We start from the raw sequence: 72089 nt of genomic DNA, 5'->3' as shown, positions 1-72089 counted from the left end.
TGGTTTATGCCCTGGCTGTGTTTAAATATCGTGCTCAATCATAGCCCCGTGAATCTCATACACCTACTTCCAATAATGTCCTCCCCACCTTATGTTGTCTCCTGTCTGAAAATTAGGACTGCGCATGCCCAGTTCCCCGAACACTAGTGGTTGCGTCGTCAGCGAGCAGAGCGTATCCCTTTCTAAACCGGAAGTGACGTTTGCGTTCCATCGATGACCCGCAAGGAAATGGAGTCGGCTAAGCTCACGCCTGTATCCCATCGTCACTTCCGGAAATATCTCACTGCCTGCCTCCACCCATGTCCTGTTATGAGGATATATTGCTGAAAGGATGTCTTCTCTATACCTCCAAGCTGGAGGTTCCCTATTGGGGGATGACTATCTATATATTAAATTTACATATCGATTAATTTTATCTCCTTGTGTGGATCTATAAAATCTACTCTCCTTCCCCCCTTTTATATATGTGGTCCCCTGTAGGGACAAGAACTTCCCTGGTCCTTAGTGGGCTTGATATGTATGTTTCTATATATATGAATATACTTGATAAGTATACTATTTTCCCCACAATTGGATTATGGGGAGTTATTTCTTATCATAGTTATTAAGCCCTGAGAGAAAAAATATAGACGGGGGAGTCCTCTCTTATCGCCGCAAGGTTGAACGCAGAGGGTGGTGTGTTAGCAGCAATTTTCTTCTGCGCCTCACCCTGGAACGCAAGCAGTGAGATATTTCCGGAAGTGACGATGGGATACAGGCGTGAGCTTAGCCGACTCCATTTCTTTGCGGGTCATCGATGGAACGCAAACGTCACTTCCGGTTTAGAAAGGGATACGCTCTGCTCGCTGTCGACGCAACCACTAGTGTCCGGGGAACTGGGCATGCGCAGTCCTAATTTTCAGACAGGAGACAACATAAGGGCAGTTTTAAGTCTATATTGTATATGAATATTTATCATCTTTAAGACTTTACTGGCCCATTTGTGGTCATCTACTTCCATTTTTTTGATTCAATGCTAAATAGTCCTTAAAGGATATTGGATGGTTCTTGATATAACCATGGAGCTTCTTACTCGTGTATCACAAGGGTTTTTTGGTGTTTTTTAAGAAAAAAATTTGAATGACCTATTATAAAGCAAAGAAGAACAGAAGCAAATTTAAGACTCAACTGTAAAATGTCTTCATTTAGTCATAATTAATTTTAGTCATAATGAGTAAAATTAGGGCTAGAGCTAGCATGGTTTTCTAATAAATTATTCCCTACATATAAAATTATCATCTATCCAAAGGGTCAGAAAGGGTCCAACTACTGGGAGAAGACATTCAGATTGAGAAGGGGTTGTCCTAGTATTAAACAACCCCTTTATCTATTCTGAAAAACTCATTAAAAATTATTTTATCTAATTCTGAGAAAGCCGGCGACTATTGCAACTCCAAAATAAGGGTATCATGAAGTTATCCTTGACTTCTAAATCGTAAGTCAGTCTACTGATGCAGCAATGCTTCCACACTCCAATGTATTAAAGCCACAGAGTGTTTTGTGGCACCCAAAAATTGTAATTGAAATTTTTCACGTGATCATACCCCCTTTCCCAAAGTCACATCCCCCCATGAACTGCTACCTACCTCCTGGGCATTTGGACACAGCGCTGCTCTATGGGAACTTATGGGTATAAAAAAATAAAAAAAACTGACCAGCACTTCCTAACAGAATGAAGCAAGTGTGAACACGTGCAAGCTGCTATGACTGCATTATATACAAGCAAAGACTATATCAGCCTCTGTATATGTTAAAATATATGCAGACATTGAATATATGAAATTTGGACTGCAATACTGTTATACAGAACATATAAAATGAAGGTACATAGCGCACAAAATTAAAGGGCAAGTAGGATCCAGAACTAATTAAAACAGCAGTAGCCTGATGGGAGTAAGTGACCACCTCCAATAGTATACTATAAAAAACTGACCAGCATCTCCTAACAGAATAAACAAGTGTCAACCTGCCCTTTAATTTGTAGACTTTTAGCCAGGGAGAGGCATGCTTGAAAAATTTTAGATTTATTGTCCCATCAAAGAAAGGTCACCTTGTCATGGCTGGTGGGCTCTTGCGAATTTGCCAATTTGAGCGCTTAGTGCCTTGATTTTTATGTGTATATTCCATATAACAGTAATACAGTCAAAATGTCATATGTTCAATGTCTGTGTAGCGGAGTCCACAGAACACCGTAAGGCAGGATTCAAGTACGGCACAGAGACAAGGAAGCAGAAACAAAACACCGGCTTTATTAAGTAAAAGAGGATATATGCCAGAAGATAACAGTTTTTATAACAATGATGTTAATAACATGAATATAAGGAGAAATAGCTGAAGCGTATCATAAAACTATGCTCCAGCTATGGCAATGACAGTACAATACAAACAGTATAAATCAGGTTTACAAACTACTCTCGGCTAATTCATTACCTGGCTTCTCTGCTAATCAGGCCACACTGCTACAGCGTCTTAACTAAAGAGAAAACTGAGCTACACCCTCACCCAGTACTATACCGTTGTTTCACTCACGATTGTGCAGTTCAGGAATAGATAGGCAGCTGTTGCTTGATTCTGTTGTAGCTGAGCCGGATGAGTTATGCTTGAGTTCTTTCTCCTGTAGATTTTGTCTCTTTCTGTTATCTGTTACCTCAGGTTACCAATCTTCAGCGAAGCTGTTCCGGAGGAGCGATGCAGCTCTTTACTTTTGGACACAGTCCTGACAACCAATCTTGAATTAGTCCAGTCTCTATCTTTCCCCAGAGAACATCAGTTTCTCTTATTGTCTCTCTTTATCAGGACACAGGCAAATGTCCTGTCTGTTACCTCAGACACATACAAAGTCTCCCTCACTTCCTGGTTTTTCTCCCTTCAACAGCACACACCAAAACAACAGGGGGAGAGGCGACTAGTCCAAGAGCAATAATCAGAGGGGAGCATGGTTTCTTAAAGCCACAGTGTCATTCAATGTCCAGTAAGGGCTGACCCCCTACATTTGCATGCATCTAAACCCTTGCAGAGTACTGCTGTATTCTTTTGTTTGTAAGTTTTTGGCATCCTCAAGGGCTTTTTCTGACTTTTGGCTTACAACTTTGTCAAAAATATACTGTGCAAACGTTTTTAGCAGGTGAGGAAGAAATGCTGCAAAGAATGCTTTAAAAATAGGAGTAGTAATAGTTTATTTTTATCAATTAACATAAAGCAAAGTGAATGAACAAAAAAGAAACCTAAATCAGATCATTATTTGGTGTGACCGCTTTTTGCTTTCAGAACAGCATCAAATCATCAATTCTCGATACACCTGCACACAGTTTTTAAAGGAACCTCAGCAGGGAGGTTATTCTAAGCATCTTGTAGAACTAACACCAGATCTTCTGTGGATGTCGCTTGTACAAATCCTTCTGTTCCTTCAGACTCAATGTTATTGAGTTCAGGGCTCTGTGGAGGCCATATCATCACTTCCAGGTCTCCTTGTTTTTCTTTACTCTGAAGATAGTTCTTAATTGGTTCTATGTTTGGAGTCGTTGTCCTGCTGAAGAATAAATTATAAATGACTATTAAGTGGAGAAAGAAGAATATTTCACTGCTAATTTATATTATAAGGTGCCTTTGCTCCAGGTAAAAAAATTACATATTTATAGCAGGTTCCAGGTCCTATTTAAATTGATCATAGATTAATGGTGACCTAACCTGCTGGCAAATGTCAAGCAAGCGAAGGATCGGGCAGCTACAGGTCAACACTCTTCATACTATTATTCTTTTATTTATAGCCTGAGATAGATATATAGATAGATGATAGATAGATGGATAGAATAGATAGATATGGGATAGAGAGATAGCTATATAGATAGATGATAGATAGATAAATAGATAGATAGATAAATAGATAGATAGATAGATAAATAGATAGATAGATAGAGAAATAGATAGATAGAGAGATAGATAGATAGATAGATAGATAGATAGATCGATTTACGTAGCGCCAGCTGCTTGGCATTATGTATACCCCATAGAGGGAACTCGTATATCAGCGTTCAGCAGTCAGTAACTTCTTGTATGTTTACAGGATCTTCCTTCCTCCATTGCTCCACCCGGACTCTGTTTCACGTTCCAGGGATCAGCGAGATGATTCAGACATCATTATAGCAATTCACCCTAAACAGAAATGTAATGGATGACACCATCCTGAGACTTATTTATGTCATAAATCATTCTGTGCAGTCTGAAGATAGCAGCTAATGCTACAAACACTCCTGACGTATGTCCCAGCCTCGAATCACTAACTAAACACTATGTAATATATACTGTATATATATGTATACTGTATATTCATGAGTGCAAGGAAGACGCCTTAAACATTACATACATTTTTGCCCAGTAACAAAATGGATGCCAAGTTCTGAGAAACAATTTATATAGGAATTTTGCTGCCTTCATTGTCCAAAACAAGTTTTTTTTTTGCACATACCAGTCTAACATGTCTATGAAGTGACCTGATTCTTATACCCTGTAACTTGCCATCCCCTACTTTTGAGTGCGTGCTTCCTCTACATCAGCATTTTGGCCGCTCTGTAGGAGCTGGAACTTCACTCCCCAAGGTGCAATGCTCCTGCCATTATCCAATGGTTCGCCTGCCCTGAATTTAAATGCCGCCTCTCTGTTACCCCTGTATACAGCTTGACTGCCAGGAGAGCAGAAGAGAGAGACAAAGACCCACCCCACTCCTTGTAATGTGTCTCAGCGTCTCAGTTCTTAGAGATGGATTACACTTGACAACAAGCAGTGAACAGCGAGCTAGATAGAAGGGAGATGTCTAGGAGTGAATTTTTGGGGGGTAAGACAACATAACTTATAAATAAAGTGATTTGTAGATTTCATATTTTTCACATTATCTATGAAATGAGATCAAGTTATCTGAAACTAATCTGAAACTAGTGACCATTTACCAAAGCCTTTTCCAAAGGGTTACCTGGCAAGGTTTCCATTTCTGAGTTAAAAGACGACTTTATTCTTCTCCAGGTAGGATCTCAGTTACCCCCCCCCCCCCCTCTATCTGCATGCAAAGTTATAATTCCTGATATTACTGATATTTCGTTCCTCCTTGTGGAGAGTGACATACCTGCTCTATGATATTTTGTTAAAATCTTGAGAAATGAAAGGTACTTTCCTAATTAAAGATTTATATCCAAAAACTATTCTAATATCTTTTAGTGAATAAAGTAAAAAAAACATGGAGTTTCCACACTGCTGATGAGATGGTAATAAGATCCAGGATACAATAACTGTATTAAATGCTATTTTATTATCGACGCATTTCGAAGTCGACACACTTCTCCCGCAGGATATAACCACACGTGTGTGTCAATCCGAGTGAGCCAATTTGGAGCTGATCAAGCACTTGGTCCAAAGCCTGCAGCAGCAACAGCTGCAGCAACAACAGCTGGCAACAATAGGAGACAAGTAAGCTACTGATGCAACAGATCCAGCAATAGCAGCAGCAGAACCAACAACAGCAGCAGCAGACTGAGTTACTCACAGAGGCGATTGTGGCACAGCGGCAGCTTTGACCCCAAATCCAGGTCTGGTTGATGGCTCACAAGTCCAGAAGGCGGTAAGACGGGCCATGCAGAAGATAACCCCGGGGGATGATGTGGAAGCCTTTCTAATGGTTTTCAAGAGGGTGGCTGATTGAGAGAGACTTCTGCCCATTGCTCTTGCTGAGGTGCTGGCACCATATTTGACAGGCGAACCCAAAAGGCGTATTATGGCTTAGCACTTCAGGGTGCCAAAGAATATGCCAAATTAAAGACTGAAATCTTGGCACGCCTTGGAGTAACTATGTCGGTTAGAGCCCAACGAGTCCATCACTGGGCATATGCTGGCGGCAAACCCCCTTGCTCGTAGATTTGAGTTGCTGCACCTAGTCCAGAAGTGGTTGCAGCAAGAGTTTTCCACTCCTGCCCAGATGGTCGAGCATGTGGTGATGGACAGATTCATCCACTCCCTTCCCAGACTGGTACAGACTAGGGTTGCCCAGGACAACCCTCGGAATGCGGATGACCTGGTTGGCCTGGTACCAGGTTGTCGAGAAACGAGAAATCCCTAGGGAAACAGGACACCATCACTTCCCTGTACTGGAATACCCAAAAGGAGGCAGGCTCACCACAGAGGGGGATCAGAGCCACAAATCAAATGGGGGGGGCATCTAAATTTCGCTGAGGGTCCACCAAAGACTGCTGTTAAGGACATGATCTGTTGACAATGTCACAATCCTGAACAAGTAGCCGCCCGGTGTCACATGTCCCCTGAACCGATGGACTGCAACATAGGTCGGCATTGTTCCTATTACGCCTATTCGGCCTGTAGTGTGAACTGTGAACCCGGCAAGGGGCCGCAGACGTGTACCATGTCGGCTAATGGGGTAACAGTACGTAGTTTTTTGAACTAGGGAAGTTTGGTGACCCTGATCAGTGCCACACTTCCCCACCAGTTGGTTCCTGACAAATTCGTGGGCGTTCGCTGTATACTCGGAGACATCAAGGACTACCTTATGGCCAGAGTAACCATGGGAACAGACTTTGGTACCAAGTCCCATGAGGTTGGGGTAATCAGGGACTTGTTATATTCCGTCATAGTGGGGCGAGACTTTTTTGGGGGGAATTATGCAAAAAGGAGGCCGTACCGTGTGTCTCAGACAAAAACTGGACTCATCGAGAAGAAGCCACGTCAAAATCAAAGTGGATGAGTTCTCCCTGTGTGTCCTTGCTGGGGAGGAAGATGAGACGGTGACCGAGGAGAACAACCTACCTGAGTTAAGAGTGTCCAGAGAGAACTTCGAGACTGCTCAAATTATGGACCTTACAATAAAGGAAGCGTTCCATAATGTTACCGTCTATAATGGGGTTGCTCAAGAGTCAGGGGCAGACACCAGGTTCCCACACTTTGCACTCAATGAAGAGTTGTTGAATCTTGTGACTAAACGATGGGGCGGGAAAATCGTGGAGCAGCTGTTGGTTCCAGGTCTCTATTGGCAGAGAGTTTTAGACATGGCCCATTCGCATGTTTTGGGGGGACATCTGGGTGTGGAAAAACCTCAGGAGAGAATAATACGGAGGTTCTATGAGCCTGGATGCTACCGGGAGATTCTAAATTATTGTAGGTCCTGGCCCACCTGCCAGGTAACCGGTCCCTCTCCCACTAGTCCAGTTACCTGTTATAGAGGTTCCATTTGAAAGAATTACTATTATTATTATTTATTATTATTATTATTACTTGTAAAGTCTACATGAGGACATCAATACATCCTGGTAGTCATGGACTATGTGACCCGTTACCTAGAGGAGGTGCCTCTGAGGAACTCATCTGCCAAGTGTATAGCCAGAGAGCTTGTCCATATTTTTTCTAGGACCGGCCTGCCAAAGGAGATCTTGACGGACCAAGGGACTCCATTCATGATCAAGGTGATGAAGAAACTGTGTAGGGTCCCCCAGATTTCCCAGCTGCAAACCTCCATCTACCATCCCCAGACAGACGGCCTTGTGGAGTGCATCAATAAGACTTTACAGAGAGCAAGGTTTTAGCCAATTGGCAAGGCCCACAAGAGGTGGTGGAAAAATGGTTAATTACAAGGTACACCAGCCAGGATGAAGGAAGCCTCACCAAGTATACCATGTAAACTTGTTCAAGCCGTGGCGAGATCGGAAGTCGCTGGAAGTCCCTTGCCTGTGAGCTCGTCCCGAAGCCAAAGTGAGGATGTCACAATTGCGGAGAATCTATCACCCGACCAGAAGCAACAGTGTCAAGAACTGCCGCAGAGGAACCCTGACCTATTCTCGGAGCTTCCAGGGCGTACGCAGGTGGTGGAGCATGACGTTCTGACAGAGCCACATTTAAGGGTGAATTTTAAGCCATATAGGATTCCTGAAGCACGCCGTGAGGTAATCTCAAATCAGGTGAAGAGAATGCTAGACCTCGGCGTAATAGATGAGTCAACAAGCGGGTAGTCCTCGTCCCAAAGCCCGACGGTGATTTGTGGTTTTGCAAAGACTACCGCAGGCTAAATTAAGTATCCAAATTTTACCTAATACTTGATGCCTCATTGAGAGGATTGGTTCTGCAAGGTACATTATTATCCTCGACCTGACGAATGGCTACTGGCAAATCCCAATGTCCCAGTGTGCCAAGGAGAAGACAGCCTTCTCGACACATGATGAGTGCTTTCAATATACCAGAATGCCTTTCAGACTACATGGTGCCACTGCCAGCTTCTGGAGCGCCATGGATTACATCCTAGCACCCCATGAGAAGTATGCCAGAGCCTACCTCGATGACATAGTGATCTTCAGCCCAGACTGTGGTAGTCATCTACCACAGGCTATTCTGGATGCTTTGAGGAAGACAGGGTTTACCATAAATCCCAAAAAATGTGCCATGGGGAAGGAAGAGGCCAAGTACTTAGGCTACATTATCGGGAGAGGCAAAATCAAACCACAAATAAACAAGCTCGACGCAATCCAGAAGTGGCCGCAAACACTTTCCAAGAAGCAGGTCAGGGCAATTCTTGGAATTGTGAGATATTACAGGCGATTTATCCCAAATTTCTTCATGATTACCGCACCACTAACAGCTCTCCTTAAAGGCACCAAATTGACGTTGTAAAAGTCGTGTAGACTTTACTGAAATAGAAATGACATTCCATGAGTTGAAGTTGCCCCTATATAAACAGCCGATCCTGGTCGCACCGAAATTCAGTAAAGAATTTGTGGTCTAGACGGATGCTTCAGAGGTCGGGTTGGGAGCCGTGCTGTCTCAAGAGATGAATGGTGAAGAACATCCCATCCTATATCTGAGTCGGAAGCTCTTTTCCTTGGAGAAAAAATATGCCATTGTCGAGAAAGAGTGCTTAGCCGTCAAATGGGCCGTTGACACACTGAAGTATTACCTACTAGGCCGTAGGTTTAAACTAGTATCGGACCATGAATCTCTGAGATGGTTAAGAGAAAAGAAGGGTAAAAATGCCCAGGTGACTAGGTGGTTCTTAGACCTCCAGGACTTTAGTTTCCATGTAGAACAAAGACCCAGGAGGTTGCACAGTAATGCCGACGCCCTCTCCAGAATTCCCTGTTTGGTGTCTGAAGGTGCCAAAACCCCTGGCTTTGGGCAGAGGGGGGGGGGGTATGTGACAGGGTCACTGGTAATGTAAGTGAGGGGAGATATGTATCACGAAGATTTCTATCTTCTGTGATGTGAAAACCCTGAAGTTTCTCTCCAGGATGTTATGTGCTGAGAGGGGTTAATCAGCCATGTTTAGTGCTAGGTTGATTGAACATCTGTAGAGTGGGATGAGCCCTGAGGATAAATAAATACCCAGCCTTCTAGAGCGTTCAATGTTGGGTGGGCCTGGAGGTGCAAGCTCTGAAGCTGTGTTTTCATGTTAAAGAAAGCTGAACCTTGTGTTGTTTGTTCCTAAAGTGGGCAGATTACCGTAGCATCAAGGACTGTGCCAATCATTATGTTTTTGTTTTGCTGTTAGGCCAGGAAGGCCGTGTTTGATTTGTTAACATTGCCCGGTTTTTGCAGTACTTTTAATAAACTAGTGGAAGATTTAAAGACACTCTCCGTTTATTAGTAATTAGTAATGAGATTTATACCTCTATGTGCAGCTGAGTGAGCTGATCTACCACAACAGTCATCGCCAAAAGTGTTGGCACCCTTGATGTTGTTGCAGAAAATGAAGTATTTCTCCCAGAAAATTATTGCAATTACACATGTTTTGTTATACACATGTTTATTTCCTTTGTGTGTATTGGAACAAGACAAAAAAACAGAGAAAAAAAGGCAAATTGGACATAATTTCACAAAAACCTCAAAATTGGGCCAGAAAAAATTGTTGCTACCTTTCCAAAATTGTGGGTAAACAACTTTGTTTCAAGCATGTGCTGCTCGTTCAAACTCACCTGTGGCAAGTAATAGGTGTGGGCAATATGAAAATCACACCTGAAACCCGATAAAAAGAGGAGTAGTTGACTCAATCTTTGCATTGTGTGTCTGTGTGTGCCACACTAAGCATGGAGAACAGAAAGAGAAGAAACCTGTCTGAGGACTTGAGAACCAAACTTGTTGAAAAATATCAACAATCTCAAGGTTAGAAGTCCATCTCCATAGATCTTAATGTTCCTTTGTCCACAGTGCGTAACATAATCAAGAAGTTTACAACCCATGGCACTGTAGCTAATCTCCCTATGCATGGAGGGTAGAGAAAAATTGATGAAGGATTGCAATGCAGCAAAGTCCAGATGTTGGATAAGCAACCCCAATCAAGTTCCTACCTAAGAAATTCAAGCTGTCCTGCAGACTCAGGGTGCATCAGTGTCAGCACAAAATATCTGTCATAATCTGAATGAAATTAAATGCTATGACAGGACACCCAGGAGGACTCCACTGCTGACACAGAGACATATAAAAGCTAGACTGCAGTTTGCCAAAATGTGCATGAGTAAGCCAAAATCCATCTGGGAAAGCATCTTGTGGACAGATAAAACCTAGATAGAGCTGTTTGGTAAAGAATATCATTCTACTGTTTACCGAAAACGGAATGAGGCCTACAAAGAAAAGAATACAGTACCTACAGTTAAATATGGTGGAGGTTCAAAGATGTTTTGGTTTTTTTTGCGGCCTCTGACACTGGGTGCCTTGACTGTGTGCAAGGCATCATGAAATCTGAAGATTACCAAAGGATTTGGGCTCGCAATGTAGTGCCCAGTGTCAGAAAGCTGGGTTTGCGTTCTAGGTCATGGGTCTTTCAGCAGGACAATGACCCCAAACATACTTCAAGAAGCACTCAGGAATGGATGGAAACAAAACGCTGGAGAGTTCTGAAGTGTCCAGCAATGAGTCCGGATCCAAATACGATTGAACACCAGTGGAGAGATCTTAAAATTGCTGTTGGGAGAAGGCACCCTTCACATGTGAGAGACCTTGGGCAGTTTAGAGAAAAGTGGTCCAAAATTCCCGCAGAGAGGTGTAAGAAGCTTGTTGATGTTTATAGGAAGCGATTAATGGCAGTTATTTAGTCCAAAGGGTGTGTAACAAAATATTAAGTTGAGGGTGCCAACAATTGTGTCCAGCCCCTTTTTGGGGTTTTGTGTGAAATTATCTCCAATTTGCCTTTTTTTCACACAAAGGAAATAAACATGTGTGTAACAAAACGGGTAATTGCAATCATTTTGTAGGAAAAATACTTTATTTTCTGGGACCATTTTCAACACTTTTGGCCATGATGACTGTATATATATTCCATGAGTTGGAATCAGAGGTGTATATACCATACGCTCACTGTGAGTTCCTCAATAACTGGCCTAGTAGTGAAAGCAACTGCGGCCTCGTCCATCAATTGCGTAATTGTCCTGACAACTGGAGGCAGCAGAATTGCGTCCCCTGACAAACTGGTGGCAGGGGTGGGATCTGCGTGACCCCCTTCCCTAGTGTCATCTGTGACAAATGGTGGGATTTATGTGTCTTCGTGACTATTTCGGTGCCAAACTGAGCCAGTTTATGTGGCCTTGGGTCATGACGTCAGAGGTGCACATCCTGATACCATGGCAAGCCATAGGCTGAAGAACAGAGAGTCGGCTACAGGGGAGGATGCAGCACCAGGTGCTGGATAATAATAATCCTTATTTTTATATAGCACTAACATATTCTGCAGCGCTTTACATACATTATCATCGCTGTCCCCATTGGAGCTCACAATCTAGATTCCCTATCAGTATGTCTTTGGAGTTTGGGAGGAAATCGGAGAACCCGGAGGAAACCCCACGCAAACACAGGCAGAACATACAGACTCCTTGCAGATGTTGTCCTTGGTGGGATTTGAACCCAGGACCCCAGTGCTGCAAGGCTGCAGTGCTAACCACTGAGCCACCGTGCTGCCCCTGGATCCAGAGGGGAAAGAAACAAACTGGGGCTGATGGCAACATTTATACCTGCAGGAAAACTATGCAATAATGGAAAAAACATACAAACTCCTTGAGAATGTCCTTGGTTATATTTGACTCTTGGACCTCTGTTCTGCAAGCTTTTATTCCCCCAAGGCACTGGACTGGCTATAACATTTTATTTTTTGTCTTTATTTTGCATACAACCAGTGAAAACTTGAGTTATTTTTTTTGTCTTGATATAATTTAGAGCACAAATCCCTTCTATAAGCCATTCACAATTGTATTATGGGGTAAGCTGTGGTCTCACCTCTGCACTGAGACTCCCAGTGTGGGAATTAAGAACTGATAAGGAACAGATGCTTTTGTATTGTAAGCCATTCATCGCTCCACTCTTGACTCTCTGTTTAGTAGTACATTAGTAATGAGATGTATAGTCTGAGCCTGGTCATGAAAACCGGAGTTACTCACCATAATAAATGGATTTTGCTACACAGTAGGGTGGAAAATATATAACACACATGCCCAAATAGTAGACGGGGCTGTCCTGCCAGAACCTCAGATCAGTCCGAGTCCCTATGTTACTGCATAAGGAAGGCATAATCATGTATAGAATATGGTATAAGATGAAAAACCACTAAGGCCCCAATTCGTGCTTCGTTTTGAGTTTTTAATGGAGTAAAAGTTTAATTTTAGGCTGTGTGCCCACTATGCGTTTTCCAAGCGTTTATGCTGCGGAATTTCTGCAGCATAAACGCATGGGAAACGCTTGGTAATCCGTCCCCCATGGTCCCCAATGACAAGCCGCAATGTCAATGCCCATGCTGCGGATTTTTCCGCAGCATTTATGCTGCGCTCAAAAATCCGCAGCATGTCTGTTAATTTTGCGGACACACAGCGTAATCGCCGCCATTGACTTGCATTGAAACCCATAATATCCGTGTCAGTACATTTGTACACACGGATATTATGCGTTTCTATGTGCGGATGGTACCCAAGTCTGGAGGAGAGAAGACTCTCATCCAGACCTGGGTACCATAGAAACTGTAAAAAAAAGAATTTAAAATAAAAAATAAAGTTTATAATCACCTTCCGATGTCCTCCCGGTGTTTTGTCCGCTCCGTCCGGTCTCTTGCAATGCTCGCGCTGTTGTGAAGGACCTGCCATGACGTCACTGAGTCATGTGACCCATCACATGGCTCAATGACATCACCGCAGGTTCTGCACAACAGCGCGAGCAATGCAAGACAGCGGACGCAGCGGAGATAACACCGGGAGGACATCGGAAGGTGAGTATAAACTTTATTTTTTTATTTTTTACCATTCTTATTCTTTTTTTTAATTAACTTGGTCACACTACTATAAATCCATGCCGGTTGCATGGATTTATATAGTGTGAACAAGTTGTCAAGCACTTTTCCAAGTGATGCTAAAATCGATTGGAAAAGCGCTTGATAACCCGCATGCAGAAATGCATGCAAAAACGCTTCACAAACGCTTCTACCTGGCGGGAAAACCGCATGTAAAAAACACATGCGTTTTTCCTGCCAGGGAGAAGCGTAAAAAATATGCAGCATTTCTGCATCGTGGGCACATAGCCTTAAAGCATTTTTATGTCTACACCAATTCACTATGGATTTTGTCTCTTTTCAGCACTCGTCCTTTTTGTAGGTTTCCTTCAAAGGTATAGTTTTCATTAATCAGATGTTTTCAGCCAAATCATCATTGCAAAATTTTGCCGCAATTGTGCGCTAGTGGAATGCAACATTTTTTTTTTTCTGCCATTAAGGATAAAATGTGAGTTTAAAATGTATTCAAAGGATTGTTTTCTCTAACGAAACATAGATAGAACAAAAGAGGAACAAAAGAATCTGCATTTGTATCAAATTCATCAAACATTGAGCGCCAATTTGATAAATTGGGTACAAAAAGAAATACAACATAAAACAAATGACGACTTCTCAAAGTATATTTACTCTGAAACTCAGCAGCAGTTCATAGTGAAACATACCTGGAATCAATCTGTTGACGAATTTCCTTTAAAAATAAAAACTCCAAATGAGGAATTGGGGTCTTAATGTAAGAGATTAAATATGCATTGATTTGCTCCTCAGCATAATCTTCTGCCATCAGAAATCTCCAATATCAATGCCACCCCCTTGACAATCATCCTGGCTGTTCCCTGATGTCTCTCAGAACACGGGATTGGACAGGTTGGACTTTAAAGTGTCCAGTCCTTTAATTCCCTGAAATATGTGGAGTGAGCTGTGTCTATAGGTCGTTTATTTTCCATCCTTCACAGAAATATTATATTCAATAGAGTGCATACACTTCTATATGTGGCTGCTAGAGATGATCAAATTGATCTGTAGGACCTTGGTCAGTTGGCCACATCAATGGTATGTGGACACCTGACAGGAGCCCTGCAAACCTCCTCCTACCTGCGGGAATTCTCTGCACCTGATTAGTATTCCATGACTGTATGTCAGCACACAGCGATTAGTGATTACAAGAATTCCACTAATAAAAATGTAAAAACCATCCAACCACGACAAGGTGACCTCATATGGATGGCTCTAATGACACACCTCCCTATATGCCCAGCCAGTCCTTAAATGATATCGGCAAGAGATAGGAACCAGACTTAGTTTGTAATAAAACCTTTTTGGGAAAGATGAGTGGATCTCCTGATTAGTAGACTTGGTGAGACATCATGCGTGCGTCAAACAACAACGTCACGCTGGGTCTACAAATCAGAAGAGGCACCAGGAATTACGAGAGGCAGAAGTTGGTTTACAGGGCTCTTATCCGGCGGCCACAGACCACTGACATGGCCACAGGACCAGGGACCTGCAAATCAATTTGCTCTTCTCTAGAGGCTGCATCTCCTGCCAGTAGTTCATGAGTGACTTTGCAGTGGCGCAGCCATAAGAATTGTTGATCTGTCCATTTGAGCCCTAGGTTCTCAATCACAGCCTCCCTCTTGATATGTGGAATAACTTCAATGTTATACATTGACCTATTAATAAAGCTATCAGATGCACTGTAATCTATCCAAGTTTCGTGGTTCTTTATACTCTATGATTAGGAGCTACATCCTACCAGTGCACAACCATCAAATGTCAACCATCGTCCTACTACTAGGTTCTTAATCTATCCAGCATGCCGTACATAAGGTACTCACCTGGGCCCAATTTATTAAGACTAGCATTTTGCACACCAATCTTGATGAAGTAACTGCGGGAGTAAGATGAATTAGGTGCATCTTTCAACTGTTATGCGTCTCAGCAAGAAATAAAGTGTCATACATTATGATGTATTTGCAGGGCAGGCTTCACCACGTCCTGTCCATTACCAGTTCTGTGCACTTTAGTGAAGCTGGCCGAGACTGGCATAAAAATGTCAAAAGTCGCAAAATTTTGAATCTCCATCAAAATAAAAATTTGCACCACTTCAAGGAGTTTCTACGTGCCGTAAACACCTTGACGAATCAGCCCGCATGCTTCTAAGGACTAAGGACATACTAAGGACATACTAAGGACATACTAAGGACATACTAAGGACATACTTGATAAGAGTCTCAATTTAGCCCAGAAAATTCAGGGAACTGCAATAGAGGTGAAATTTTACAAAACTATACTCAAGAGTGAACGATTTGGGCATGTGCATAGGGTGGGGACATGGTTTAAATGTCCCAATTTTGCATCTTAAATAATGTGAACAAACAGTGGCCCACCTTATGAAGCTAAACGGACCATGGTGTCTGGTCAGAAGTGCCAGACCTTGGACCGGTTGTTGCCTACTCATATAATACACATATTGAAAAAGGAGAAGAGATGAGTATTGCGGCATAAAAAAACATTATTTTATTCAATAAAGGTTACATCATAGCAACAGTGTTTCACTAGCACCGAGCAGTATACTATTAAGTAGTAATTCCTGTAAGTCTCTTGACATACTTTCCCATACTCACCAGCAGAATCTATATAGAGCTACCTACATTGTACAATCTGTGTGAGCCATCATCCGTGTGACCCTCTGATATCTGGCACCTTGCACTTTATAGCTCCTATCCTGTGATGTGATTTTTTTGTATATGCTATGATGTAACCTTTATTGGATAAAATAATGTCTTTTATGCCGCAATACTCATCTCTTCTCCTTTTTCAATATCTTAAATAATGTGTACAATGGCCTCGTGCTATTTTTCTGACAAGTGCAGTAAAGTGTATGATTATAGCTCAGGGGGTGCAATTTATCATGTTGGGGCTACTTGGCTTAGGAACATTGAAAAAACTAGCTTAAGTAATTGCACAATGCTTGAAAGCACCAAGCTACCCCGTCCTTCATATAATACTGACAGTGGCTTATCTCCTGCAAGAACACAAAAATGATTAAGTGGAAATTAAATATAACTGATCAAATGTGCAAATTCAGAGAGTTAGAGGGCTTGAATTCTCGTGCCACCTACTGGAAGTAGCAAACCTAAAAGTCAATATCAACCCTTTAACGAGCCTTGCCATATGACTTAGGATAAAAGCCAAACCAGAATCTCAATTTGCAGACACATGTTTCAGGGTGTTGCCCCTCATCAGTACAAAATATGAGGTCTGATTTTTTTGTAGGAGAAGAATCTGACAAGGGTCTAAGGGGTAACGTTTCCATTCAGGTGTTAAAACTGAAAAACTGTCGGTTACTTATCTCCCTCTGACATCATCTGTCAGGAGAGGATCAGGAGACCCCCCATAAACAGACATTTTGCTGATTCCGTCAATATCTGCAGGTTTGGCTGACTTTAGTCTCTATATATTGGGGTCTCTATTTTTATTGAGATTCCTGCCAAACTCCACAGATAAACAATAAGTGATCTCCTACATATGATAAGTCTGTTTCTAGGAAAAAAACTTGACATTCAGAATATAGACAAACCATTTCTGGTATATTGGTGAGGTTCCTTCCCAGAAACTAGAAAAAAACTTCCATCTCTATAGACTGTTGTTCCTATCACACAATTTACATGTCTTCATCATCTACATGCCAGACTGTGACATCAGCGTAATTCCTAATCACTGACTCAGCTGCAATGTATAGCAGCAACACAATGGACAGCTTCATATCCGCCTATGAAATGCTGAGGAGTCGTCTTAAGCTCACTCAAGGGTTTTTTCATTAATGGAAAACTTTGAGAAGCCAAACACTTGTTCCCACTGAAATAAGGGTCTGACAGCGGCGTATCTCCTCTCCAATGCCGTGCAAAAATTGTGGCGATGTCTAATGTCGGATCAAAATTGGCAATACAAGTCTAAGGATCCATGAAGACAATTTTGGATCAAAGTGCGTTCCACGCAAAATTGTGGAGAAATGTCCAATGACGGATCAAAATCAGCAAATCGAGCCTGAGGGTCCTTAATAAAAACTTGGATGACATTCTGGTGCAGTCCGATTTTCACGACTTGTCAGAAAAGAGAAACTTTTTTTTTGTTGCTTCCATGTATGAGAAAAACTGATGACACTCGGACCAAACTCAGATCAAAAAAATTGGTCTGTTTTTCTTGTATGTGGAAAATTCTGACGTGTGAATGAGGCCTTATAGTGCGCAAAAAACCTGAGCAGAATCGCACGGATGTCGACCTGTGGTGCAGATTTTAGATCTACAGTATGTCAATACACGGTGAAACGTGCAGCTAATCCTCAACTTGCATTGTGCTGTGGATTCTTGACTTGAATTCTCCCGTAGCAAAAAATCCACAATTTGTTCACTCCACATCAATAAATACTGTGACAATTTACAAGACCATGCAGCTTGTGGATGGAGTTTTCAAACATATAAAAGGAACAAATCTGTTCTGAACAGGCAAAATATTTAGATTTGATAGTCCTCAGTGGTTAATACCTTTTAATGGCTAACTGAAAAGTGGTAACAAGTTGCAAGCTTTCGAGACTACTCAGGTCTCTTCATCAGGCATAGTATAACACAAAATCTGAAGAGTCACATATTTATACACAACAAGACAGAAATAATGCAATAGATGAGACAAGGGACATAAAGCAGAACTATCATTATGGGAGAGGTATAAACATTTGTGGCCGTAAATATTGGAGCAGTTCATAGATAAGGATCGTGAAAGTTTTATTGTCCTGTGATTGAAGTCTGGCCCATAGTTGTCACTGAGTATCTTGTTGTGTATAAATATGTGACTTTTTGTGTTTTACTATGCCTGATGAAGAGACCTGAGTAGTCTCAAAAGCTTGCAACTTGTTACCATCTTTTCAGTTAGCAATTAAAATGTATCAAACCACTGAGGACTCTCAAATCAGACAGAGTTAGACAGGGCCTAGTTTGCAGCTAGAACAGACCTTTGGTTTGAGTACTCAGCAGAGTCAAATGAATTGGGTGTTCCCAAAGTGAGTGGAGACCGAAGCAGTGGATAGCGTGATCCTGAGTACAGAAAGGAAAAGTGATAGAAGGATAGAGTGATTTACTGTAGACGGGTCCTGGGACAGGATGCCTAGCAGTACGGCCCCAAGTTTATAACTCAGGTAAAGAGGTAAAGGATCAGGACGGAACAGGGAATGTGAGACGAGTAGAGTGCCCCGGGCAGGAGTTCCATCGTGTCAGTAGCACAGAAGCTAAGTACCAGCCATAGTGGCAAACCAGCTCCTTTAAGAGAAAGGGAGGACGCAAAACCGTTGGTTGAGAATAGGACTCTCACTAACATCACATCGACATCTCTGCAGCCAATCAGTGAGCTCAGCAACTCTGAGTGGTTCTGAGCTCACTGATTGACTGCAGTGCTGGTGACATGACATTTTAAAACAAACTGCAGCTGGGGAATAAGAGATTTCTGAAACCAGAAAACCCTTTAACAATATATTATCTGCACCTCAACGCTCTAATAAAAGTGAATGGACCCACTAATGAAAATGGAGCCGGTGTAAGTGAATATCGCTATTTTGCTTCCCTACTTCATTTTCTGTTAAATTTGTTCAGAAAACAGTCTTTTCTATTCTCAGGTTCCTTGTTGGCAAAGGTCAAAGGTTAACAGTCTTTGTGATAAGGTTTTTATCAGCAGAGAGCACTGCAAGACCTGGAGCCTGAAGGTCGCCCAATTCTCAGAGTTTAAGATTCCTAACAAAACAAAATCGGGACTGTGCAGAGAGGGTGTGAGGGTGACAGTGTCACTCAGTGCCCCAGGGGGTGCCTGGATCCTGGCAGGAAAAGCAAATTCTGTAATAATGCTGTTTTCTTTAAATGGAGGAACCATGCCCCAGAGACTCGCCCTTCTGCATTACTATTAGATGAGGCAATCAACCGTACAGCCCGCTGTCTATATGCAAGTTATACATGAGAACCTGAGCTAGAAACTATCCAGATATATGACGGCCCTGGTAGCAGATAACCTATGTGGACGGCTGGATTGTGCATATTTACTCTGGCTTTAGGCAAATAAGATACTTCCCCTTCCCCTATGCCCATTTTAGCAGAGCCCATTCCCAGACTCCCCTCTGCAGAACGTCTGATCATGTTATCAACCCAATCTGGCAAATAGGATTGGCCATGGCGGCAGGGAGCTTAGACCCCACTGGTCCTGGAACAAAGTCTACAGCTCCTTTAAGGGGTGTAGCATGTGCTCCATGTGTATGTAGTTGGGGCACCACTGGCACCCAGCAGCAAGAGTTACAAATGTTAATCCTAATAGGTATGCACAATATTTTCCATGGTGAAAGCCAGTACTACACAATAGGGTGCAGTATTAAAGGGGTTGTCTGGCCTATGTAGAGTCTCCGGTGCAGGGAGCCACAGGTGCATGACTGCAAGTATAAGGGTTATGTACAGCGCGCTCACTGGGTGAGGTGGATCCTCTAAGCCCAAGGTCCGGGCGGGCACAAGGGCCTCGGGCGTCAGTGCAGCAGCCAGATGGAGCACACGGAAACCACAGACAGCGGAGTAACTGAACACCTCTGGCAGATTGCAGAGTTACTGAAGAACGTAGGCAGACAGGAGGCATCAGGTAGCAGGCAAAACTCCGGAGTAACACAAAGCCTATTACCAAGGAAGCCATGCACAGTCAGGAAGACATCCTGAAAACTGCAGGCGGACACATAGAAGAGGTCCTAGAAGACCACGAACAGGTAGCAGACAGGACTCCAGAGAATCTAGAAAGTCTGAATATCTTGGAAGCTGCAGACAGCCTGGAAGACATTTTGGAAACTGCAGGCAGGTTGATACTGGAAACTGCAGGCAAGTAGGTAGCGATACTGGAAACCACAGGCAGGTAGGTCCTCAATGACAGGTAGCAAGGTTATTGGAAACCGCAGAAAAATAGGTGAGGTCCTCCACAGACAGGTAGCAGGGTTATTGGAAACCGCTGACAAGTAACTCAGGGACTGGAAACCACAGACAAGCAGGAGACATCCTGATGACTGTGGACTGGAACTATTCACAGACAAATAAGAGTTAGGCTGCGTGCCCACGTTGCGTATTACAAGCGTATATGCTGCGGAATTTACGCAGCGTAAACGCTTGTAAAACGCATGTATATCCGCACCCCATGGTCCCCAATGGCATTCCGCAATGTCAATGCCCATGCTGCGGATTTTTCCGCAGCGTATATGCTGCGGTCAAAAATCCGCAGCATGTTCATTAATTTTGCGGAAGCGCAGCGGAATCAATGTGCGGATGGTACCCAAGTCTGGATGAGAGGAGACTCTCATCCAGACCTGGGTACCAAAGAACCTGTAGAAAAAAGAAAAAATAAAGTTTATACTTATCTTCTGATGTCTTCCCAGTGTTTTCCCGCCGTCGCGCTGTTGTGTGAAGGACCTGCCACGTCACTGAGTCATGTGACCCATCACATGACTCAATGACGTCACCGCAGGTCCTGCACACAACAGCGTGAGCCGCTCAAGACTCCGGACGGGGCAGAGAATGCATCGGAAAGTGAGTATAAACTTTATTTTTTTATTTTTTACCATTCTGATTCTTTTTTTTAAACTATTACTTGGTCACACTATATAAATCCATGCCGGTTGCACGGATTTATATAGTGTGAACAAGTTGTCAAGCACTTTTCCAAGTGATGTTTAAATCACTTGGAGAAGTGATTGATAACCCGCATGCGGAAATGCATGCAAAGACGCTGCAAAGACGCTTCACAAACGCTTCTACCTGGCGGGAAAACCGCATGTAAAATCCGCATGCGATTTTCCCGCCAGGGAGAAGCGTAAAAAATATGCTTCAGTTCCGCAACGTGGGCACATAGCCTTACTACAAGTCTTAGATCAATACCAAGACCCAGGAGTGAGTCTCTGGAGCCTTAAATAGGCCTAGGAAGTTCATTACATAAGAACACACCAGGCTACTTGCAAAGTCTTACGCATGTGCGTAAAGGTAAGATTTGTATACATGCGATCACGCGCCGACTAGACGTGTGCGGCCTCGCTTAATGCAGGTTTATTGAGTGAGGCCCGACATGTCTAGTCGGAATGTGTTTCTGCAAGTATGCAAATCGCAGTGCACGAGCAGTGAGGATTCACAGGTCGGCATTCATATAGAGTGATTGTAGACTTGTAGCCAAAGGCCGGACAACCCCTTTAAGGTGCTCATACACCTTCAATAGTTGTTGGCCAAACAAACTTGGTTCGGCTATCAGCTGTTCCTCCCGACTTCCCCATACACATATATGCTCAGTTCGGCCGAGTGTGTATTGTATTCTCACTAGTGAGATGCCGCAACCAAACACCTCTGTCAGTGATTTATCTATCATGAGAACTAAAGGAGTATTTACACTGCACCATAAGGCTGTGTGCCCACGTAGCATTTTTCAAGCGTATATGCTGCGGAATTTCCGCAGCGTAAACGCTTGAAAAACGCATGTATATCCGCACCCCATGGTCCCCCATGGGATTCCGCAAGTTCTATGCACATGCTGCGGATTTTTCCGCAGCGTTTATGCCGCGTTCAAAAATCCGCAGCATGTCATTTAATTTTGCGTTTCCGCAAGCGGAATTGCCTTTGTCCAATGCATAAAAAACGCAAGGCAATTCCGCATGTGGAAAACGCGTGATAAACGCGCGAAAAATGCGCGATAAACGCGTGCGGAATTCCGCATGCGTTTTTCCGGGAGAGGACTTGCATTTATGCAGCAGAAATTTTCTGCTTCATAAATGCAACGTGGGCACATAGCCTTATAGGGCACATTTACACAGGACAATGTGCTGCTGACAAGCATTTTTTTTAACCCTCCATCACGTGCAGCTGATCTGACAGGCACAACTCAATTAGTTTAGTTTCTTTCCACTCTCCAAATTATCAGAAAATCTCCCCCTCCCAGTTATTTCCTATCTTTACATGCTCTTTGAAACCTGATCTCACAGTGTTACAGCAGACCTTCTGTAGAGCAGATCTGACCTCTGTGGCTTCTCAGGCTCACTGCGCCTGAACTCATCTCACATTTGAAGGCTAGTCTTTTTTCTTTTTATTCATCACAATAGTTTATTTAGCTTGTTTTATGAACAAATAATGCAAAGTTTGTGGAAATAAGTAGGGTTTTCTTAGAAAAAAAAAGGGTGACCTCTAAGGCACATTACGCCCTAACACGTACTTTCTCTTTCTTGCTTCAGATTCTCTACTGGCCAGTAAAATGTAGGATTTATCTAACCCCCTTCATGTTGAAGAAATGAAGAATCTTCATTAGCCGAACAGTTACGGCGTTAGCCGAAACACCAAGCGCTGGCGAATGGTCATCTTCTTTGCGATGTTGAATGTGGGTGGTATTAATTCACAAGTGATTTACCTCTGCAATCAGCTGGAACCGCTGCGTAGAAGAATTTACCTGAAAACATTGGCTAAGGAACTCGTGAGTGGAGAGCTACGCCAAAGATGTCTGAAGACAAGTGGATTCCCCTCTAGCCTGCAAGTCCAGCTGAAAAGATTTCATCCCAAAGATGATTGAGAAAAATCACCACCTCTCCCACCTCCCAAAAGACGTACCTGCACTGTTGAAACTGGTGACAGAAGGATGTCAAATTATGAATGCAAAAGATGTCACAACGTGATATGTCTGTCCCATGCAAATATGATCTGCCAGCGTTGCTTCTCTAAGTGTAACTGTGTGTCTTCTGCTGAACATGTAATCTCTGAACCTGAGTGAATAGTAATGAAGTAGCATCTAAGTGCATTACCATTAAGTTTGTTTTCCTAAATTTTAATATTTAGTAATGTTTAGTAATAGTTATGTCACGAAAACTGGAGGCTATATGGCGGTAATTGAGAAATTTAGTACTTTTTGTTTTAATATGTTTACGGTTATTAAATGGGTTTTTTTTGGCATCTGTTTTTGTATACTCTCTTTTAATACATCCCTATGAAGGTCACTGATTACTTTTAGAGTCCTGAAATTGAGATAATTAGATATTATAGGTGGTTTTATAACTTGTGCCTGTAAGGCGCACTGCGCCTGAACTCGGGCATGCGCCTAACAGAGGGTTAAGCAAGCTTAAAGGGGTTGTGCATTACCTGGACAACCCCTTTTTAAAGCGAACCTGTCACCAGGTTTGTCCAATGTGAGATACGGTCACCACCTTTCGGGCCTCATATACAGTATTCTATAATGCTGTATATAAGCCCCCGATCCGACCTGCAAGACAAGAAAAAGAGCTTTTATTATACTCACCTGGGGGGCGGTTGGGTCTGATGGGTGTTGCTTGTCTTGGTCCGGCGCCTCCTCTCTTCTTGTGATGCCGTCCTCCTTGCTTCGTGTGCATGATGTGTCCCTACATCACCCACAGTCTCCCCGGTATCATGCTCCTGCGCAGGCATACTGTTCTACCCTGACTATTACAGAGTAAAGTACTGCAGTGCGCAGGCGCTCGGGATCTCTGACCTTTCCCGGCGCCTGCAGTACTTTGCTCTGCCCTCGTCAAAGCAGAGAAGTATGCCTGTGCAGGAGCATGCTGGCTGGGAGACTGTACGTGTTACACGCACGTCGCTAGGTTCAGATACGGCGAGACGAGCTCCATGAATTCTTTGGAATCCTGGGGGAACCGTTACTCAGGGCGACCATAGACAGCAGCTTCTCTCAGGCAGATTCAATTGCTGACCAGACACATCTGACAAGAGTCTTTTGAACAGTTTAACAGTGGAATTTAATCTGAACATGGCCAGTGCAATTCATTGATATTACAGCAACAATCTTCATTACAGTACAGTCTGAGCTTCTTGAGCAACCGGCTCCAGTAACAATACAGTAGTTTCTTCACAAGGCACAGTATTACAGTCTCTTCAGTAGCATAATTCAGCATAGATTAGATCTCTTAGCAGCACACTTCTATGCATACACAACCACAGGCTTTTCCTTCAGAAGGACACAATAGTACACGTAATTATTTATCCTGCATGGAGATGGAGGGGGGGGGGGTTTGAGGAGGGAGATGATCCCTGTGACACAATTCCTTCCAGTCCTTATCTTCCTGCTCGATAATATTCTGCACTGTTAGTTCAGGGAGTTTATCTGACCTGTGTTTAGTTTCTCTCCTGATCTGAATCCTGTTCAGTTGCCTTCTGTCAGATACAGATAACACACCACCTTTCTCTTTGGCTTCAGCCAGACTACAATAACAAGTTCCCCACAATCCCCCTAGGGCTTTGCTAAACACTCCCTGTCTCCTGTGACTGTGTTAACCCCTCTAGTTGCTGGATGCTTCTGAAGCACAACAACACTGCTTCTGCATGTCACATACAGATGACCTAGGAACGCGTCATGCACACAAAGCAAGAAGAAGGACGGCATCACAAGAAGAGAGGAGGCACCAGACCAGGACCAGCGATACCCATCGGACCCGACCGCCCCGCAGGTGAGTATAATAAAAGCTCTTTTTCTTCTCTTGCAGGTCGGATCGGAGACTTATATACAGCATTATAGAAGGCTGTATATCAGGCCTGAAAGGTGGAGACCGTACCTCATATCCGTCAAACCTGGTGACAGGTTCCCTTTAAATGAATTAGTACCCCTTTTAAAATAAAAACACCTTATACTCACCTCCTGCACTAGCGCTGCTCCAGCAATCTCGGCTCCGGACATGACATTGTTAAGCCACGTGAGCCCTTGAGCCGCTATTGGGCTGCTGTGCTCTTACTACTTCCACTAGTCTGAGGTTCGTCCGAAGACATGAACCTTGGACTGCCAATCCCAATCAGCAAACATGTATTTAATCGATGGTCGTTTATTAGCCACCTATCGTGTAGTGTAAACCTCCCTGAATGGGCTTTCCAGTTTTAGAAATACGGGTCCAAAATGTGTAAAAAAACAACATAATATAGTACTCATCCTCCCTTGTTCCGACTGTCTGCCGCTGCTCCTGTCTCTGTTTTCGCAGCAGCGACAGGTGATGTGAGCTGTCTATGTAAAGTCACCACTGCAGCCAATACCAGACCAGAGCATCGGCGGGGTTCTGGCACTGGAACTGGGGAGGGTGATTACTATCTGATTTTGTTAGTTTACATCACAGGAAAAGTTTAGGGTCTACTTTTTCAAAAGTAGAACACCGCCTTAAGAATCCTGTGTTGAATTTTAACATGATCCTTCTTCCCCCAATGTCACTTAAAGGGGAAATTTCAGAGGCCCCCATATAGATAAGATAGTCAGCGGGTCCTGACTGTGTATGGACACGTTTTCAGTAGTATATGCTATTAAATGTAAGAAAAAAACTATTTTCTTTAATTGGCCTGACAACCAATTTTCAGAAATATTCTCAAAAAAGTTTTCGCTCCCTTCTTCCCACTTTTCTTGGAGGTTCACAAATAGACTTTGCACAAGGGTACAACAATGACCTCTGGAGAAATCTTCTACTCAATTGCTAGCTTATGCCAACCATCAAGGGCATTCATACCATAGAGAAACAGCATGTGTTATGCTATGGGACCCTTGAGGATAGGGGGCGCAGTCCTGGTTGCTCCTATCCCTCTTGTTACTGAGTGGTGAGAACTCATGCAGGACTCCCCAGAGGAACTGTATTGTCAGCAAGCACCAGCTGGGAAATTGGTCCTACGGTCATGGAGAGGGAAACAAGTACCAGGCCCTTCTGTCCTGGGTGGCAAAACACCGTACAGTAGGACTAATTTTAAAGGGTATTCCTGTCTTATAAAGTGATCTCATTTCACCATTATATGCCAACACTTTATGACAAGTGAGGGACTGATCTTTGGGACCTCCACCAGAAATGAGAATGAATGGAATGCAGCACTATTTTATTTATATATTTTTATTTTATTTGACACATTTATATGACGCCGTTAATTCCACAGCCCTTTACAGACATAGCCACTGTCCCCATTGGGGATTGAGTCCCTATCAGGATGTCTTTGGAGTGTGGGAATAAAATGGAAGAAACCCATGCAAACTCCTTGCAGATGTTGTCCTTGGTGGGATTTGAACGCAGGACTCCAGTGCTAACCACTGAGCCACCGTGCTGCACCATGACCCATTTACTGTTTTTCCCAGCACATCGAGTCTCCTGGCCACCAAGATGTGTCAGGAACCGCGATCGGTCTCAATTTCAAGGTGCCACTGGGCAGACTGAGCACCTTAATTTTCAAAATTGGTAGTGGTCCCATATTTCAGCCATCCACAATTATAAAATGATGTCATATCTTTAAAAAAGACCATTAATAAGACCAGGGTGGTGCAAAAATAATCCACAAATCTATACTCGCCAACCAGACCCTGCTGTTTCTCTATATTCTGTACGGAGTCCCCCTGTCTCACCTGGTTCCCTGCTGCTGCATCCGGAGTGAGGTGACCTGCTGGGTGACTGCAGAGGTCACATTTTTCCGAGCCAGAAGAAACAGTCAGGAAAACGACAGGAGACAAAGTCTTTAATACTGAGGAGCCGAAGGGGTCCGGTAAAAGACTAGAGTTCTTTTTTTAACTATACCAACAAATAAGAGGGTCCCCAAAAATGTGACAAGGTGCATAAAACGTCATTAGATGCAACTCATAGGCTATCGAATAAAGCTCGGAGGCAGAAAATAGTTCACTTATGTTACTTTAGGAGCACTGACATATCAAAGACATTAAGGTCGGGTACGTAGGACACTGCCAAAAAGGTACAAGTATAACGAAGTATGCAGAAATGCCTGGTTAAGGAGACTAAACTGTTACCACTAAGTTTTTTTCTGCAAACACCAAAGGGGTTAAGTGGATTCAATAAGCACTAGAAATGATACATAAAAATGGAATGAGAAACATGTTTCCTACTTAGGACAGAAGATGCCAAAATCTGAAATTTAATTGGCCAAGAATTTTGCAGCGCTCAGACTGTTTACTGTCCAAGTATAGGCACGAAGGAGGACATTACTGAGATGTGGAGCACAGTCATTTCATCTGTATTCTAATTTACGGTGAATATAATTGGGAGAAATACTTTGTATTGCTTTAATTACATCATATGACACAATCATAGTGCAGTGGGACTTAATGTGTAGGCACGCAAAGTAAATAAAACCCACATAATGTTCTTACTGTGCCATCAGAATTGCCCATAGACAATGATGGCTTTTATCTAAATCTAAGAAAAAACAAGTTTCGAGTTCCCTTGCCGTTGTGATGGCCACAGTGACCAGTACTTAAAGAGGACCTGTCACCACGTTTTTACCATATGAGATATGGCGACCACCTTTCAGCCCTCATATATAGCAAAAGTTTTTTTATACTCACCTGCGGGGCGGTCCGGTCTAAGGGGTGTCACTTGTCTTGGTCCAACGCCTCCCTTCTTCTTGCGATGCCGTCCTTCTTGCTTCGTGTAGAGTACGCATCTCGTACGTCAACTACACAGTCTCCCCGGCATTGCACTTCTGCGTAGGTGTATTTCTCAGCCCTGACGAGGGCAGAGTAATGTACTGCAATGCGCAGGCGCCGGGAAAGATCAAAGAGCCCCGACGCCTGTGCACTGCAGTACTTTACTCTGCCCTGGTCAGGGCAGAGAAGTACACCAGCGCAGGAACGCAATGTTGGGGAGACTGTGTGGATGACGTTGGGCACACGTCATCCACACGAAGCAAGAAAGAGGACGGCATCACAACAAGAAGGGAGGCGCCGGACCAAGACAAGTGACACCCCTCGGACCCGACCTCCCCACAGGTGAGTATAATAAAAACTCTTTTTATTGTCTTGCAGGTCGGATCAGGGGCTTATATACAGCATTATAGAATACTGTATATGAGGGCTGAAAGGTAGTGGTCTTACCTCATATGGTAAAAACCTGGTGACAGGTTCACTTTAAAACACTTTGATGACAATCTTTATTCATGGGGGTAACTACACCTGTAACAGATACAAGAGGCTGGAACCCACCTGAAAAAGCGCTAAAAAAACACCAAAAAGAATGATCATATGTTTAACGATATCAGAACTTGCTGTTCCATCTTTTTTTCACTTCTTTTCGAATCCATGAAGCAACTAAAAGAAGTGACTGGTCCATTTTTCATGTGGCTTCTGTTTGGAAGCCACCACTATGCTATATATGGAACATGGAACATGTGCACAGCAATGTCATTGTTACATCGCTGTGCATTATGTTCATTTTTTCCAACAGTTTTGCAGCGCTTTTTCAGGCGGAATCTGCCTGAAAAAAGCCATTGTGGGCTCATACCCTCAGTCACCTGTCCTCTTAAGTACTACATGTACATGCTGTCACATCTCTACCTGGATTTGTTCCAGCTACATCTGCTGCACTAAAGAAAGAAATGTTAAGAGTGCAACGAGGGGGAGATGGTTAAGGGCATGGCCAAAAATGTTGCCGCAGCGCACACGTTATCCCTCTTTTTTTTTATTCTATGAAAGTTGGGGGTATGAATAAGACCCTTTCTACAATCATCTATCTCTTGTATCAGTGTCACAGGGTGCAATGGTTTGGCTTGGTTTGGTTCACACAGAGGCTTTTTGACATGGATTTTTAGAGCATATTTGCTTCAAAATCCAGAAAAGAAAACTCTGTAAATGTACGCTTTAAATACGGTAGGCTGCCAAAGTCAGAAGGAAATCTTTCGTAATTGTATGGAAATTACAGACTGATAATTTACGAGATAATCATTCAGTAGTGATATTCTCATTTGGAATAATGAAAAAAAAACTCGCTGAACTCCTAAATATAGACCTATATTCTCCTCCATGTCCCTGGTTGTTACTGCACCAAGACCTTTTCGTCTAACAGCTGCTTATTCCCCAATAACGCACAGGAAACCTGACAAATCCATAATCTATAGTCTCCAATGACCTTCATCCCCGGCTCCCCTGCCGGACACAAGGAGGTATCAATTCCTGGCTCCCGACTCTTGGCTAATGTGCTGCAGATAATGAGACATGGCCTGTTTTATATTAAATTACAAGCATGCAAGCCAGTGAGCAGCTGTGACAGTGTGTGCTAGACATTGCTATACACGGAAACATGTGCATGATTTATAGGAATGGTATGACGTAGGTTATCATAATGTGCCGGGACAAACACATTATCACGGTCATTACCATAAAATTCCAAGGCCAAGATCAGCACCTCTGACACATAAAGGAGACTCTTCTATACTATATGTTTATATGCACCATATGGAGGAAAGTATTGGGACACCTTCACATTACACCTAGAGGAGCTTATATGACCCCCCATTATACATCTATAGTCATTAATATAGAGTTGTTCTTCCCTTTGCAGCTATAACAGCTTCCGCTCTTCTGGGAAGGGTTTTGACAAGATTTTGGAGATGTCTGTGGGAATTTTTGCCCCTTCATCCAGAAGAGCCTTTGTGAGGTCAGACACTGATGTAGGAGGAGATGCCAGGCTCACAATCTCCAGTCTAGTTCAACCCAAAGGTGTCATATGGGGTTGAGATCAGGGCTCTGTGGGGCCGGTCATATTCTTACACACCAAACTCCCCCAACCGTGTCTTTATACACCTCGCTTTGTGCTTGGAGAACAAAAAAGGGTCTTTCTCAAACTGTTCCCTCAAAGTTGGAAGCTACAATTGTCCAAAATGTCCTGGTAAGCCGAAGCATCAAGATTTCTCTTTACCAAAACTAATGGCCCTAGGCTGACCCTTGAAACAACCCATAGTATTATCCCACCTCCTTCAAACTTTACAGTTGGCACAATGCAGTCAGGCGGGGGACGCTCTCCTGGTATTTACCAAACCCAGACTCGTCCATCAGATGCCAGATAGAGAAGTGTGATTCGTCAATGCACAGAACATATTTCCAGAGTTCAGTGATGGTGACTTTACACATCCCCTTCTGTCTCTTGGTTCTCTGTGCTTGGTGATGTAAGGCTTGCAGCTGTTTAGATATGTGAACCTATGCAGTTAATAGCAGAGGCGGTTTAGACTCTGCAGTTATGGATTAGCAGAGAGTTGGTGACTTTTATGATCTCAACAACCCAACTCTGTATCTTTATGTGCTCTTCACTTGGTGGCCAAGTTGATATGGTCACTAAATACTCTAACTTTTCAATAATATCACTCACAGATGATAGGGGAATATTTAAAAGGAAAAATTCAGGTATTTTGCAAATGTTTATAAAGGCAGATGGCGTGGCAAGGGGCTGGATTTTATACGCTTGTGGTAATGGGGCTGGATAACAAAAATGAATTTAATGAATATGTGGTGTGTCACAATACTTTTCTTTATATAGTCTAGGTACAGAAACTCACACATACAGTACCAGTCAAAAGTTGGGATACACCTGTTCATGCAATGGTTCTCCTTGTTCTTATTGAAACGTGCACATTTTAGATTCAGGCTGAAGGCTGCAAAACCATCAAGTAACTGATAAGGAAAAAAATTAGTAAAGAAACATGTGTGAAACAAACCAGAATAAGTGTTAAACATTAGATTCCTCAAAGTAGCCCCTATTTTACTCTGATGACTGCTTTATACCCCCCTTGGCATTCTCTTAAGCAGCTTCATCAGGTTCTCACCAGGAATGACTTTCCAATAGTCTTGAAGGAGTTCCTAGAGGTGCTGAGCACTTCCTGCTTTGCCTTCACTCTACATCCAATTCATATCAAGTCATCTGAATTGGGTTGAGGTCGGGTGATTGTGGAGGTCATGTCATCTGAGGCAGCACTCCATCCCTCGCCTTCATTTTTTGCATCATTGTACTGTTGCAACTCAAATGACTATCTCGTTAAGTGCAAACCAGATGGGATGACCATGCTGGGTAAGTGTTGGACATCTACAGTACATAATTACATAGGTTGAGAACAGACATAGGTCCATGAAGGCAGATTCTCAGGGAGATCTATGTCCGGCCCATAGAGCTTAACAGCTCATATATATATTAAGAAAAAGTGGATTTCTTTAGAACAAGATGTAGCGCCCTGCTGCGCATTGGTGCCACAGAACTTAGAAGGGTGCATGGATGGACTTCTCCACAACAGGCCCTCACACATTCACACACCTCCACCCTACCACCTCAGACCAGCAGAGGGAGCCCAGATAGGGATATATATAGGGAGGGTGGAGCCAGGCAGCTCGGTTAGAGATGAGTTCCTGCTGAGACACAGAGAGGGACAGAGCTCAGAGTGAGCTGAGAGTGTGCTGACACTCTGAGAGCAGTGAAGAAAGCAGCAAGCTGGCTGCTGTGCTTAGGTGAGCCAAGGCCTACAGCACGTGTGGAAGCCTAGTGAGGGCCTTGAGTGGGCCGAAAGCGAGAGGAGGAGGAAGAAGTAGTGAGGAGGCAGAGGAGCATACCAGGCTCACCCCAATATATATACCGGACACCGGGTCCGTGCCTACAGGGACCCTTTACACCCAGTAGGAACCACCGGAATCCCTGGAGGACTACAGGTCCCAGGTACACCAAACACTGACTAAAGTACCAGGGCTAGGAGTCACGGAGGTCCCAGCATCCAGGGAGAGTGATCTCCAAAGAGAAGGCCCTACCACCAAGTCAGCAGGTGCATGAGAGAGACAGTAACCAAGCTAGGCCCAGCTCCAGGCAGGCCAGAAGCTTAGAGAGTAAAGCAACGGATCAGGAGGCCCTATACCCGCTCACTGGGGAGAGTCCAGAAGTGCGCCCTTCACCTGGAGTACCCTGGAACGTGCCTGCAGTATCACCAGTAAAGGTACTGAAACTTACCCCTGTGTGAGTGTCCATCCTTCCTCCGGGACCGTCCTGCCGTCTCTCCCCTGCACCACCATCCAGTACATCCCCCACGCTGCTCTGAGGCCCGCTCCACCTGTGGGGAGCCATTCCATCACAAGCTGCCCTACCATCTGCCTCAGAGGACTGCTCCGCAGCGGCGGCACTCCTTAGCCGCATTCCACAGGTGGCGTCACGAATAATCCCAAAAACCCGATATAATAGAAGTTCCCCTTTTCACTGACCGCCCTGGGTCACGGACCGGGCCAGCCACCGTGATATCCCCCGGCAACCAGAGGCCCGGCTGCCGAGTACCCCACGGCCCTGGGGGCGAGTCAGCTTTTGGCGTCACGAACAGGATCTCGTGCCCGTTGTCACCGGGTACTGTGCGCCTTTATTGAACTGAACTGTGTGTTAAACTGCGGTGAGGACCGCCGCCATTATCGCGCTGCAGCGCGGGAAGAAGAGGGGCGTAACCGCGGGAACCTGGGAGGTGTAACTGCTAAAGCGCGCGAAGCCCAGGACACGCCCCGCCCCTGACGTTGAACCAGGAAGCGTCAGGTCCTGAAAGGAGCCAGAGGACGCTCTGATGTCAGACGCGAGCGACGCAAGGTCCTGGAAGAAGACCGTCGCCCGCTGAGCTGCGACCTACCGGTTGAAGAAGGTAGGCTCCGGTTCACTAGGGGGGCGCAACAATGGCCGACGACCAGCAAGCCGCCGGAGCACCGGTTAACGCTCCTGATGCCCAACTTGCGCCCGGCGCTGCACAGGCCGGAGTGTCCGCTCCACCAGCAGGGGTCGTGACCCCGTTATTACCTATGGCCCTGCCGTATATCCCTGGAGCGAAGTGGCTCCCCCAGTATAACAGCAAACCGGACACCCTGTCCGGATTCAAGAGAAGAATATGTGGTGTGCTAGATATGTATTCTTTGACTGGCAAACAGAGAGCTGCTGTAGTTTTGGGACAATTGACTGGTGCCGCAGAGCGGGAGGTTGAAACCTGGCCAGCCGCAGACCAGGAATCAGTATCCATCATCTTTAAGAGACTGCAGATTGTGTTTGAAAACCGCACCGAGACGGATCTCAGGATGAGGTTCTACCATTGTGTCCAGAAAACTGAGGACAGTATCCGGGACTATGCCTGCCACTTACAGGAAGCCCTGCGGGCCCTGAAACAGGTTAGTCCAGCCAGCATACAAGATGAAAATAAAATGCTGACGGAACAGTTTATCCGGGGGTTGAGGTCCCAGGAGGAGAGCAGAACTGTACGGTGGTGGGCCTTAGATCATCCAGATGCCACCTTCGACATCCTTAAGGATATGGCTATAAAGGGTCTGCAGCCCCTGGAAACAACAGATACTGCTGTCCAACGTTACCAGGGTGGGGCCACCCCAGTGCCCGCAGCACCCACTGCTCCTTCACTAATGGCCGAAACAAAGATGCAAACAGTGCCCCCTAGTGAGCTGGACAGCCTACGCTCTGAAGTGCGTCAGCAAAGTAAAGCCCTGGCCACTGTCCTGAGCACCCTGCAGCTACAGGAGGAGCCCGAGCCGGAAGGAAGGATACTACTCGCCGACAGCCCTGAGGATGTCCCCTGGATGAGAAGAAGAAGGAGGACAACGCCACCCCGTAGGAGGACCACACTGCCCTGGAGGAGGACAATGCCACCCCGTGGGAGGACCAACGACCAACGTCACCCTCCAGGAGAATTCATCTGCTACCGCTGCCAGAAGGCAGGCCACACAGTGCGGAACTGTCCTTTAAACGAGCAAACCCTGGGGCCGAGGGCCGACACCCAGGAGTAAATCAAGCAGGCCCATCAAACTGGTACCATCGGTTTGTGGGAGGAAGACCTTTCCTGTCCATTGTGCTGGACGGCATCGCGACACCTGCCCTGCTGGACACTGGATCTCAGGTAACCATCATGCCAGATGTCCTCTACAAATGGTTCTGGTCTATAGACAAACTTCGCCCGCCAGCTTCAAACCTTTCCGTGTATGCCTCCAATGGCCTTCCCCTTAACCTAGTTGGGGTTAAGGATGAGGCAGTAAAGGTGGGAAAAGTGGAACTGAAGGACCAGGGACTAATTGTAGTAGAGACTAATCCTGATGATACAGACTTGTATATGGTACTTGGCACAAATATTGTCTGTAACTGTTTGGGAGAAGTGTTGTTTTTGATCCAACAGATTGCGGACACTGCCAAACCAGGGCAGAGGAGGGTGCTCCAGAAAGAGATCCGAGCCCTTATGTACCAGCAACAGGTAAAGCTATCAGGTGGTGAAATTGGTAATGTGCGGGTGACAGACCCGATACCCATTGTGATTCCCCCGATGAGTGAGATGCAATAGGTCTCAAAGGACGGAGCTACCAGGCGGTAGTAGAGCCCCTTAGCTCAGAGCATAGACCTACACTCTTGACTGCCAGAGGGGTAGTGGATGTACGTAATGGGAGAGTGCCCGTACGCCTCCTAAACTATGGGGACGACGAGGTTAGATTACCACGCTACGCCACTGTTGCCAAACTGTACACAGTAGATAACAACTGCATACACACGGCATACACCACTCCTGCCCATCAGAAACAGGGTGTATACCGGGTGGTTCAGGAATACGAGCAGGTATTCAGTAAACACCCACTTGACTTTGGGAGGATTAAAGGGGTACAACACCATATACCCACAGGTGACCATCCTCCCATCAAAGAACGTTACAGGCCCATACCACCAGCACACTACCAGAAGGCGAAGGAGATGTTGCACGACATGAAGAAGGCAGGGGTAGTAAGGGATAGCTGTAGTCCCTGGGCAGCTCCCCTGGTCCCAGTCAGGAAAAAGGATGGAAGCATGAGAATGTGTGTAGATTACAGACAGGTAAATCGCATAACACACAAGGATGCATACCCTTTGCCCCGTATAGAGGAATCCCTGGCTGCATTATGTAACATCCCTGGCGGTGTGCTTGCATAGTGCACCACCTCCCACTATTCAAGACCGCAATCTTACCCATCAGTCCAGCCTGCAAACCTTGCTCCAGTTCATGCTGTGTGCATGTCTCTTGTCTGATTGCTTAGGGCGGTGGCCCGGTTACTTCCTGATTCTTATAGCTGCTGTGGGCGTGCTCCTAATGCGTCCCCAGCCTATTGCTGTGAGTCACTGGATATTTAAACCCCCTCCTCCCAGACGGAGGTGCCTGAGCAACACTAACTATCAGTGTGCTCCTTGCTTCTGAGTTGCCAGGTCTTGTCCTGTATCTTGTCTGTTTCCGCCACCCTGGGGGCTGCATACCCAGGCCTGTTATCTCTGACTTCTAGTCTTTTTCCGCCACTCTGGGGGCTGTATACCCAGGCCTGTTACCTGTGACTTCTAGTCTGTTTCCGCCACTCTGGGGGCTGTATATCCAGGCTCGTTCTTGTATCTCGTTGCAGTAGCAGTTCCTGTCTGAACTGTATCCTAGCCTGTTACATGTTTGTCTCTATGTCCGTACCTTCCCTTTTCCTGCAGTATCTGAACCTGCACCTAATTCCAACTCGTTGTCTCTGTACTTCTGTTTGTGAGTTTTGTGTCCACTCGCTACTTCTTAGTAAGTACCTTGTGTGTATCTGGTTCTGCTTGTCCCTTTTCCCTTCCTCCGTATCTACCTCCTGTGTTCTAGCCATCTTCCTGTATTTTCCAGTCTGTTCCATGTGAACAGAGTCCTTTCCTCTCTGCCTGCACCTTCAGCCCTGTTCGGCTCTGCTTGCTCACCGCGTCAGCGGTTTCCCTCTGCTCTGACTTGCCCACCGCTCCGGCGGCTTCTCTCTGCTCTGCCTTGCCCACCGCTCCGGCGGTTCCGCTCTGCTCTGCCTTGTCCACCGCATCTGCGGTTTCGTTCTGCTCTGCCTTGTCCACCGCACCTGCGGTTTCGCTCTGCTCTGCCTTGTCCACTGCACCTGCGGTTTTGCTCTGCTCTGCCTTGTCCACCGCACTTGCGGTTTGGCTCTGCTCTGCCTTGTCCACCTCTCCAGCGGTTCCTCTCTGCTCTGCCTTGACCACCGCTCCGGTGGTTCCTCTCTGCTCTGCCTTGTCCACCGCTCCGGCGGTTTCACTCTGCTCTGCCTTGCCCACCGCACCTGCGGTTTTCGCTCCGCTCTGCTTGCTCAGCGCACCGGTGGTTCCTCTCTGCTCTGCCTTGTCCTCCGCTCCAGCGGTTTCGCTTTACTCTGCTTGTCTACCGCATCTGCGGCTCTGTTCCTATCTCCCAGTCTGTACTGGACCCTATCCAGCCTGCACTCCAGCCTGCTAGTACCTCTCTGTCTGCACTCCAGCAATGCTTGCCAGTATCTCCCTGTCTGCACTCCAGCCGTGCTTGCCAGTGCCCACCTGTCTGCATACCAGCCATGCTTGCCAGTGCCCATCTGTCTGCATACCAGCCGTGCTTTTGCCAGTGCCAATGTGGCGCCCCTGAGGGTTCGACCGCCACAGGAATGCTGCACTTCTTCAATGGAGTGTGGTGTTCCTCCTCTGAGGTAAGGTCAGTGTGATGGTTGTGACCTAGCCTTTTGCATCCAACACCACATTCCACCAGAGGGAGCTAGTAAACACTAGGTGCTGCTCCCCTGGTTACAGGGAGACTGGGGAACACAAAGTGGTAGGAACCAGTTAGTGGGTGTGGGTGGAGGAACAACTAGTAGGTTACACTTCAAGTCTAGTACTTAATAGTATACCATCTTTGATCTTGGTCCTTCTGTCCTTGTTAGTTGGTTCTTCTGTGGTCCATCAGTCTAGCCCTTGCTAGTCTGTCGGCTGTCACTGTGCTGTCAAAATACTGTGTGTAATGTAACTTCCCTCCGGGAGCACAGATCCTGTGTGGGCCTGCACCGGCATGGGACACAGCCCTTGTACCCTGATATTGGGACGAGTGGTAGGTTGCAGACAAGGAATGTCTCAACCCGGCCGAGGACCAGGATCAAGAAGGCCCGGGAGCTTTATAGTGTGGCTCCCTAGCAAATGGGTCCCGGGGAGGATGTAGACGGAGCAGAGTACACCACCTGTCCTCGCCTACCTGATCTATTCAGAGGGATTCCGGCTGCAAGAGGGGTACCGGCCCCCGATACCCGACCTTGTACTCTACGTCCAGGACGGGAAAGCCCGGTTAGGCCCTGAGGATCCCGCTGGGCGTCGGATAGAGAGGAATTGCCACCCGAGCCCTACACCTGAGAGGAGCTCAGAGGGAGACCCGGCCTATCCACACACGCACAGACGGGAAAGGGTGAAGTCCGTAGTGCAGGAACACTCTGGTGAAAGGTCGCTACCGAACACTGGACTTCCTCGGAGGTAGTTGGACCCCTATCCCTGGTGGCCGCAGGACTCCGCGAGGAGCAGGGAGTCGCCTTCCCGCTAACATCTCTGAGTGAGTAAAGCCTTGGAAGTTCACCCCTATGGCCTCCGGACTGTTCATTACGCGCCATACCACGCGACTCGGTGCCCGTACTCCCCGCGCTACTGCTACCCCCCTTCATCCTGTTTGCCTGCCCTGAGGCCTTGCTCCGCCTGTGGGGAGCAGTAATAACTTTAGCCGCCACGACACCGGGCCTCAGCGAACTGCTAGCGGCGCTGGTGGCTCTTCACCAGACACCACAGGTGGCGTAGTCGTTAATCAGCCACTCAACCCGGACAAGCCCACACCATCTCTTTCTAATGTGACGGCCCTGAGCACGGGTCGGGCCCAGGCCATGGCTGCACCCCATCTCTTCAACACAGAGCCCGACACTGAGTCCCCCAACACCCAGGGTAAAACAAGGGCTTTCTGAGTAGAGGCGTCACACCCACCTGTCTGCATACCAGCCGTGCTTGCCAGTACCCACCTGTCTGCATACCAGCCGTGCTTACCAGTATCCACCTGTCTGCATACCAGCCGTGCCTGCCAATACCCACCTGCCTGTATGCCAGTCTAACCTGCCTGTTCCTGAATTCCCCGGTGTGGGTCAACAGCTGTGACCGGGGTCTGACCTGGAGTAGCACCTGGTCCCTCTGCTCGTTTCCTCCTTGGTTCACGGAGTCGACTGAGCCGCCGTGCAACCTTGGTCGGATCGGGTTGATACTTACTTACGCCCCTCCAGGCACTCCTCGGTTCATGGTACAGTGGGATCACTAATCACGCTCACACCAGTCAGTCCGGGCGCGAGCGTAACACATTAAAGTCTGCAAATTACTTCTCCACCCTTGACCTCACTAGTGGGTACTGGCAAGTAGCTGTTGCTGAGGAGGATCGGGAGAAGACGGCCTTTACTACCCCGATGGGACTCTGCGAGTTCAACAGTATGCCGTTCGGACTCTGCAACGCCCCCAGAACGTTCCAGAGATTGAAGGAGTACTGTTTGGGACACCGTAACTTCGAGACTGTACTGGTATACCTGGATGATGTGATAGTGTACTCCAAAACGTATGAGGACCATTTGAAGCACCTGGCAGAGGTATTTGAGTCGCTGTCCCGGTATGGGATGAAGCTGAAGCCCTCCAAGTGCCACCTGCTCAAGCGAAAGGTACAATACCTGGGGCACATCGTCAGTCCAGAATGAGTAGCACCGAACCCGGAGAAGGTCACTGCCATCCAGAAATGGCCGGAGCCGAAGAGCCTCAAGGAGGTACGTCAGTTCATGGGACTAGTCGGGCATTACCGGAGGTTTGTGAAGGGCTATACCAAGAAAGCGGCGCCTTTGCAAGATCTCCTGGTAGGACAGTCTGGGAGAGGCAGAAACCCCCCGTTCCAGTGGGGTAAGGAGCAAGCTGAATCCTTTGAGGTGATGAAGAAGATCCTGACCGGCGAAGAGATCCTAGCCTACCCTGACTACAGCCAACCGTTCCTGCTGTACACTGATGCCAGCAACGAGGGATTAGGAGCTGTGTTAAGTCAGAAGCAGAATGGCCGAGAGAAGGTGATCGCCTATGCAAGCAGGAAGCTCCGCCCGACCGAGAGGAACCCAGAGAACTATAGCAGCTTCAAGTTGGAGTTCCTGGCCCTGGTCTGGGCCATCACCGAGCGGTTCAAGCATTACCTAGCCTCCTGTAAGTTCACTGCCTACACTGATAATAACCCCTTGACTCATCTAGAAACAGCCAAGTTAGGAGCCATGGAACAACGATGGATGGCTCGGTTGTCAAATTACCAGTTCACCATTAAGTATCGGGCAGGCCGCAAGAATGCCAACGCCGATGCCCTGTCCAGGATGCCTCACCAGTCGGACACCGTAGAAGAAGTGGATGACCTGGAGGAGATTGAGCTACCTGCCTTCCACCGTAATGGAATGGTCCACGAGCAACGAGCCTCCAGGATGCATCGTGGTAAGACATTAAACTCTTTTCCTCATCACAGTTGGAAGGAGACCCAGGACAGTGACCCGGTTGTCAGCCGTTTCAAAGAACTGATAACCCAGGAAGGTTCCTCCCTGGAGAAGGACGCGTCTCCACAAGCCAAGCAACTGTGGAATGAGAGAAGCCGGCTGTTTATCTATAGAGAGAAGCTGTGCCGAAGGTACGTCAACCCGAGGACCCATGAGATGGTATGGCAGATCGTAGTGCCTAGGACGGACATCCAGATGGTGTTGGAGGCCTACCACGATCATGCGGGGCACTTTGGCTGGAAGAAGCTAGAAACCCTACTGAAAGGTCAGTTTTATTGGGTTGGAATGCGCAGTTCCATAGAGAGATGGTGCCGGGATTGTGGACCCTGTAGCCTCAGAAGAAAAGACTACAGCAGCCAGAAGGCACCCCTGCAACCCATCAAGACAACTCGACCCTTGGAGATCGTGGCCCTGGATCATGTCAAGCTGTCACCAACCAGGTCAGGATATTCCTATGCCCTGACCATGGTGGATCACTACTCCCGGTTCCTGGTGGTCGCCCCCGTCAAGGATCTGACGGCAGAAACTGCGGCGAAGAAGTTTCAGGCGTACTTCTGCAGGCCCCATGGATACCCGGAGCAGGTGCTGACAGATCAAGGCCCTGCCTTTGAAGCCGAATTGTTCAAGGAGTTCTGCCATCTGTACGGGTGTAAGAAGATCCGGACTACACCGTACCACCCCCAAACCAATGAGTTATGTGAAAAGATGAATAACATCGTCATCGACCTATTGAAGACCTTACCGCTAGAAGAAAGAAACCAGTGGCCAGACAAGCTACCTGACCTGGTAGATCTGTACAACCACATACCTGTGAGTTCCACCAATTGTACTCCAGCATATCTCATGCGAGCAAGACCCGGAAATTTGCCCATGGACCTGGAGCTTGGTGTAGTAGAACCCAAAGCAGATATGTCCACTGAGGACTGGGACACGACGCAACAGGAACAGTACAGGAGAGTACAAGCCTGTGTTGAAGACAGTCTGAATAGGGTAAGAGACAAGCAGGAAGCACAGTACAACAAGAGTGCGCCAGCAGAACCCTTAGCACCTGGAGAAGTTGTGCTAAAGAGAAAAAGAAGAAACCACAAACTTGATGACCAGTGGGAGAGGGAACCCTACACTGTGTTAAATGCAAGATTTGATAACATGAAGACCTGTTTAATTACCAAGGACGGAGGAAGAACGACTGCAACGGTATCTAGAGATCATCTGAAGTTGTGTCCAGGTCTGCTAAAGCCCCAGGAAGAAGTGTCTCTCATCGTACCGGAGGAGCCTAAAGAAGCAGTAATACATACTGAATTAGGAGATTTCCCGGCAGATTGGCCCCAACTAGGAGGAGATCCACTTGATCCACTTCTACCAACAACCAGAAGAACCCTCCACAGCAAGTAGGACCTGTAAGTGCCCCAGAAGAGCCTGCTCAGGAAGAATCCCCGGAAGAAGGATCACTAGTAGAAACCAGTGTACTTGCCAGCCCCATAGAGAGGTTAAGACAGTTCTACAATTTACCCACACGTAGATCTGATAGGGTAGCGGACAATGCAAACACGGACATCAACAACACCCCAGTACTACGTAGGTCAACACGCAGTACAAAAGGCCAGGTCCCTGTCAGGTATAAGGAGTAAGTTAAAAATACCTGCAGTGTGAATAGTTACCCAGTAGGGTATTGCATAATGTTTATTGTATAAACTGAAATTAAATATATGTGCATTTAGTTACCCGTAAGGGTAAAAAGAGACTTGTAGGCTGAGGACTGTGAGCAGCCCAAAAACTGTCCTGTACATAGTTGCACTCCCTGGAGTGCCCTTTTAAGTGACCACTGAACAAAAACCCGTTTGGCGTGGTGGAAGACGTGGTCCAGCACCTGGATCACCTATGCCCTCTAGCCACGCCTAGGGCCTACGTTGAGGGTTTTCAGGTGGTTCCCTCATGTTCCTTCATCGGTGAAATGGACACCATTTACTTGAAAAACTCTGAACTTGTTTTATAAATATTTGTTCATAATGTTATCTGTAACGTTCAAGAAAGTGCCTCCCATAAAGGGAAGAAATGTTATTGTTTAACCTGTTTTGAAAAAAATGCTTCAGTCCAGGAGTACTGAGTTTTACTAGGGGAGAATGTGGCGCCCTGCTGCGCATTGGTGCCACAGAACCCAGAAGGGTGCATGGATGGACTTCTCCACAAGAGGCCCTCACACATTCACACACCTCCACCGTACCACCTCAGACCAGCAGAGGTAGCCCAGATAGAGATATATATAGGGAGGGTGGAGCCAGGCAGCTCAGTTAGAGATGAGTTCCTGCTGAGACACAGAGAGGGACAGAGCTCAGAGTGAGCTGTGAGTGTGCTGACACTATGAGAGCAGTGAAGAAAGCAGCAAGCTGGCTGTTGTGCTTAGGCGAGCCAAGGCCTACAGCACGTGTGGAAGCCTAGTGAGGGCCTTGAGTGGGCCGAAGGCATGAGGAGGAAGAAGTAGTGAGGGGGCAGAGGAGCATACCAGGCTCACCCCGATATATATATACCGGACACCGGGTCCGCGCCTACAGGGACCCTTTACACCCAGTAGGAACCACCGGAATCCCTGGAGGACTACATGTCCCAGGTTCACCAAACACTGACTAAAGTACCAGGGCTAGGAGTCACGGAGGTCCCAGCATCCAGGGAGAGTGATCTCCAAAGAGAAGGCCCTACCACCAGGTCAGCAGGTGCAGAGAGAGACAGTAACCAAGCTAGGCCCAGCTCCAGGCAGGCCAGAAGCTTAGAGAGTAAAGCAACGGATCAGGAGGCCCTATATCCGCTCACTGGGGAGAGTCCAGAAGTGCGCCCTTCACCTGGAGTACCCTGGACGGTGCCTGCACCATCACCAGTAAAGGTACTGAAGCTTACCCCTGTGTGAGTGTCCATCCTTCCTCCGGGACCGTCCTGCCGTCTCTCCCCTGCACCACCATTCAGGACATCCCCCACGCTGCCCTGAGGCCCGCTCCACCTGTGGGGAGCCATTCCATCACAAGGTGCCCTACCATCTGCCTCAGAGGACTGCTCCGCAGCGGCGGCACCCCTTAGCCACATTCCACAGGTGGCGTCACGAATAATCCCAAAAACCCCATATAATAGAAGTTTCCCTTTTCACTGACCGCCCTGGGTCACGGACCAGGCCAGCCACCGTGATATCCCCCGGCAACCAGATGCCCGGCTGCCGAGTACCCCATGGCCCTGGGGGCAAGTCAAAGACATAGATTCACAGACATCAAGATAACATTTTATTCAACTTCCTATGCTCTGTATACCCATATAGACGGTTTAGGAGGGTTGATCCTAATCACAGATTCCCTTAAATGGGGGCTGGTGCTTGAAATCATCATCCTCTTCTGTAAACACCATGGAAAACATGCAGTCATCATTCCTTTGCTTCAAAATGGCTTTACAGGCAATGACATTGCTGCTTATAAGATTGCCCCGAAACCCAACCATCAGATCACCAAGAACTTCAAAGAGAGAAAATCTCACAATTTTGCCTTAGAACACTGTTATAAATAAAAAAATGGTATCTAAACATCCTTCAAGAACAAATTCTCCCAACTATCCAGGAGCAATTTAGTGATGAAAAATATTTTTTTCTAGCATGATGGAGACCATGTCACGGGAGAAAAGTGATAACTAAGTGGCTCAGTGAACAAAACACTGACATTTTGGGTCCATGGCCAGTAAACTGCCCAGATCTCATTGAGAACCTGTGGTCAATCCTCAAAAAGTGGGTGGACAAACAAAATTACTGAAATTATGATAAACTCCAAGCACTGATTAAACAAGAATGGGCGGTCATCAATCAGGATTTGGCCCAGAAGCTGATATCCTGCTGCTGGGGCGAAGGACAGAGGTCTTGTAATATAAGGGGTTAAAACTCTAAATATTGAGTCTTTACATAAACTTGATGGATTTGTCAATAAAAGTGTAAAAAACTCATGAAATACTTAGAATCTTACCAGAGAAACATCTGACTAAAAGAGCTAAAAACACCGAAGCTGAAAACTTTGTGAAAATAAAAATTTGGGACAGTCTCTAAACTTTTGGCCAAGACTGTACAATGTTTCATATTACACTATAGATTTTATTGTAGCATCTGGACAGAGATAACATTTTGCCCCAAATAGATGAACATACAAAAACATGAAAACAAAGTAATTTTTCACAAAAACAATGTGTGTGAAACTACAGGTAGTTTTCTAGAATATGACAAATTTTTTACTGCATTTTTTTTTCTTTCCACAAAAAAACTGCATGTAAAAACACCATTGTTTGTGTTTTTTTCTGGATTTTTTTCTTTTATTTAAATGTGTTTAAATACCTATGACTTAATAGGGGTGTCCACTACATTTTTTGTATTGAAAAAGAGCAGACAGCTGTGCATCGGGGTCCAGTAAGCGAGGTTTTTTTTTTTTTTTTTTTGCTTTAACCCCTTCCCAAGCTAGTTTTCACCTTCCTGACCAGATCAAATTTTTCAGATCTGATTAGTGTCACTTTATGTGCTAATAACTATGGAACACTTCTACATCTCCCAGTGATTCTGAGACAGTTTTTTTTGTGACACATTGTACTTTATGTTAATGGTAAATTTAGGTTGATGAATGTGAAGACCCGCGGTATTCCGTGGGCGTAACGTTACTCAGACAACACAGGGTGAGGGTAAAACAGCGTGTCAATACTTTATTGAACCACAAAGCAGACAATAAACACACAGAACAGTCCCAGCAAATACCCAAGATGGTACAACATTACACAGTCTCACCCTTCCTTCTCTGCCCGCGTGGGATAAAACAGCTGCAACTTTGGAGATTTCCAGGGCCAACTACCTCAACCAGTGGTCCCCCACTTCTGGCGGGCCCCCACAGAGAGGAGGTAGTGGCAAGCTTAGGAACCTAGCAGTCCATCGAGGTACAAAGCAAGGAGACCTGAGGGTCGCAACCTGGCCTCTCTGAGAATTTCCATGGAGCCAGATGACTGGCTGATCCCAATCTGGCTTCTCCAAATGTCTCCGTGGGTTGCAGGCGACAGGTGGGTCTCTCCTGGCAACCCCAAACAACATATCCATGGTCTCTCTGATGGTCAAATGGAGCAAATCCGTGTCTTTCCGGTCAGGGTCAATACCCTTAGACTAGAATCATGTAGAATACAAATCTGTGTCTCTTTGGGTAATGCCATGCAATCAATATGCTGTCCTGAAGGATGTCTTTCATTCTCCTTGTAAAGTCTTTCTGAAGCTCCTTGATTCTGCTTGCAGCACTGCAGACATCTCTGTTTAAAGTCTCTGCTACAGAAGCACATGTCCTTTTTAAGTACACATCCACAGGTCATTAGTCACAGGTAAGAGGTAAAGGTGCAGGGCTCACCTATCATTGTTTGAGCTAATCTATTTACATAGTTGGTATCACAGGGGCTATTGTAAATAAACCTCAAGCTGACTTTTAGTACAATTTGTCATTAGCATAGTAAACATGATCATTTCCAAAGGAATAGAATTTAACATTCAGGGTTATACAAATACTGGTCTGTTCTTATTGACCAGACACAATTGCACAAAGATTATACCATAATTTCTCATGGATGAACAAATCTAAATGTCTGGCTTATTAAGATTTTAGGCTGTATTGTCAGATTGCTCCCCCAATCTTAATTAGCCAGACATGACAGGATCCCAATCATCCTTCTCCACTTATTGGAGACAGTCTATCAGCATGTCTTTAAGCACAGACACGAATGTAAGAGGTCTCACCTTCATAAGAACAAAACTTTGTATCATCCAGTTTCCTCAGAGCAAATTCCATTTCTTACTTGCAAATAAACTCCATACGTAATTGAAGAAAACAGACTGGTATCTATTGCGTCCACACATGCCGTACTCTACATCCTGTGGTTCCTAAATTAAATCCGATGCGTGTCGGTGGCCTGGTATTCAATCCGTTGAAGCTGGCACAGCTCCTGTAGGTGCCGTATCTTGTTGCTGCTGTATATCCTCTATGGTCTTCCTCCCAAGGCCGGGCTGGTGGGGTTGGACATGGTAGCATCAGAAACCCGCTGTGTATGCCTCACCTATGGTCTGCTGGGTCTAGCTACATGTCTCCCTGGTTGTGGAGCCCTTTGGACTGTGTGTGCTAACACCAGTCCCCTGCAGCTACCCCAGCTCTGCTGGGCTGAGTAGTATCCCACAGCTGCCACCAAAATGTCAAGACCCGGGGTCTTCCGTGGGCGTAACGCTACTCAGACAACACAGGGTGAGGGTAAAATAGTGTGGCAATACACAAATACACAAAGATAATAGGGTATTTCTCTTGGATGAACAAATCTAAATGTCTGGCTTATTAAGATTTTAGGCTGTATCATCACAATGAAATTTGCATTTTTTTATGAAACTATTGGAAATTTGATAAAAATGTAGAACATTTAACAATTTTCAAACTTTGAAATGTTATGCCCTTAAACAAGATAGTTATACCACACAAAAATAGTCAATAAATAGCATTTGCCACATGTCTACTCTATATCAGCATCAGTTTTGACATTTCTTTTTTTGTTTTTATTAGGTTATAAGAAAAAGTTTAGGAGCAATTTTCAATTATTTCAATGAAATTTACAAAACCTGTTTTTTAGGCACCACTTCATATTTAAAGTCACTTTGAGGGTCTGTATGTCAGAAGACCCGCAAATAAGACGCATTTTTTTAAAAAAATGCACCCTTTAATGTGCTTCAGAGAAATTAAAGCAAAGTGGAAGGAAAAAATTAGAAAAATGCTTTTTTTTTTTTTTTTTTTACAGTAGTGTTGCTTTGGCAGAAATGCTTTCATTTTGACAAGGATAAGGCTGTCTGCACACTGTGTTTTCACAGCGGAAAAGGGCCAAAAACGCTAGGGAATCCTTCTGCCAGCTAATGCAATGTCATTGTGTTTAAATCTGCAGCATGTCAATTCTTTGAGCGTTTCTGCAGCATTTTTCACCCATAGACTTGAATTGAGTCAGTCAAATCTGTAGCAAAAACCCAGGTATAAATATATTTGTGTATTTGCTGTGGATCTTCGCTGCATATACTGACAATTCAATGTGAAAACCTCTTGTATGTACATAGGAACCCTGGAAGACCTTGTTGGTCAGGGTTTGGTGCAAGGAGTATTGGAACACATCAGGCTGGTATCCAGGTCAGAAATGGAAGAAGGGTCCATGAGGACTGGGCTCCAGCACCACTTTTTACCCCCAAAAAGTTTTTGCATCACCGTATTTTGAGAGTTATAATTTTCTATTTTTCTGCTGAGAGTCATGTGAGGGCTTGGTGTTTCCGGGACGAGTTGACATTTTTATTGGTGCCATTTTGGAATACATAAGAATATTTGATCGCCTTCTATTCTGATTACTGGGAGGCAAAATGAAGAAAAAACAGCAATTCAAAAATATATGTGTTTTTTTACATCGTTCACCCTGCGGTAAAAGTGATGCCAGTTCTATTCCTCGAGTCAGTACGATTACAGCGATACCAGACTGACATCGATTTTTTTTTATGTTTTGCACACTAAAAACTATTTTTGTAGAAAAAAAAATGTTTGTACTTTCCCATATTCTAGGGTCGATGGGTTTTAGTTTTCCGCTGGCAGAGATGAATGGCGGCTTGTTCTTGTGGAACAGATGAGGCTTTCAGTCATAACAATGTCATTTACATACAATTCTTTCATCGTGATTTAGCAGAACGCTGAAGAAGACAGCAGTTTTTGTATTTTTTCAAACTTTTTATTTTGGTGTTCACTATAAGGGTTGTATAGTGAGACGGTTGCTTTGATCCAAATGCAGTGAAAGCAAAGATATGCACTTTTTTTTTTTTTTTTTAGTTTTGCATTAAAAAAATTATTTTTATTGGCGAAACCTTTTTTTTAATTTCCCTTCCTTGAGGATTTTTACATTTATATTTCTCTCGGGCATTTTAAAAGGATTTTTTTATTGAGCAAAAAATGACACTGTGTGCACAGGGCTTAAATACAGCAGAAAACTTCAGCCGTTTTTCTGGAGCAGCTGCACTTAGTTAGGTGCCTGTTGCTTTCCTGCTACCCAGATCTTACAAGCAACAAAAAAAAATGTGAAGAAAACCGGACTGCAGTGAACTGGATGTCTTGACAGTAGAGCAGCAGACATAACGCAGACGACGCACAGCGCAGTGCACACCAGCAGCAGCAGCAGCCGCCGCCGCACTCTGCACCGCAGACTCTACTGGAGACTTCTCGGCGGTCATGTGACTTGCGCATCACGTGTCACCGCCGGCTCGCCCCTCTCTCTCTCTCTCTTTACGGCTGCCGCTAAGCGCCGCTGGAGCCAGAGCAGACGGAAGTAGGTGAGTGCGGGGTATGGGGGCGGATTTACTGACATTTATATCGTGATATTAGGTCGTGATAATACATATATATGGGAGTGAGGAGCCCTGGTGTATAGTGCGGGCAGGACTGGGCTCGGCGGCGCTGATAGTATTAGTTGCTCCTGTGTGAAGGTAAACACCACACATTATATATATATATATCCATCCATCCATCCATCCATCCTCCTCCTCCTCCTCCTCCTCCTCCTCCTCCTCCTCCTCCTCCCCGTCATGGAGAGCTCCAGTACTATAGAATTATGTTTTGCTTGAAAAAAAAACCCTCTTGTTGCTCATAGCAACCAATCACAGCCAGCGTTAGTTTCCACTTGAACAATTTAGAAAATAAAAGCTGAGCTCTGATTGGTCACCACAGGAAACAAGGGCGCTTTTTTTTTTTTCTTTTTCTTTTTTTTTTATTTCCTCGACACACAGTAGATGAATTGACGCTGTAATCTGTTGTCACCTATATAAAACTATATAAAACAATTAATGTAAGACCCCCCCCCCCCCCCCCCTTTATTCCAAAAGTGTCTGATCTATGAACTTCTAGGGATTGTCCTGTGAAAACAAGGATAGGGGATGACTTGCTGACTGGAGCGGACAGACCACTAAAACCTGCACCGATTGGCAGAATGGGGCGCCTTTATTCCCCTTAGGGCTTGTGCACATGACCGATTTTCTAAGACTAGTTTTCATGTAGTGCACTCATACCTATGACATTCTATGGGGCTGTGCGCATGTCCAATTTTTGAGTAGTCCACGGAAAAAAATCTGATTTTGATCTGTGTCGGAAAAAAATCGACAATGCGAGTCTATGGCATCCGCGTGCAGTCCAGTGTTCACCGACTGACAGAATGGAGAAACTTTTTTTTCACTCCACATCCGAGAAAAACTGATGCCCCTCAGATCAGAGTCTGAGCTGAGTAATCGGTGCATTTTTCTCCCTAAGGCTATGTTCACACATCATGGTTTTTTCAGGGTTTTTTTATGCAGCAAAACTGCATCAAGACCTGATCTCTTGCCAGGAGGTTATTCAGGATTTTTCTTGCTTTTTCATTGTCCTTTTGTCTTTTTAATGCATGTACATAAAGTTCAGTGGAAAAAAGAAAAACTCATTCTGGTTTTGGCACAAAAACCGCTGAAAAACCTGACACCTGCGTTTATTCAGCGTTTTTTTTCACCACACATTACTTCCAATAGGTGAAAACACGCTGCAAGAAGTACATGCTCTATTTTGCAAAAAAACCATGCAAAGCACAAAATCCTGGAAAAAAAAAAAAAACATGATGTGTGCATGAGATTTCTGGAATCTCAGACTTTGCTGGTACTGCAAAACACAGCTGAAAATTTTCATCAAAAACATTGAAAAAACTATGGTGTGTGAACATAGCCTAAGAGTGGAGTGGTGATGTTTTTGCTCGTCATGCTCCATTCATTCGCTATGGGGGGGATGGGGGTGCTGCATAGCGCTGGACTTTTTTCTGGCAGTCACATAGAGAATGAATGAAGTCTCAGGTTGCTGCTTCATTTTGTAGCAGGGACAAAAATTCCCCATCCTTCCGATCACTGCTGATCAGTAAGTTATCTCCTTTCTTGTGGAGAGATGATAACTTGTTTTCATTGGACAACCCCCTTTAAAGGGTAATTCTCACTTCTTCCACCAGCATCACCAGTCTGAACTGTGCACTCTCCGATGCTGCTGCTGTTACCTGCAGTATCGGAGGAGCACTGGGGCACTGAAGCTGGCCGTATCCAGTGATCCTGCCAGCCTCAGAGCAGCGCTTACAAGGTTTATAGAAAAGAGTTTGTAAGTGATGTGTGTTTCTTGCCTATTAGACAGGCCACTGCTAATACACTGTAGAGGTGGCTGGTAACCCAGGTAATGAGTAGTAAATGAAAAATCGCTTCCTTCTTGTGAACAGAGAAGATTTTTAACAACGTAAATTGTAAACGTGATTGTTTTTACCAGCACTTTTCAATTTTTAATCATTTTTCATCATTAGAATATAAGGAAACTCTAAAGGGTTTGTCTGATGCTGATTTTTTTCTTCTTTAGTTTAGGCATGGATGTTTTCAAATTGACAATTTGAGGCGTACTCCCCTTCCGTCACCCCCTGGCTGCTGCAGAGGTCCACATCTGCTCCAGAAGCAATGTTTGTACCGTCCAGATGTGAACAGCACCACTGAAGTTTGTGATAGGCTGCATTGGTCAAGTGACCAGAAGAGGCCGACATTGGATGTTCTCTTATGATGGGCTCTCCTAGTCACCTGACCACTGCAGCCAGTCACAGGCTCCAGTGGTGCCGTTGACATATTAACACTGCAGACATCATTTCTTGAGCTGGCGCCGACCTCCAGGGGGCCTATACTGCAGTCAGGGGAGAAAATGCCTCCATTTGTTATCCTTGCTAAAAGACAAAAAAAAAAATGGACATCCTCATTAAATCTATTCATATAGTTGCTGTAAAAAGTATAAGCTTTTCCTTATAGGGATGTCCTGACTGTTCTCCAGCACAGGACATCCATCCTGTGCGGTCATACCCAAAGAGCACCAATTATAATAGTTTGTAGAATTTGCTCCCATATAGCCGCATGAAGCGTCCCAAGTTTGTACCGCTCCCTGCTGTTACTTTGCATTGAGGGTTAAAAGGACATTATCTGTAATAATTATCAGTGAGAAATAATACCTGATTTTTTTTTTTTTTGCCACCTCCAGATTGTGCTGCTCGTGGCCATGAGACCGCAGGCAGCTGTGGCCGGGAAAGTCTTTATCCAGAGAGACTACACCAATGGCACCTTGTGCCAGTTCCAGACCAAGTTCCCCTCTGAGCTGGAGAACCGGGTAAGTGTGGGGACGATAACCATGTACTGTAATCTCGAGGAAGACTCGGGGAATTGCACACCTGGATACCAAACTTGCCTTTTGTTGGAATACTCCTGTATTGTGGATCGTTTTTGTGGATTTTCCAGGCCGTAGAAGACAGGACGGAAAATCCATTTGCAATTGTTGATTTGTGCTAGTAATATATATTTGTAATAATAGCAGTTTTTTGTACAGATAACTATTGGAATACAATCTTATGTGAATGGTCATGGTTTTTGTGCACTATTTACTCATCAGTTCATGATTTAGCAGATGTGGATATTTTCATTTCTGTGTGCAGCGTCTGTGAATTCATCTTTATTATCAATTTAAAGGGACAATCCAGCTGTCATTCCTCTATATAATTAGATAACATTGATAGAGATGGATGAGCACGGTCCAGTACTGACGCTATAAATGAAGCAGTGGTTGCACACCAAAGGCTTCCAAACCTTGGTGCATTCATATATATTTTTCCCTGGATGCGTGGAAAACCTTAAGCAGTGAGGCTGATGAAAGGAAGCAATTCCTTTTATATAACATTAAAGCCCTTTTTTTTTGATAAGTTGAACCATATGAGCCATCTCCTAAGGGTTTGTGCACACGACGTATTCTTTAGGCTAATCCCGCCTGAAAAAGCACTAAAAAAACCTCACCAAAATAGAATAAACATGTGCACTGCAATGTAAAAACGATTTGCTGTGCACATATTCCGTCTTTATTTCACTTCTTTTAACTGCTGCTTTGAAAGCTGTGAAGCAGCTAAAAAGTGATCTGACCATTCTTCAGACGGATTCTGTTTGGAAGCCACCACTATCTGTGTAAATTTTAAAGAAAAAATAAACCTGTGGACGTCAAAGAAAGCGCTTCAGGAAAAATACCGGTGTCTTTTTCCTGAAGCGCCTTCTGCTTCAAATACGATGCGAGTACGCCAGCGTCTAAAAGGCCCTGAGAAGAGACAGAACTGTGCAGCCAATGAACTAATTTTTAATGAGTACAGCAGACTTCCAACAATTTCGTTGGGGGCTGGGCAGTTATCCAATGTGCATATGGATGTTCTGACTTTCTCCTTTGTTGGATATGAGAAGGAAAAGGATCAGACATGTAGGATTTCAATATGCCCGGTCCTTTGTTCCTTCAGAGGGTGAGAATTGAAGCTGAGGTTCGGTTTTCTGCAGCAGCCACTAAACCGTATACAGATCTGTGCTGTTCCGCACTGTATATTGTTTGCATCTGGTTTTCCCACAGCTGGTAACAGCTGATCAGTGGGGGTCCCGAACTTCGGACCCTCTCCGATCTGATATTGATGACCTATCCCAGAGTGAGACCACCCCTTCAAACCTTTATTGCCTGGTTTCTGCATTTACTGTACGCCCTAGAAGGTAAGTTTCCAGTGATTCAGGTAATGGTTTTCTTTCCGCAGAAAATTACAGCTGGAGCCATACCTCATAAGTCCGCTATAGCCTGTGTAGTATAAAGAGTGTATTTAGGATGGCCACAACGTCTGGTCCTCTGCACCTCCTCTCCGGGAGATTTATGAAGATTTTGGTGTAAATTGTCAGATCCATACTTGGCATCACGACTGCCTGGCTTCTCCTGAGTGGGTGATATTGACGGGAATGCAGAGTTTTCTTGGCTGCCATCCACTTCTCCACCGTGTGAGGTATCATCTGACCAGCGGAGGCTGAACTGGATCCAGGACTGCAGGCTTTATTTTTTTGTCTTCTCGTGTTGCAGAATCACTTGTTTAGTTTGAGATCTTTTTAGGGTTGTATCTTCTTTGTACCTACACGGAGGGATTATGCTGACTTGCCGTTCTCCACAGAGCCACTATTCATTGTGCTGTGGATTGTTATAAAGAGATGATCAGCATTTGAGTCGTGCAGAAATGTTGCTGAGTTAGATGAAATTGACTATGGCCCAATGTGTTCTGCGAGTTTGCATCCCAGATAAGGCCCCCTTCACACGTCCACTTAAAAAAAAGTATGCCCGAGACTGTCATCCGTGTACCGTACGTGTGCCGTCCATGTGACATGTACCGCAATAGAAGTGACAGATTTTTATGTGTTTTAAAGATGTGCAAAGAGATAGATATGGGATGAATAGATGATAGTTTGATAATAGATATTCGAGACATTTAATTTTTGCCTTGCGTATGTAGCTTACTGTACATGTATTAGCCAAATAAATAAATGAAAAAAATGACCTGGGGTCCCCCCCCCCCCTTTTTTTGTTAACCAGCAAAGGTAAAGCAGACAGCTGAGAGCTGATATTATCAGGCTGGGAAGGTCTGGAAATACCAGCCACATCAGACGCTCCAATTCTGGCGCTTTTCCTTTGCTCTTCCCAATACCCTGGTGTGGTGGCAATCAAGGTAATGGGGCTCGGGGTTGATGTCAGCTGTGAATTGTTCAAAAACATGGGGGGACCCCCACGTCTTTTTTTTTTTTTTTTTTTTATTAGGTTACTCCATGTACAGTAAGCTACACATGCAAGGCCAAAATTATTTATGTCATGGATATCTATCTATATATCTTCCAGAAATCTGTAATTTCTATTCCGGTATGTGTCACACGGACGTCAAACTTTGTCATATGTGTGTGGGGCGTGACATGTCTACGTGTGGGTTATGGACGTGTGCAGCCCCATAGATTATAATTAGTGATGAGCGCAAGTTCTCGTTAGTGGAATTTGGCTAAGGTGCTCGGGTATGCACCGAGCATCGCGGGTGCTCGAGTGACATGTTCAAGTCCCTGCGGCCACATGTTTTACGGCTGTTAGCCACAAAACATGCAGGGATTGCCTGACATACACTGGTAATCCTCACATGTTTTGTGGTTGTCTAACAGGCGCAAACATGCCGCCGCGGGGACTCGAACATGTAACTCGAGCACCCGCGATACTCTGTGCATACCTGAGCCCCAAACTCCAATAATGAGGACTTGTGCTCATCACTAATTATAATAGGTGTACGTGTCTCCGGTATGTGTGAAGAGGCGTAATGCTGTGGAGTTGCTCTGTTCTAGGGATAGACAACGGTAGCCGTGGGACGCTGTCAACAAGGTGCTCCTGATCAATGGTCTGTCTTTTTTTCCCCTGCTGTAATGTTCTGGTATTGGATCTCTCTTAATCCCATTGACTATATAACATAAATATGTCATGTGCCGACTGCTCAAACAGCCAACATTGACCTATAACTACAGTGACTAGTGCTTGCTCCGATCGCTGCTGTTCATCTGCTTAGATGCCGTTGTTAGCAGTATTTATGTGGCCTGGTTATCGGTGCACTGATTCCCATGAGTCCCCTGCAATGCGATTGTGGGGTGCCAATTGCTTGCCAGTGTTTGCTGGGTGAGCCGCAGGTCACTTTCAATGTAAGACTATGAGAGCCAGGAGGAGGATCTGATAGACTTACATTGAGAGCTTGTGACCGTTGGTTGTGACTTCTGGTCAGTCAGGAGCTGAGGTCAGAAGATGGCGGAGCGGCGCCGGGAAGAACAGAAGACAGTGGCTGGTAAGTATATTACTAGGACCCAGGGGACATGCATTAGTGACACCATTCCAGCGGTGAAATAAGAAAAAATGCCACAATGGTGCTTTAAAGTACCGTAGTTAGTGGTGTTTTGACCTTGTAGTCCTAGTAAATGTCCCAGCAGAGGGGACACTGCACACGCACAGCACACGAGTCCTGCTGCAAATGTATTAATCGGTGGGATTAGGAGCCAGTGCTGATCTTGGGTCCTCCGTCCTGTACCGAGGCTCCCACCGTTCTCCCGCTGTTTCTCCACATTCCAGGCTCTCGCTATGTCTTTGCCTCCAGGGCTTCTCAATATCACATACATAAGACTAATATTTTCCTGCACAGGACCAGGGCCTGATTTGATTTTGTTGGCTCTGGTTTGAGCTAAAAATGAAATACCCGAGCCCTTGACTTGTTCAGGTCAGTTCTCGCCTGTCAGATCCCTTTGGTTAGTGCAGTATCATGTGTGCGCAGTGGTCACCGGCTACCTCTATAGATAGAGGAGAGGGAGACGAGGTAAAGGGAAACTCAGACATTATTATGGGGAATTGATGAACAGACACAACACTCAGACATACTTGTTACCCCTAAACCGAGGACTATTCATTTCAATGGAAGCTGACTTGCAGTACTAGAAAATGGCCACTATGTGGTGTTCTGGCTCTTTATAATACCAGATATCCGCTGATCCCTGGGGTATTGGGTGTCAGATCCCCCCCAGGCTGACTTTTAACCTATCCTATATACAGATGATATTTTTTTAATAATATGGTCCAAAAACTCTCAGTACTAGCTATGGTTCAGGGAGTAGTTGCAAGCTATAAGTTAGAAACAAATGGTGAAAATGACCAGCAGATCCAAATCCGTGTGAACAGGATCCAACTAAAAATTTCACACTATGGAAAAACGGTCAAAATTGCTAAGCTTAATTGCTAAGCGTAATTGCTCTGAGACATAGAAACTATGTTGCTACTATAGAAAATTGTGAAAATGCTACAAAATGTATACATGAAATATAAAAAAAAAAAAAAATAAATAAATTGTAATATTAATATGAAATTACAGTAAAGGAAGGTATTTAGTAGTTGAAACCAGAAGTTTACATACACTATATAAAAAGACACATTCTTGTTTTTCTTAATATCTGACATGAAATCAGAATAAACCTTTCCCGTTTTAGGTCAATTAGTATTCCCATAATATTTAATATTTGCCAAATGCCAGAATAATGAGAGAGAGAATGTTTAAGGCATTTTTATTACTTACTGCGAAGTCAAAAGTTTACATCCATTTCATTAGGATTTGGTACCATTGCCCTTAAACTGAATGACTTGGGTCAAACATTTGGGATATCCTTCCACAAGCTTCTCACAATAGTTGGTCGTAATTTGGGCCCATTCCTCCTGACAAAACTGGTGTCACTGATCCAGACTTGTAGGTAGCCTTGCTCGCACCTGCCTTTTCAGCTCTGCTCATAAATTTTCAATAGGACTGAGATCAGGGCTTTGTGATGGCCACTCCAAAACATTGACTTTGTTATCCTTAAGCCACTTTGTTACCATTTTGGCAGTATGCTTCGGGTTATTGTCCATTTGGAAGACCCATTTCTGCCCAAGCTTTAACTACCTGGCTGATGTCTTGAGATATCGCTTCAGTATTGCCACATACTCGTCTTTTCTCATGATGCCATCTGTTTTATGAAGTGCACCAGTCTCCTGCAGCAAAACAACCTCACAACATGATGCTGCCACCCCTGTGTTTCACAGTTGGGATGGTGTTCTTGGGCTTCAAGCTTCTCCCTTTTTCCTCCAAACGTAACGATGGTCATTATGCCCAAAAAGTTCAATGTTAGTTTCATCAGACCACCGGACATGTCTCCAAAAATGAAGGTCTGTGTTCCTGTGTGCATTTGCAAACATTAATCTGGCTTTTTTATGTTTCTTTTGGAGTAATGGCTTCTTCCTGGCAGAGTGGCCTTTCAGCCCATGTTGATACAGTACTTGTTTCACTGTGGATATTGACACAATCTTACCAGTTTCTGCCATCATCTTCACAAGGTCTTTTGCTTATGTTCTATGGTTGATATGCACATGTCGGACCAAAGCACGTTCATCTCTGGGACACAGTGCCCGTCTCCTTCCTGAGCGGTATGATGGCTGGACATTCCCATCTTGTTTGTACTTGCGTATAATTGTTTGTACAGATGAACGAGGCACCTTCAGGTATCTTGAAATTGTACCCAAGGGTGAGCCAGACTTGTGCAAGTCCACAATTCTCTTCCTGATATCTTGGCTGATTTCTTTAGACTTTCCGATGATGCTACACAAAGAAGCAGTGTGTTTCAGGTGTGCATTAAAATACATCCACAGGTGTGTCTCTAACTCAGATGTTGCCAAAGAAAAATCAGAAGCTTCCAAACACATGGCATCATCATATGGTCCAGAATTGTTTAAAGGCATAATGATCTTAGTGTATGTAAACTTTTGACTTTGCAGTAAGTAATAAAAATGCCTTAAAACATTCTCTCTCTCTCTCTCATTATTCTGGCATTTGGCAACTATTAAAAATTATAATAATCCTAATTAACCTAAAACGGGAAAGGTTTATTCTGATTTCATGTCAGATATTGAGAAAAACATGCATATGTGTCTTTTTATATAGTGTATGTAAACTTCTGGTTTCAACTGTATCATAAAGTCATAAAGGGAGATTTACAAAAACATTTTTTTTAAGCCACACCGTAGTTATATGTGATCACTTTGCTTTAAAATGGAAATAATATGGCTCATCGTCCTTCTCTTGTATCTTCCTCAGGTCGACAGACAGCAGTTTGAGGAGACCATACGGAAACTGAACAACCTGTACGCGGAGGCGGAGAAGCTGGGAGGCCAGTCCTACCTGGAGGGCTGCCTGGCCTGCCTCACCGCCTATACCATCTTCCTATGTATAGAGACGCACTATGAGAAGGTAGGCGTACAGGCCGTAGTGTGTCTTCTGCCATCCTCACAGAAGGAAGAGGCTGCCTGCTTCCATCTTAGTGCCCTCTGGGCTCTTAGAGGAGTTTATTTTTCTCCTCAAGAATTAAAGCTGAGTGCTGATATAAAATGGGGTGTTTTTATCCCGACCGGCTGTGTTTAGATGATTTTTTTTTTTTTTTGAGAATGAATTGAGACCTTTCAGCAACTCGCAGATGAAATGCTTTGCCACGTACAGACAGATCCTGGATTTATTTATTCAGTCGGGGCTGGCCAGACTCCCGTAAACCCTCTCCCTGCCACTGAGGATAAAGAGACAGTGCTCCCACCTACACCCATGTATGTGCCCACCATCAAAGTGGTTAATAAGCGGTCTGTGTCTTCCCACCCCCCCTAACCTGACCATAAATATTGGGTCTCTGGACATCTCTTCCTAAGTGGCAGAGAAAGCAATTGATCTGGATGAATTCAGCTCTGTGAGCGCTATATAGTATAAGCACACAAATGTGTTCTGAAGAAGGGCTTTTATGTATTTATCCGCCTCGCCCGCCCTGCGGATTAACCCTGGGGATGCCGGAGAGGTGCATTCCTCAATGATTCTGACGATGGTACAGTACAAGAAGCACTGAAGTAGTGGTTTAGAATTTAGTGGCTTCTTTCTTGATGTAAAGTGCTGTGCATCCTCCATCCACCAGGATTTTCATGAGGTTTTATGTTTGGAGCAGGGAGGGGTCTCTCTGGATCCACCTTATAGCTGCTGCATAAAAAGTAGGACCATTTGTAGGTGGTATGTAATGCCGCCAATGTCTAATCTGACCGCCATGACCCTGCTGATCACGAGAACAAAATGGCAAGGGAGAAGTAAGGAAAGTTCTGTTCTGCTTTATTTACTCTCATTCCCGCTCCGCCCTTTCTGGGTGGTTACGCTGTATAATCAGTGGCCACTCCTGTGTCTGCCTGTGAAAAGTCAAGACTAAAGTGGCATGGCACATTCCTTGCACTTCGGCCACTTAGTGTTAGCGATCACCATGGGTCACCGTCGTCAGACCCCGCCAATCGGGCATTGCTCTATAAGTATCTACGGCTTGAACACAAAGAGTGTATGTAGCGGGTTGAGGAGCTGAACCATTTTATGTGACAGGTGTTCCTGTAATATTCAACGAAAAGAAAGAAAATGTCTCTCTTAATAAAATGGCACAAGCCTTTTTTTTAGTTTATTGTTAAAAAATAAAATGAAAATAATAAAAAAAAAAATAATAATTGTGAATGTGTTCAAAATTAAACTACAATTTTTTTTTTTTTTTATTTATTTTACACTGCAAACAAGCTTTCCTGTTCTTACAACTCAAAAATAAATGTTCACAGTAAAAAAAAAAGCAACTTATACTTCAAACAAAAGTTTACCTAACATATGTCAATGGAAAAATGAAGGAAAAAAAGAAAACTGGTGCTCAGGAGTAAATGTGCTATCCGGTTGCTCTTGTTGGATGTTGTCGCCATAGGCAGAACACTGTTGTGCCACAGTTTTGGGTGGGTGGGATCATTTACAAGGTCCTTTTATCCAAATCAAAAACTGAAAGTTTTTATTTAGACTTTTGCATGACTGCTGTGGAATAAGGAGGTTGGAAAAGCGCACATCATTTCCTTCGGTTACATTATATCAATCCCTTCCTACTCTGGTTCTTATTATTGTGATACATTAATCTGCACCTTCTCCATTTTTCTGTCTATATTTCTAGGTTCTGAAGAAGATTGCAAAGTATATTCAAGAGCAAAATGAGAAGATTTATGCCCCCCAGGGCCTGCTCCTGACTGACCCCATAGAAAGGGGCCTCCGTGTGGTATCCTTTTTTACAATGTTTGTTCTATGATCTCTACTAATTCCTTGTGGACAAACACTAGGTCGTAGCCTTAAAGGGTTTGTCCACTTCTAGAACATTTTCTTCCATAGATTGATACTATTCTAAAAAAACAAAACTATTACTTCCCTTCCCTAGGTCCAGTACTGTGTCCCTGAGCAGTCTCTGTTCTTTGGGTGCAGCGGTGACCTTGCAGACGCCGTCACTGCAGCCAATCTGTGAGCTTGGCATCCCTGCCCATGCCCATGCTGACAGCATGTGCTGCTTAGCTCACTGATTGGCTGCAGCGCTGTCAATGTGACTTCACCACTGCAGCCTGACAACAGAGACTGTTCCGTGGCGGAGACACAGCTCTGGCCTCAGGGACAGAAAGTAATACTTAGTTTGATTTTTTTATAACTATATCAGAGTATGGACAAAAGTTTTCTCATCTTTAACCCCTTACCAGAATTGGACGTACTTTTACATCCATTGTCGGGTCCCCATGTATTACACGGCCTCAGGAGCTGAGCCTGCATTATACCTGACAGATGGTGGCTGTGTTACAGAGCTTTCATCTGCATCTAACACCAGCGATCTGAGTTCAGAAACTGATGACACAGACCAAAATGTTACGTGTTTTTTTTTTTTTTTTTTTTATTCACAAGTTTTTACTAAAGTGAAATAAAAACTCCTCGTTTGGTATCGCCATAATCATACTGCCCTATTGAATCATTGATGAGCTCTATTCAGCCTATTGAGGGCTCTAATAGGCTTCCTGTCAGTCATATGCTGATAGCCTAGGTAATACACTGCACTACGTAAGTGGTGCAGTGTATGATCAATGTGATTTATAGGATTGCAGAATAAGGTCACCTTGTGGGACTGATAAGTATTGTTTAAAAAAAAAAAAATACTTTTTAAGTGTAAAATAAAAGAAAACGTAGCAATAAAATCAATGTCCCAGTTTTGCTTAAAATAAATGGTTTATTTGTAGGGGAAAAAAAGCAAACTCCCGTAAAAACTACACTGCGTTTGTAATGTCCTGTGCTATAAAACTAAATTATTATTTGTCGTGCATGGTGAACTCTAAAAACACAACTGAAATAAAAAGTGATCAGTAATGGTACCAATAAAAACTACAACTTACCACGCAAAGAATAAGCCCTCATACATGCACTGACAGAAAATTAGGAAAACTTAAAACTAACCCTTTATTTACGCCCCACTGCGAATAATGTTACATTTAAAAAGTGTCAGAATTGCTGTTTTGTTTATATTCCCTCCCATAAGAGTTAATAAAAGTTTAAGTTATATGTACCTATGAAATGATTTCACTGATGAATGCATCTCATTCCGAGAAAACAAAACCCCACACAACTATATCGCCGAAAAGTATCAAAAGTTGTGGCTTCTGGAACGTGACAATAAAAAAAAAAAAAATGGCTGGCTGTGACACCAAGGGGTCCTAACCACCAACAACCTGCTCTCATTTATTATGAACTTGAATGTGTTAATAGAAGGATAGGCCAGGTCCGGTAGAAAGCCGCCCCCCTATGACTTGTAGCCGGACGCTGGTTGGAAGAGAATCTTATCTGTGATGTCAGTGTGTCCCTATTAAGGACACCATCGGGTCTTTTTTTGCACTAGATAAAGACTGTTCTATACAGGTACGCGAGGCGTTAGGCCTTGTTTCCTTACAACAGCTGTGTTCGGTCAGTTTCTATTTGCCTGAGGCGGACACAACTGATGGAAAGTCTCTCACAGCTGGATTAGAGAACACTGCATGTAGCGTATTCTGATCCGGCACTAGCACCGATCCAGCTCAACAACTGGTATGCCGGATGAATGGGATCAGTCCAATTCCCTTCAGCATTTCTTAACCACTTTGTTTTCCTTGACCTACTTTACAGATTGAGATTACGATCTATGAGGACAGAAGCCTGACTGGCAGATAGGACCGGTATGTTGTATAGCATTCCCTCAAAAGATCTTTTATGTGAGAATGTCTGATATTCTCCATGCGTGAAGGGAATCTGTTTTCAGGTTTTTTCTATGTATGATTTTTCTACAGCATGATGTAGGGGCAGACACCCTGATTCCAGCGATGTGTCACTTACTAGGCTGTGTTTTGCTGTTTCAATACAATCAGTGTTTTTTACCAGCAGGAAATTATCAGTAGAGGACTAGGTATCTCGTGTCTCCTAGTCCAGCCACGCCCCCACCGCTGATTGGCTGCTTTTGTGTACACTGTATAGTGACAGAAATCTGCTAGTCAGTGGGCGGGGTTATACAGAGCTCAGCATTCTGAGCTCTGCCAAATATGGAGCAGAGAAAACTGTGATTGTACCACAACTGCTGCACCCAGTAAACTAAGTGAAACATCGCTGGAATCAGAGTCTCTGTCCTTACAGCAGGTTTTTGTGATGTAATCTGACTGCAGCATGATGACAGACTCCCTTAAACCTGAAGCTTTTCAGACGACCACTATTTCTTCTGACTCATGTACATGAACAATAGGCTTATCTGAGCGTTCACGTGTTTTGTTTTCTCTTTTTAAACTCGTTTTATTGAACTCTCAGCTCAAAAGTATACAACAAATCAAATACAGAAAGGTACATTATGGATTCATGGTGTACATAACAATACAATTACAAAATCAATATTGTAATGTCCATATACCCCCAGCTCGGGACACAACTTCTCTCCAGCACCAGGGATTAGAACTTTGGAAACATCTTGGCTCTGATCACTCTACCAAGGTCAGAAGGCAAATGGGACTTGAGGGTGTTAGAATAGGAGGTCATAGAAGATGCCCACCATCCCTCCCAAACTTTTTTTAGTAAATTTTTGAGAACATCATCTATTTTGTATACTAAACTTTCATAAGGAAGTTTCATGTTAATTAAATTATTCCATTGAGAAAAGGAAGGGGTTCTATCCCCATCCACCTGAGGGCTATCGCCTTTCTGGCCAGGAAGAGAGCTTCTCGTAGAAAGATACGATTTATGATGGGTCCATATGGACTCTTCTAAGACACCCAATAAAAAGACCTCTGGTGTATGTGGAATGGGATTCCCAAGATGTCTTCCAGTAACCCAGGGAACTATAGGCCGGTGAGTCTGACTTCTATACCAGGAAAGATCTTTGAACAAATTATTAAACAACATATATGTAAGTACATGGATAAGAATGAAGTGATTAACCAGAGTCAGCATGGGTTTGTAACTAACAAGTCATGTCAGACTAACTTAATTTCCTTCTATGACAGAATCACTGACTGGGTGGATCAGGGAAATGCTGTAGATATAGTATATCTTGACTTCAGCAAAGCATTTGACAAAGTATCTCACACCATCCTTATTGAAAAAATGACCAAGTATGCAATGGACCAGGCAACTGTTAGGTGGATTCATAACTGGCTTAGTGATCGGTCTCAAAGGGTGGTTGTAAATGGCTTCACATCCAGCTGGATGAATGTCTCAAGTGGGGTACCACAGGGCTCCGTCCTGGGACCTGTATTGTTCAACATCTTTATCAATGATTTAGATGAAGGAATTGAGGGTAAACTGATTAAATTTGCTGATGACACAAAGCTAGGAGGGATAGCTAATACTAGAGAAGAGAGAGAGAGGATTCAAAAAGACCTAAATAAACTGGAGCAGTGGGCAGTAACCAACAGAATGTTTTTTAACAGGGAAAAATGCAAAGTACTACATCTGGGCAATAAAAATAAAAAAAAGCATATACAGAATGGGAGGAATAGAGCTAAGCAACAGTACATGTGAAAAAGACTTAGGTATACTAATAGATCATAGACTGAACATGAGTCAACAGTGTGATGCTGCAGCAAAAAAGGCAAATACAATTCTGGGATGTATTAACAGAAGCATACAGTCTAGATCACGTGAAGTCATTATCGGTCTTTACTCCTCTTTGGTCAGACCTCATCTGGAATACTGTGTACAGTTTTGGGCACCACATTTTAAAAAAGACATAGACAAACTGGAGCAAGTTCAGAGAAGAGCGACCAGAATGGTGACTGGTCTGCAAACCATGTCCTATGAGGAACGGTTGCAGGATTTGGGAATGTTTAGCTTGCAAAAAAGAAGACTGAGAGGAGACTTAATAGCTGTCTACAAATATGTCAAGGGCTGTCACATTGTAGAAGGATCATCTTTATTCTCATTTGCACAAGGAAAGACTAGAAGCAATGGGATGAAACTAAATGGGAGGAGACACAGATTAGATATTAGAAAAAACTTTTTGACAGTTAGGGTGATCAATGAGTGGAACAGGCTGCCACGAGAGGTGGTGAGTTCCCCTTCAATGGACGTCTTCAAACAGAGGCTGGACAGACATCTGTCTGAGATGATCTAGTGAATCCTGCTTTGAGCAGGGGGTTGGACCAGATGACCCAGGAGGTCCCTTCCAACTCTACCATTCTATGATTCTATGAATTACAACACCTCTCCCCAGAGCAAAGAGATGCGAGGGCATTCCCATGCCATGTGCCAAAAGTCATTCCTCACCGATGACCGAGTGTTGCTGCCTACCCATTTTTTGAAGCCTAGAAGGAGATAAATGAGATTAGTGTAAGAAGTATAGCTGTATTATTTTGTTATTATTATTATTATTTATTATTATAGCGCCATTTATTCCATGGCGCTTTACATGTGAAAAAGGGGTATAATACAAGAACAATTACAATAATCTTGAACACAATGTGACAGTGACTGGTACAGGAGAAGCGAGGACCCTGCCCGCGAGGGCTCACAATCTACGAGGGATGGGTGAGAATACAGTAGGTGAGGGTAGAGCTGGTCGTGCAGCTGTATGGTGGAGCGGTGATTACTGCAGGCTGTAGGCTTGTCGGAAGAGGTGGGTCTTCAGGTTCCTTTTGAAGGTTTCCACGGTAGGCGAGAGTCTGATACGTTGGGGTAGAGCGTTCCAGAGTAGGGCGGAAGCACGGGAGAAATCTTGTATACGGTTGTGGGAGGAGGAGATAAGAGGGGAGTAGAGAAGGAGATCTTGTGAGGATCGGAGGTTGCGTGCAGGTAAGTAACGGGAGACTAGGTCGGAGATATATGGAGGAGACCGGTTGTGGATGGCTTTGTATGTCATGGTTAGGGTTTTGAACTGGAGTCTCTGAGCAATGGGGAGCCAGTGAAGAGATTGACAGAGAGGAGAGGCCAGGGAATAGCGGGGGGGACAGGTGGATTAGTCGAGCAGCAGAGTTTAGGATAGATTGGAGATTGTAATTGTAATTATATTGAGAACTAGGAGTCTGTGTCAGACTTCAGTCTGTGTCCCTCAGCTTTGGTTGTAGGAGACACATTAATTGGAATCTCCAGCACCTTCTCCTAATCTTCCGTAGTTTGATGTGGAATCCTGGTTCTCCACCTCTCTTCGACAGAGTTGTTTTGATGCTACCTTCGCTCTTAGCAAGTGGGTGTATAACATTGAGAGCAACCCTTGGGTCATGAGAATACCTCTCATAGGAGAGTTAGAAATGGGGCTACTGGTTATACAGAATTGACTCTGTAAAGTGTGTTGAATTTGCAAATATTTATAGAAGAAAGTTCTAGGGATATTATGATGTTCTTGCAATTGGCAGAACGATTTAATGGTGTTTTCTAAATAAAGTCACCTAGGGTGGTGTCATTAAAAGATTTCCAAAATGTTGCATTTTTTAGTACAGATAGATGATGAAACATGGGGTTGCCCCATACTGGAACCATACATGGTAGGCCCTTATGACTACCCAAGTTCTTGGCTGCATGTCATACTTGGATCCCTAGCTTATGAAGTAAAAGAAGTTTGCGAGAGGAAAGGACTGGGTGTTCAAGTATTGGCCAAAGTGAAATGGTTTGGAGATGGTTTTCCAAATAGTACTCTGGTTTTGATGGGGAAAGTAAACCTATCTAGTGCCATGCCTCTCTGTGTTTTAGGTTTTTGTAAAATGTTAAATTTGTCTGGATCTGCCCAAAACAAATGATGTAGTAATGTGGCTGTAAAATAGTGAAAAATGACTTTGGGATAGGCCCTGACGCATTGTCCTTCAAATACAGACCTTTTAATTGTAATATCATTTTAACTAAGTTTATGCACCCAGGAACTGACAAAGGTAATATACTCCAGACTTTGCATTTCACAGCAACATATTCTAGAAAGGGATATATATTATTTTCATGGGATTTGTTGGGTATTTTGATGATGTATATTCCAAGATATGTAAAATGATCAACTACTGGTAAATTAAAGTGTAGTGACGGCCATTGAACATCCTGTGTCGGCTTAACGACCGACTTGTCCCAGTTAATATATAGGCCTGAAAGCTGACTAAATTCTTCCAGCATTTGAATGTTTCTCGGAAGAGTTGTGCGTTCACGTGTGTTTGACGGGCAGTGGAGAGTAAGCTGCTCCTGGATTTCTCTGTCAGCAACTTGCCTCCCTTGAAAATAGTGATTGGGCTTCTAAATTTCATTTGACAATATCCTCTGCCTGGGGACGGTCAGGAGGCCATTTGACAATATCCTCTTCCTGGGGACGGTCGGGAAGCCATTTGACAATATCCTCTGCCTGGGGATGGTCGGGAGGCCATTTGACAATATCCTCTGCCTGGGGACGGTCGGCAGGCCATTTGACAATATCCTCTGCCTGGGGATGGTCGGGAGGCCACCGTACAGATCAGCCGGTCCTAACTAAATCAAGTTTTTCTGACATCTATGTAATTCATATGTGGGACTGTAGGCATTACCTTTCTGTCTGTAGACTGTGTGCCTACACAATCTGTCACTGTAGTCAGTGAGGATGTGTGTGGGCACTGATGATATGGGCAGTGCTAACACCCTGGATTTAGTTTACGAGTGCACAGCACAGACATCACATACTCCAGAATCGTGTTTACTAAAGCAGACCTGTCTGGAGCCCAGACAGCACCTCTGTAGCTTGAAGAACTTTTCTAATTTGCTAATTGTCAGTGGCAATGTGGGCAGGATGGTTGGTATTGCTTTGCACAATGCTGGGCCCTTTACAAAACCCTGTAACTACTTGTAATCTCATGTGCTAACTTCTGTATTCTATCTGTCTCCTATCCAGGTGATTTATCATCCATGTTGTAAATACTCTCCGCTGCAAGACCATCTGCTGACATTCCTTCAGTTGCCATTCCCGTGTCGGCTGCACATTAATAACTTCTCCATACTGTACTTCATGGACCCAGTAGCCCTTGCCGTGCCAATCTGTGACCCAGCCAGCTTGCACTCTTGGAGCGTCTGGTATTCGTCTCCAAAACCTGATGAGAGAATGTTGAACGTGGCTCGGCAAAATGGACAACATCCCCTGGGATGGAAAGGAGATTCTTTTTTGTGGGAGGGGGGCTAGTGCCAATTTTCATTTGCCACCTTTTATGTAATGGCATTTTCCTTGCAGTCACTTTTTTCTTGTTTTTGAGTGAAGGTGTATACAGTAAAGATGGTGTGTTGATGGACTGTGCCCGTGCCAGGTTGTCATCCATCCATCACTATTTTGGCCTACAAGGGCAGCATATTGTGTCATTCATATTATATTCTTACCCTGTATTATTACCATTGTCCTTTTCCTTTTGTACCCCCTTTGTGTTCCTATTTCCTTAATTTTTTGGACTATTACCACTTGGTATTTATAATATGTTTTAGCACCAAAAAGGTTCGTGAAGGTAATTTTTTTAATGAAGACTGTGGTGGTATTAAATAGCGTTTTTTTTTCTGAATGTTGGCATACTATGTTTATAGTTTTCCCCATGTGTGGGCATCGGAACAAGACCACCGGCATTTGTGAAGAAACGTATTGCCGGCTCATTTTCCAGCTGGGACAGAGGATTGCTGATCGGTACAGTACTTCGGCTCGGTGACCACCACCCATGCCTGGCACAGTGTCGATGCTGGTAGCCGAACACTGTGTGTGGCAAATTGTATTGAATATAAACTCTTTGCTCATACCATGTAATCCTCTCAACTTCTATACATTAAGTCACTGTAAGAAACCATGTGCTTTTATGTATTGGATTTATTATAAATAAACGTTAATTTATAGGGACATTTTATTTTGCAGCATTTCAAGTGTAACACTACCTAAAATTAGTCTCCATTTCACATTGACAAAAATCAAAACTTCTTCTTTGCGGAGCCTTTACAAGGACACATGGAGTCCCGTATTTTGGTGCTTAAGGCGCCTTTTAGTGGCAAGTTGTGTAATGAATCATCTACACACACACATGTCTAATATTATATAGATGCCTCTAAAACAGCTCTGACCTAACCAAGCATGAATGCCACAAGCCCTTTAAATGTGTCCAGCAGATCCTTTAAAGAGTATCTAAACTTTGAGGACGATTTTCATACATAGGTCCTCTTTAAAGTGCCTGCTATCACAAGATTAAAAGCGGACAGTTTTTGCTTTCATTGTATTCCCGCTGCTCCCCTGAGTAGTCTACTTTTTTCTTATTGAAAATCCGCCATACAATTCCAGAGATATGGGCCTTTTTTTTTTATCTAGTTCTAATTTTTCTGGCCTTTACTAAGGGGGTGTGGCTGACAAGGTAATTACTTATAGACACGCCCCAGAGAATCATTTAAGCCACACCCTCTTCATAAAAATGTTAAGAATGAAAAAAAAAATTATAATTGGCATCAAATAAAGTCCATATCTCTGGAGGCGCATGGGGGATTTTCAAAAAGAAAGTGGAATGTTCAGGGGCGCAGTGAGAATGAAGTAATAGCACAACTTGGCAACTTTTCACCTAGTGACGGGTCCTCTTTAATTGTTTGCCGTTCGGTGGGGGCCTGAACAGTGTGCAGCTCAAGAGACCTAAGCGCACAGCTCCTGCCTGAGCGCATACATGAAGGGGGGGATTACGGATTCAATAGAAAGCAGAGGTAACAAAGGCTGTGTACGTTAGCTCAGGCAGGAGCTGTGCACTCGTGTTTCCTGAAGTAAGGGTCCATTGAGTGATCGGTGGCGATTAGGTATGAGCGAGCACTAAAATGTTCGAGTCGAGCAAATTGGAATTCTCGAGTGCTCGGTCCGAGAAATTGCCGAAATCAATGGAAACAGTGCTCAAATGACATGGGGAAGATCCCTGGAAGCATTTCTGACTCCCAGGTCAATGCTGTGAACAACGTTGTCAGAGGTATTACGAAACTTTTGCGGGCTTACAATAAAACATACAAAAACAAAACCAAAATGGATTTTCCTGGGAAAAATGTTAAGGAACATCTTTTCCAGGGTAATGACTTGTATATAAGGCAAAATAAATAACAAAGAACAAAAATGCTCCTCCACACCCTGAGCTATGTTCACACGTAGCGTTTTTGATGCACTTTTGCATTGCTTTCAAAGGTGAAAAATAGATTAACAGGTAAATGTAATTTTAACATTTTACTACCTTATCTTCCCATGTGGTGTGCGAGACATCAGACACATCCTGTTTCATTTATGAAGGAAGGACACAAAGTCACAAAGCTTATTGTTTTAGAGCCATCAAGCGGACCTTACTATTCTTAAAGGGCCAGCAGTCAGCCCTCACTATTTAGAGAGCCATCAGCTGGCTATGCTTTGTTGTTCCCATTATTAAAGAGTGGGTCTCCTATACTGTTGCGTATGCTGTGACTGCAAGGGCTGCCAAAAATTTGGATGCAGCCCAATACCCCATCGAAGAGACATAGAGGAGGGACTCAGTAAAAAAATGTCCCCATTATAAAGGAGCGGGTCTCTTATAATAGTAATGGCCATGCAGTGATTGCAAGGGCTGCCTAAATTTGTGAAATACCCCAATACCAATTTGAAGACCCATAGAGGTAGGCCTCAGTAATGACATGTTCCCATTAGAAAGGAGCGGTTCTGCTATACAGTTATTGCGTATGCAGTGACTACAACGGCTGCCTAAATTTGGGAAATACCCCAATACCAATTTAAAGCCACAGAGGAGGGCCTCCATAACATGTACCCATTAGAAAGGAGCGGTTCTGTAATGACTCAGAAGGGGCCATTACAAACATTTCTGCATTCATAGGTGTCTGTAGAATCATTTATGCTTTATATTATCTGGTGTCATTGTTAAATTAAATGTATTGGAGGATGTCTGATCAGCATTCTCTATAGTCTGGTCACTATGGTGACCAGGGGGAGTTGGCAGTCGGCGGTTAGAGTGTCAAGCCTGTCTAGAGGCGGGCGTAGGGTAAAAGGGTTGCTAGGATTAAGTATCTTGCCAGAAAATCTTTTTAGAACCCATCGTAGCAATGCCAAACCTTTTCCGATATCAGAGTATCAGTCCCGTTGTCATCCAGCTGGCACCTGTATTGAAAACCAGTATTGCAGCTAAATGCTGGAGAAGCTACAGTGGATAATTGCATTGTTGAAGCAGAAGAACCTGCAGTGGAGAACTACAATGTTGAGGCTGAAGAATTTACAATGGAAAATTGTGCTGTAGTAGCAAAATAAACTATACTGGAGAATTGAAATGTAATATCAGAAGAGAAGAACCTACAATAGATAGTTCATCATCAGAAGAATTGATAAATGAAAATCTTGTTGAACCAGAGATCCTTGAAGACGTGATGCCTCCTCAAGATAACTTCTTAATATCGCCGTCTTTTGAAGATGTATCTGACAGCATTGAGCAGAATGCATCTCCAAAACTTCCTGATATTTACTTTATACAGGAAGTATAAGTAAAAAGAACACTATGATCGCTGGTCTGAAACTTCTGATGACGATATTGAATAATTAAAGTGATGGAAATAAGTATTTGATCCCTTGCTGTTTTTGTAAGTTTGCCCACTGACAAAGACATGACCAGTCTATAATTTTAACATTGAGAGATAGAATATCCCCCAAACAAAAAACAGAAAATCACACTGTATAAATTAGATAAATTTGTTTGCATTTTGCAGTGAGAAAGAAGTATTTGATCCCCTACAATCCATTATGAGTTCTGGCTCTTACAGACCAGTTAGACACTGCTAATAAACTCGTTACCTACATTATAGACAGCTGTCTTACATAGTCACCTGTATAAAAGACTCCTGTCCACAGACTCAATTAATCAGTCAGACTCTAACCTCTACAACATGGGCAAGACCAAAGAGCTTTCTAAGGATGTCAGGGACAAGATCATAGACCTGCACAAAGCTGGAATGGGCTACAAAACCATAAGTAAGACGCTGGGTGAGAAGGAGACAACTGTTGGTGCAATAGTAAGAAAATGGAAGAAATACAAAATGACTGTCAATCGACATCGATCTGGGGCACCATGCAAAATCTCACCTCGTGGGGTATCCTTGATCATGAGGAAGGTGAGAGATCAGCCTAAAACTTCACGGAGGGAACTTGTTAATGATCTCAAGGCAGCTGGGACCACAGTCACCAAGAAAACCATTGGTAACACATTACACCTTAAAGGTTTAAAATACTGCAGTGCCTGCAAGGTCCGCCTGCTCAAGAGGGCGCATGTGCAGGCCCGTCTGAAGTTTGCCAGTGAACACCTGGATGATTCTGTGAGTTATTGGGAGAAGGTGCTGTGGTCAAAAGAGACAAAATTTGAGCTCTTTGGCATTAACTCAACTCGCCGTGTTTGGAGGAAGAAGGATGAGTACAACCTAAGAACAATGTGAAGCATGGTGGGGGAAACATACTTTGGGGGTGCTTTTCTGCAAAGGGGACATGATGGCTGCACCGTACTGAAGGGAAGATGGACGGGGTTATGTATAGCAAGATTTTGGCTTACAACCTCCTTCCCTCAGTAAGAGCATTGAAGATGGGTTGTGGCTGGGTCTACCAGCAAGACAATGATCCAAAACATGCAGCCAAGGCAACAAAGAAGTGGCTCAAAAGGTAGCACAGTATGGTCATGGAGTGGCCTAGCCAGTCTCCAGACCTTAATCCCATAGAAAACTTATGGAGGGAGTTGAAGCTCCGAGTTGCCAAGCGACAGCCTCAAAATCTGAATGATTTAGAGATGATCTGCAAAGAGGAGTGGACCAAAACTCCTGACATGTGCGCAAACCTCATCATCAACTGTAAAAAACGTCTGACTGCTGTGCTTGCCAACAAGGGTTTTGCCACCAAGTATTAAGTGTTGTTTGCCAGAGGGATCAAATACTTATTTCTCACTGCAAAATGCAAAAAAAATTATCTAATTTATACAATGTGTTTTTCTTGATTTTTTTGGGATATTCTATGTTTCAATGCTAAAATTAACCTGCCCTTAAAATTATAGACTGTTCATGTCTTTGTCAGTGGGCAAACTTACAAAAACAAGGGATCAAATACTTATTTCCTTCACTGTACGTTCATATACAGAACCTCTCTCACATCAAAAAGATTTCCAGGGAGATATTCCTGAGCCTCCCAGATTATTTATTACCAGAGGAAGTTAAACATCTTCAGGAACTGGCTCCTGCAAATAGGGCAAAAAAGTCCTTTAGAAAGCACTCTGGATCAAATAGTGGTCTATATGAAGCTGATGAAAATATGTTACGGCATCTAAAGGATCGTAAATACAACTGTAGTAGAGAGCAATGAACCATCAGGAGAATTCTTGCAGGATGTGCCAGAGATGAGGAAAGATTGCCATCTGCTGGCCAAGCGAAATCAAGGAGAACCAAGTTGTGCTAGAAGAGTTGAAGGGGGAGCAAATTCAAATGCCGGACCTGATCAGGTGACCCCCAGGAAGGATTTCCTGGATATAAAAGTCCAGCGCGCCAAGACACAGGTAGATTTGGCGAAAGGCTGCAGAGTGGAGCAGACGTGCTCCAGAGGGACCGCAGAGCCGGCACGACAGGCCTCAGCCACAGGCCTGTGCTGCACCAGAGTCGGACACCGCCTGAGAGGCTCCGGACTTCTCACAGAAGCGCCCTGGTCCCTGCGCATGTTGGTCAGAGTCAGGACCTGCGCCCCACACTGAGTAAGTTCCCGGGACACGACGCCGTCTGTCAAGAGCCGAGGTCTGGATCCCCTTACCCCAAGCGTGAAAGACTACCG

At 44.4% G+C, this 72089-nt stretch overlaps 1 protein-coding gene and 1 long non-coding RNA gene across 3 annotated transcripts; one reads left to right on the top strand and one right to left on the bottom strand.

Annotated features, from left to right (window-relative positions):
- Nucleotides 1–2460: 2460 nt before the first annotated feature.
- LOC141165275 (uncharacterized) lies at nucleotides 2461–25142 on the bottom strand. Its single transcript, XR_012251133.1, has 3 exons — nucleotides 25013–25142; nucleotides 4043–4191; nucleotides 2461–3568 (listed from the first exon to the last, which is right to left on the bottom strand). It is a non-coding gene; the product is annotated as an uncharacterized lncRNA (long non-coding RNA).
- Nucleotides 25143–47701: 22559 nt separating this feature from the next.
- Nucleotides 47702–67150, top strand: GOLGA7 (golgin A7). 2 transcript variants are annotated; one of them, XM_073653734.1, is made up of 6 exons: nucleotides 47702–47849; nucleotides 50587–50712; nucleotides 57068–57220; nucleotides 58968–59069; nucleotides 60980–61029; nucleotides 66168–67150. In XM_073653734.1, exons 2-5 carry the CDS (start codon nucleotides 50605–50607, stop codon nucleotides 61022–61024), a joined length of 408 nt encoding a protein of 135 aa, XP_073509835.1. In that variant the 5' UTR covers nucleotides 47702–47849; nucleotides 50587–50604; the 3' UTR covers nucleotides 61025–61029; nucleotides 66168–67150. The 2 variants fall into 2 exon arrangements, with proteins under 2 accessions (XP_073509835.1, XP_073509836.1); XM_073653735.1 differs by having other exon boundaries at nucleotides 47704–47845.
- Nucleotides 67151–72089: the final 4939 nt, after the last annotated feature.

The sequence above is a fragment of the Phyllobates terribilis genome, unplaced genomic scaffold, assembly GCF_046119375.1.
Source record: "Phyllobates terribilis strain yellow unplaced genomic scaffold, ASM4611937v1 Scaffold_11__3_contigs__length_659146591, whole genome shotgun sequence".
Lineage (NCBI taxonomy): Eukaryota > Metazoa > Chordata > Amphibia > Anura > Dendrobatidae > Phyllobates > Phyllobates terribilis.
Note: the sequence above shows the minus strand (reverse complement) of the source record. Positions and strands in the feature narration are given on the sequence as shown.

What these genes read in the sequence shown, in the direction of transcription:
- GOLGA7 (XM_073653734.1), top strand. Translation starts at nt 50,605, where the DNA reads ATGAGACCGCAGGCAGCTGTGGCCGGGAAAGTCTTTATCCAGAGAGAC. An exon ending in TAGAGACGCACTATGAGAAG is followed by an intron (nt 57,221 to 58,967) that starts GTAGGCGTACAG and finishes CTATATTTCTAG; the next exon opens with GTTCTGAAGAAGATTGCAAA. An exon ending in TAGAAAGGGGCCTCCGTGTG is followed by an intron (nt 59,070 to 60,979) that starts GTATCCTTTTTT and finishes CCTACTTTACAG; the next exon opens with ATTGAGATTACGATCTATGA.